Source organism: Castor canadensis, chromosome 12, assembly GCF_047511655.1.
Source record: "Castor canadensis chromosome 12, mCasCan1.hap1v2, whole genome shotgun sequence".
NCBI classification, from domain to species: Eukaryota; Metazoa; Chordata; class Mammalia; order Rodentia; family Castoridae; genus Castor; species Castor canadensis.
In genome coordinates, this window is record NC_133397.1 from 91,616,331 (window position 1) to 91,671,244 (window position 54,914).

The 54,914-nt window shown below is 44.5% G+C and overlaps 1 pseudogene; it reads left to right on the forward strand.

Annotated features, from left to right (window-relative positions):
- Positions 1–13,652: 13,652 nt before the first annotated feature.
- On the forward strand, positions 13,653–29,010 carry LOC141414735 (uncharacterized; annotated as a pseudogene).
- Positions 29,011–54,914: the final 25,904 nt, after the last annotated feature.

Consider the following 54,914-nt stretch of genomic DNA (forward strand, 5'->3'; position numbering starts at 1 on the left):
CAACCTCAAGTCAACCCGTCTTCCTGACATGTGAATCCTGCCCTGCCCTCTCTCCTGCAGTTCCTTCTTCCAACTTGAGAGGCCCTCCCAGCTTGGTTCTCTCTGTGGGAAATCTGTTGCTGCCACTCTGGATGTGCAAAGCAATGCTTTTGAAACACAGAAGGAAATTAAAAACCACACCTTTTCTTTCTCACTCCAGCCAAGTTTAAGAATACACTTAAAATACCTCATTTGCCATGCAAACCTGAACAGATAGTCCTTTTTTCTAGGCACGTGCAGCCTCCGTGCCCAGCTCTGCCCGCCATTGATTCAATGTAGGGGAGCTACGCGGAAGGGGAACATGGGAGGTCAGTACTGGGAAACACTCCGCCTGCGCACTTCAGGAAGATCACTCAGGCTGCGAACAGGGAATGAATGAAACATGGACATAGAAGACAGCGAGGCCATTCAGGAGGCTGTTGCAAACATCCAGGCAAAGGATGATGGTGGTTGGAACTAACATGGTGGCAGTGGAATAGGAAAGGGACAAAATAAAGAAACATTTAGATATTAATATTAACTTAATGTGCTAAGACTTCATCCTCAGGTGCTTGCTCTGGGGGGAGACAGCTTGTGTACCTAGTGAAGAAGTCGGTGGAAGGGCACTGATAGGATGGACCAAAAGGGAAGAAATACGAGACTGTATCAGGCTAAGCCTATGGGAATGGGAGGAGGAAAGATGGAGTAAAAGGGAAGCATAACTGCATTTTAAGCCTCACAAAGCTATATCCAGTTTGACAGGGAGCTTTGCCTTCATACGCAGTCTCACTAAGTCCCCGGATGAGGGACGTCTTGCAGGCGCATGACTTCAAGCCATTGTGGCTCTGCAGCGGCAGCGGGCCTTGAAGAAATGGATGAGTGAAGGCCATCTGCTGTGGGCGCTCCACACGGGGTGCAGGATGCTGCAGAAAGAGAAGGCACACCTCTCTGTTTATCACAGTCCACCCCTTTGCCCTGTTGAGGTAGCTGCAGTCCTCCAGGACTTGGGTGGACCTCATTGTCCCCCTAAGAGGAAACAGTTGTGATACAGCCAGCGGATGCCACAGTCAAGACTCACTCCATGCTTCCTTTGCTGTAAAAGAGGTCCTATAATTTGATGCCGTGTGGAATCTGTTTTAATAAGTTCTCGTGTTCTGCTGCACAGTAGGGTGACTATGGTTCATAGTAACTTATTACATATTTTATGAAGAACCAGTAGAGAGGAGCTTGAAGGCTCCAAACAAAGAAATAATTACTCTCATTTGATCAGTATACATTGTATACATGTGTTGAAATATACTGTACCCCAAAATATGCACAATCATCACATATTAAATGTTTCAAAAGCCAGGTTCTGGTGGCTCACACCTATAATCCTAGCTACTCAGGAAGCAGAGATGAGGATGATAGCAGATTGAAGCCAGCTCAGGCAAATAGTTTGTGAGACTCTATCAAAAAAAAAAATCACAAAAAAAAGAGTTGCTCAAATGGTAAGAACACCTGCCTAGAAAGTGAACACCTGCCCAGAAAGTGTGAGCCTAGGAGTTCAAACCCCAGTGCTGCCAATAAATAAATAGGTAAATAAATTTTCTAAAGAAAAATATAGTTTTTACTGCTATTCAGATGGGATGAGGCCAACAGAGCAAGAGATAACTGCTGTAGAAAAGGTAGGTTCTCACAGTTCCCAAGGAGAGGGGCTATGCCACAGTGGTAGAGGGGGTAGAGGGAAGGGTGGGGAGTATGAGAAAAGGCTCTTGAGGTTTCCACAGGAAGGAATAGATGAGGCAAAATAAGCAGACTTAGACTGCTGATTCGAGTGATATCAGTGGGCTTTGGGTATAGAAGCTGTCACTAGTTTTCTGGTACCTGGGATGGTGACTCAGAGTTTGAGAGCTCCATAGAGGAGGTGATTGTAGATACGGGTTCTGGGTTGGTTAACCACTCACAGGTGAGTCATCTAGTATCTCTAGGAATTGGCTGATCTTAAGAGGAACAATTTCCCCAGATCAGCAAGGCCCCAGGTGACAAAACATCAGGATGAAAAAGACGGGATTAATACAGGGTTTCATACCAATGGGTCAAACATCATGCATGTCCTTGGAAGCTATTGTTGCAGCCACATGAGCAGAAAAGGCACGCTCACACCCAAAATGTATATCTGGAATTACCTTGCCACCAAGTGACCAGCTGGACTCTTAGAGGAGTGCTGCCAGTTTTGGAGGCTTCTTGTGGGTCTCTGTTTCTGTCAGACCAGATAAAGATAGTAGCAAGAGCAGCCTTGGTAAGCAGAGTCCGTGCTGCTGTGCCTGTGTGAGCCTCTAGCCCTGCTGACATGGTGCGTTAGTTAGGCAGCTCTCATTGCTGCAACAGAATGCCCGACATAATAACTTAAAGGAAGAAAGATGTCTTTTTTTTTTTCATGGTTTCAGAAGTTTCAGTCCATCATAGTAGGGAAGGCAGGGCAGGGTAGGGCAGTTTACATCACAGTAGACAAGAAACAGAAAAGTAACAAGAGGCCAGGGCAAAGTATAGCCCCCAAGGAAATCCCTGTTTGACTGACTTCCTCCAACCAGTCCCCCCTTCCACAGTTCCACCACCTCCCAGTCTTCTCAAATTTTGAGTCCATCAGCCAATTAAGCCACTTACTGGTTCAGAGCCCTTGTGATCTACTTGTCTCTGAAAACACCCTCACAGTCACACCTAGAGCTATGCTTTACTAATCTCCTAGGTGTCTCTCAATCCAGTCGATTTGACAGTCAAGGTTAACTATCACTCATGGCCATTTAATTCCTGTGCTCACCCTGACAGCACGGGGATGGTGAATGATAGAGGCTGATTGCTATCAAATGTTTTAGTCATTCTGTCTATTTGGCTGTTTAGTGAAATGGTTCCCCACCTCCCTGGGGAAACCTCCAGGGACATTTGGTGATACCTAAAGACATTTTTGTTGTCACTTTTGGGAAGGTGCTAATGGCATCCAGACAGTACAGACCAAAGATGCTGCCAAATACCCTGTAATGCACAGGACAGTCCCCTACAGCAAAGAAATATGTTCCCCCAAAATCAACAGTGTGACAACTGAGTGCTGCTCCATGGTGGGTGCATTTCTTCATTCTAAGAGATACAAGATGGAAAATTTGTTTCTCATGTTGAAGGGGTGTCCCTATCCACAGAAACACTAAACATTTTACCCTGACCAGCCCTTGAATTTTTTTTTTTTTTGCTTTATCTTTTCCAGACAGCGTCTTGTTATGTAGCCTTGAACTCTTGATCCTCCTGCCTTAGTCTCCCGAGTGCTGCCATTGTGTGGAGAGCGGATTACGAAACGCCTATGAGAACTGGACACAAGCAAGGTGATATGAGGCTAAATTGCTTTTACCTGTAGGCAGAGATAGGCACAGCTCCGGCCACGAAACAGAAAAAGCAGAACAGCTGGGTCTCCTAAGCTTGCATTCAGAGAAGTAGGTCGCAGGTTTCTCCTGTTACAATGCCATGCCCGTCTGAGAACTTCTCCACCCTGTTTGCCGCTGTTTATAAAAGGCTGCTGAAGGAGAGTGTGAGGGTTGTTTTGTTTGTTTGGTTGGTTGGTTTTGCCTTTGACTCTTACTTTGGGCTTTGTAGGGGTTTTGGGGCTTTGGTTTTTGCTTTGGACTTTTTGGTGTGGGAAACTTTTGGAAGGGAAAAGAATTCTAAAGGGAAATTGCTGAAGGGAAAAGTATGGCTAAAGAAGAATTGATAGAAAGTCTGTACTGATAACTTTAACATAGGCCTTAGAAAGCTAAGCCAAAGAAAGAACTTTAACATAGGCTTTAGAAGCTAAAGAAAAGCCAAAGAGAACATGGGACAGTGCAAGACAGAGGATCAAGACCTTGCAAGTCTGAGCACCAAGGCTTTAAGAAAGCTAAAGAGAGAATGCTAAAGAAAAGCTGCAAGCCTGGGGGCAAAAGACTTTAAGAGTGATTAGGCTAAAGATAAGCTAGGAGAAAACATGGGACAGAGGGAGTCTAAGGAAAGAGGTTTTAAGCAAGGTTTTAAAAAACTGCAGAGAGTAGGCCTTAAAGAATCAAGATAGAGAAAAGAAGCAATGAGGGTTGGGCATCTCCACCTGAGCGCCCAACACACCCGATCCCACTTTTTGTCTGTCTGTCTATCCTGTGTCTTTTCTGAATCTCTAGTCGCCCCCAGTTAAGCCCAGTTAGGTTCAGTAATAACCAGGAGCGAAAGAAAAAACTCACTCTAACAAGGGAGGGAGCGAGAAAACAGTGCCCCTCCAGAATTACAGGTGTATCCCACCATGCCTGGCTAAAGAAAAGGTTTGTTTTTTTAGTGTGTGGGGGTTTGTTTTGTTTTGTGTGTGTGAAGCTTTTGGGGTTTTTGTTTGTTCTTCTTCTTGTTTTTGTGTTGTGTGGTGTTGGTGATTGAATCCAGAGCCTTGAGCAAGCTAAGCAAGCATTCTACCACTGAGCTACATACCCAGCCCTCTTGAACCTTTGCAGGGTTTGTCTCCCACATTCTGTAGCACATGTGCCTTTCCAAGACCTCCAGTGTCCTAGCCACCTCTTGCTTATATAGTCTAGTCAACACAATGTCATCTATGTGATGGATCAGTGTGGGTTGTCCAGGTAGCTCGGATATCTTCACATCCCATACCACAGAGGGTGAATGAGGTAACATAACATTGTGGGAAAACTGTGTATGTACGGTCTTATCTCTTCCATGTTGAAGCAAACTATCTCTGATCCTCTTTTTGTGATTTAAAAAAGAACGCATGTGCTGGATGGCCACATAGCATGCACCTCAGCCTATGTCACTGCTATGGTCTGAGTAGTTATATCCCCTCAAAATTCCCGTGTTGAAAATGATGGTATTTAAGGAGGCAGGCTTTGGGGAGGTGATTAAGTCATGGTGCCAAACCCTCATGAATGAGATTTGTTGTCTTTTTTTTTGTTTTCTTGATAATGTCTACCAAATGCATTTTCCAGAGCTGGACAGGAAAGTCCTTCCCTAACGTGGGATCTAGGTGGCACGTCTTACAGTCTACCATACATATATCCCAGGAAGAGTAGACACTACCAGTATGCTAGCTAGCTACTTGAAGCCTGGATTCAGCATGACTTACAGTCACTGAGTCAAAATTTCTAGGTGCCACAGGTATTCCATAGAGGACCAGTCCATAGGCTTAAGGAAGTTGGAAATGTAAGAACGGATCTATTGCTGGGCCCCAGAGGTTCACACTAGAGGCAGAAATCAGGAGGATTATGGTTCAAAGCCAGCCCAGGCAAATAGTTTGCAAGACCCTATCTTTGAAAATACCCAACACAAAAATGGGCTGGTAGAAGGTCTTAAGTGGTAAAGCACCTGCCTAATAAGCATGAGGCCCTGAGTTCAAATCCCAGTACCATAAAAAAAGAAGAATGGATCTATTATGTGCAACCTACACAGTCCCCTTTTGATGAACTTCCTGGGAGGGTCACAAGGATACTCCCTTCACTAAGGCATTAAGAAGTGGGATACCTGCACCATTGGAGAACTCTATAGTAATGACCCCCCAAAAGCTTGGTCAGAGTAGGACATACTGTGATAGAATAGGTTTCCTGGTCTCATTGAAATAACTGGGACCTGGTCTGGTGGAGATGAATGGTACTGCAGGTGCACTCAGGGATGTCCTTATAGCCACTGGTAAAGAGAAATCCTCCCAGTGGGCCCAATGTCTGGCCATACATAAAGATCTCCACTTGTCTAGAAAAGGAGATCTGGACCTTTCATGATTCATGAGCAGAGACTTATGGGACAATCTGCTGTCTTAGTCTGCTTTTGGGCTGTAACAGGGTGCCACAGACTGGGTAATTTATAAATAATAAAAGTTTGGCTCACAGTTTTAGAGGCTGGTAAGTTCAAGATCAAGGGGTCATATCAGGTGAGAGCCTTCGTGCTGTATCATCCAGTGGCAGCAAGCTTCACATGGCAAGAGAGCACAAGTCAGTACAGAATTCCCTTGTATAGCCATCCCAGTCTTGTGATAACAAACCCACTCTCCTGATATCGGCATTAAGCCATTCCTGAGAACAGAGTCCTCGTGACCTACTTGCCTCTTCAAGGTCTCTCACCTCTCAACACTGCTGAGTTTAAGTTTCAAGTACATGAAATTTGGGGACTTTCAAACCATAGCACCTGCTGATAAAGAACTTAGAAAGAACAAACAAAATTGGAGGCAAGAAGCTTAGGGAGAGGAATGTGGATGAAGGTCTTGAACTATTAAAAAACGTGAAGTGATTCAAACTCCATGTAAATCCATCAGAAGCAAGGCTGTCCTGTGATACTCAGATCTACAAGTGCATCCTGAAGTTGTCTGTCGGCCTGTTCACGACCACCCTCCACAATGACAAAGAAGTCCTAGGAGAGGAATGAGAGTTATGCAAAGCTGAGCAAAAGGATCTTCCTCTCTCAAACATGGGGCTGGGCATTCCCAAAAGCACCTAGTTGAGACCCCAATGTGGCTCCATTCTGTTGATGGCGTTACCTCTGTGGGCAGCTTGTTACCTCTTGAGAAGTTGATTACACTGACCTCTTTCATCATGAAGGAGGAAGCAAGGTATCTTTAAAAGGATAAGCTCAAATTTGGGCATGGATTTGCCACCCCTATCCTTGGTGCTCTGCCAGATCTACAGATTTGGGGTTTTAGGAAATCCTTATTCACACTCACAGTATCCTTTACAACATCAGCTCAACCAAGAGACACATTTTGTGATCACAGAAGTTCGTGAAATGTTCTAGTCTTATTCCAAGCCCCCCACCTCACAGAAGAGCATTAAGAGAATGTTAGAATGGTCTGCTGAAGGCTCAATTATGGTAGCAGATGGAAGGCAACACCCTCAAAATTGTTGGTGGCTGGATTCTTCATATGCCCTAAGTCAATGGCCAATATTTGGTTCTGTCTCCCCAGAAACCAGATATATGGGTCTGAGAGTCAAATGGTAGCAGTAGCAATGACCCTGAGTCAGGCACATATAAAAAGCCATTGAAGGAACTTCTGTTTCTCATCCTATGATCTTGGGCAGTGGGTTTGGAATTCCTAGTTCCCCAAAGGGAACACATAGCACTGTTCAATTAGAAGATAAGGCTGGACCCTGGTCATTTGGGACCCACATTCTGTTGAACCAAAAAGCCTAGATCATGTCACTGGACAGCAGGGAGGCCAGTCTTAATTATCAGAGAAATCTTGGATTGCTGCTACACAATGGAGATGGGGAGGATCATGTGGACACCCCATGTGATTTGTGGAGCTACAGCTTCTTAGTACTTTCTTGCTCAACACTCCTCAATCATGGAAAACTGTAGTCAAGTCAAGGTCACCAAGGACTAAAATCTGTCTGAACTGTCATCACCATGCCACAAAGAACCTCCTCCCACTGAGGAGCCAACAGAACCTAAGAGGAATACAGCATAAGAATTCACCTATAGTTACCAGTTAGGTTTCAGAACTGGCTATAGAAGTGGAGATGCTGCAGACAAGTTTCTCTTCATTGTTTTCATATTCCATCCTCCCCAACCCCTCAGTTCCAGGACATGGAGAGTGCTGTCAGGGCTACAACTGAAAGAGTCACCTGGGCATATGGCTGAATTGATGATTCAACATACTGCAAACTTTTGCATGGCCCACAGTGAACAGACCATGAAGTTTTTTGTTTTGTTTTATTTTGTTTGATGGTGTTTGTTTTTTAACCTGAACAAAGATCAGGAGGGGACAGATGAACAGGATATTCTCCATCAGCCCCTTAAGTCCATTTTCCAACCTTCTCCAACCCATGTGGCTAGTGGGGGCTGACTCTCCAGATGCTATCTTCCAGCTCTCTCACCTTCTACTTTCTGATGGGATCAGGCAGTGAGGGCACCAGCAGAAGCTGGAGGTCACCAGCCCTACCCACTGCTGGGTCCTTCTGCTGACATCTCCTCTGGGTTCTAGTAACTGTCCTCTCCCTTTGCCTCTTTAGGTTTTAGTATGGTTTGAATTTGTCCCAAACACTGGAAATTTAATCCCCAAACTCAATGTAAAGTTGTTTAGCAGTGAGACCTTTGGGAGGTGATTGGATCACAAGGACTCTGCCTTTCCATTCATGGATACATGGATTGATGGGTTACTATAGGAATGGCTTTGTTATAAAGTCAGTTCTCTCAGGCTCATTTGCTCTGTCTTACAATGATGGATGCAGCATGAGACCCTTACCAGATGCTGACCTGAAGCCAGCACCATGCTCTTAAACTTCCCAGCCTCCAGGACCATGAACTAACTAGACATCTATCCTCTACATAGGGGCTTAGTACTATCTGTGGTTTCAGGCATCCACTGGGGGTCTTGTAACATACCCCTCACAGATAAGGGGGGTGTGACTATATATTATTATCTTACAGACAAGGAAACTGAGACTCAAAGAGCCAAAGTACCTGACTTTCATTGCTTATCTAATAAACAATACATCTGGGATTCATCACACTAGTCTGTATGATACCAAACCCCACTCTTTCTACCCCATCATGATACTACCCTGAAAGAGGAGATAATTCCATCTCTCTGAAGCTGCAGATCTAAGACAAAATGCGGCTGTGCAAATACACTCTCATTCCATTGCTACAAGTGTGGGAAAGAAGGTTTTGAACCATGAGCCAAATGGAGATGCCCCTGAAGGATCATCAGAAGCACTAATTTGCATTTCCCTGAAATTTCCACTTTGTAAGGGGAAAAAACAGGACAGAAAAAAACTGTCCACTGAGTCAGTGGAAGTGTGGCTTGTTAATGGAAGCAGAGTGGTGTGTTCATTAATGTCTCTAGCTACAAAATGTGTCCTAGGGTCATTATTTATAATAGGCAGCAACAAAAAGCAATAACAAAGCTGGCATGCAGCAACAGGCAATGTGAAATTTTAATTAGGAGACATTTTCTGGATTTTATTTTAAGCGTCTTGTTGTTATCAAGGGAAAGCCATGGTCAAGAAAGGTAGGCATTATTACAGAGGTAAGGATCAGAACTGTGTGCGTGTTTGCTTGAGAAACCCAAGAGATGCTCACCAAATCTCTTTTCCCTGACACTTAAATTACATCATCATCAATAACATCAAATTAGATAGCATCTGAGAACAACTAACTGTTTCACACACATATAACATGAACAGTAAAATACAGCTTATAGTTGCTGTTCCAAGATCAATTCAAAAGGACCAGTCTGGACCCTGTTATGTGTAGGGCATGGTGCTAGGGCCTATGGGACCCAGCATTGCTGTGCAGGATGGACCCACTGCTCTGCTAGAATGTGGAATTGGGGATCATTCTGGGGAGACAGTAGACTGGAGAGCCTGCAGCGGTGGCACTTACAGAAAGAAGAGAAGAGTTAGATGAGCAAAAGAAAAGGCTACATGTGATTTAGAGCACGGACTCTGTTGGAGCTCTTCAGAGGAGAAGAAACAATAGAATATAGATATAGATATAGATATATAGAAGGAAAATGATGATAAGGTATTGGCTCATGTGATCATGAGAGCTGAGAAGTTCAAGAGCTGCCATTAGCAAGCTGGAGACCAGGGAGCTGCTGGTTTGGATCCAATCCAGAGTCAAAGCCCTAAGAACCAGGGGAGCAATCTCCAAGGGGCAAGAGACGATGGATGTCCCAACTCAAGAAGCCAGAGAGTGAAAGTGCCCTTCCTCCACCTGTTTGCTCAGTTTGGGGCCTTGGTGAACTAGACGATGTCCACACACATTGGGGAGGGTGTCATTGTCCACATATTCTACTCAATCAAACGCTAATCTCTTCTGGAAACATCTTCACTCATGTGCCCAGAAATATGTCTTACCAGCTGCTGGTTTTACCTGTGCCCAGTCAAATTGACATGTGAGATTAACCATCACGGAAGCCACATAAAACTATTTATTGTGTGGTTTTCAAATGGTAACTTTTGACTCATTAGCAGATTGTGAAATTAATTCAGTGGATTTTGAAAACTTCAGTATAATAAAATAGAATTTATTAGAGTACATTGCACACCAGTCCTGTTTCATGAAAATTTGAATATGGTTTTATATAGGCAGATGCTTGGGCACCTGGGTCTTGATGTGACCCTTATTTTAGGTGACAATTCAAACAAAATTGTAAAACTCTGATTTAAGGGAAGCTATTGTGAACTCTTTATGCAACCATGGGGCCTGCTTCTCAAGTTCATTACCAGAATCTACTTTTTTATGATGGTTTTCTTCGAGATAGGGTCTCATAAACTATTTCCCCCCAGCTGGCCTCAAACTGCGATCCTCCTGATCTCTGCCTCCTGAGTTGCTAGACTTACAGGCATGAACCACCAGCGCCTGGCTCAGAATCTGTTTTTCTTGAATCAGAAATCACATAATGAGAGGGCCAAAGATCAGGAGCCCTTTCTCCTGTGCCATGCTCCAGAGTTACTATGCCTGACGCGTGATACTTTTTAACCATGACCAGCATTTATGGTCTCCCCACGTTCTAAGAATTTATTTATTCCCTATTCACAACTCCCCTAAGAAGGAGGTTTTAGTGTTTTATTTTATACATGGGACATGAGGCACAAGGATCATCTCATTCCTAGCACCTCGTCGCTAGAAAAGGCAGAGTACAGCTCGGAATTCAGTGTGACCCACTGATCACTTCTCTGGCTGTAAACTTTTTTCCCTTTTAATTACTGCAAATCCTGTCTCAATCTATCTGGCATATGTTTGCCTACGTTGATATTCCTTTTATTTATTGCTGAGTAATCACCACCTAAGGGTACCAAGGGGGTGACCAGTCTCTTGCCTGTAATGCTTGAGATCTCAGCTGGAAGGATTGACAGCTGGAGGAAACATGGAGGCTGCATTGCTGGAATCATCTGGAGGCATCTTCATTCATACATCTGGCGCCTGGCCCGAGATGTCACCAAGGTATCTCTGTGAGCTCTCCATGAGCTTGGGCTTCATTCTAGGGTGGTGGGGTGGGGTGGGGAAGTAACTCAAAAGGGAACACTGGCGAGTGAGCACTCCAGTGAATCAGACAGAAGGTGCATGGCTTTTACCATCTCTCCAGCCCTTCTTCTGCTGTTCTCTACTGGCAGACCCTCCATGTCATCAAGGAGGGGATGTAGGCCTCACCTTTGAATGTTGCAAACCTATTCCTGATGACATTATCAATTTTCTTAGACTCTAGCCGTACATGCAAGCTTCCTTGTTGTTAGGACAACTGGATTTCCCTTGATGTGGAAGAGTGAGTGGCTTAAGTTCCTTGTGATGCATAGGGCACTTTGGGATTAATAATCTGCTGTTCATTATAATGATCTGTCGTCTCCATAACAGTAAATGAGCTGGAACCACAGATATATTTACTGCCTTAATTTACTTGCTAGCATTAGGCTTATTTTAAAGTATTTTCTCTCCATTTGGACTGAATTTCTTTTATCTGAGCTTATCTTCAATGTCAATAAGTTTAGCACTGCTCAACAGCTGGAAGCCCAGATATTATACATCTCCCCTTCTATTAATCTTCTGTAAGTTGATCTTTATGGCCATCAGATCCATTCATCACCACAAGCTGTCCTTTTACATTTGTATGGTCTTCCATTTAGCTAACCAAACTCGAATTCTTTATCGAGACTGAAGTTCTTTGTCATTTTAATAGTTTATAGAGTTCTCTCTCAGAGCTGGCTCCAAGTGTCAGATTGTCCACAAAGAACAAATGGATACTAATAATGTCCTTTGTTACGTTTCATCTTAATGGGCTCTTTGGTAAAATTATTCCCAAGAAGAATCATAAGGTCTGAGTATACCTAAGATATTCCACATTCTATAAGAAGACTTATAACCTGGCAATTCTCCCTTGAATAGAACTAGACACTATATTTCATTTGTTTATCTCCTTCTACAAAAGCCTGAGACTTGATTTCATTCACCTATATCTTTTCCAATTCCTACAGGCAAAGTACATCAAAAGGTTTTAAAAAGTCAATGTGATGCACATTAGGAGATAGAAAAGTACAAGTTGAAAGAGAGGGAAAGAGAAAATTGTGGGGAAGGCATAAAGTAAATGAGAGAGAGAGAAAAAAGGATGGTGGTTATGCCCTGGACCTTAAATGTTCCCTAAAGGTACATATACTAAAGGCTTGGTCACCAGCTGATAGCACTGTTGGGAGGTGGTGGAACTTGTAGGAGGTAGAGCCTAGTTGGAAGAAGTTAGGTCATTGTGGGTTTGTCCTTGAATGGGATATGGGGACCCCAGCTCCTTCCTCCCTCTCTTTTGCTTCCAGGTCACCATGAGGTGAGCAACTTTGCTCTACCACATGCTCGCCGCCATGGTGTTCTGCCTCACCACAGGCCCAAAATCACAGAAGCCAAGTGATCATGGACTAAAATCTCTGAAACCATGAGCCCAAATAAACCTTTCCTCCTTTAAATGTTCTCAGTTATTTTGTCACACTGATGGAAAACTGACTAACAATGGTTCTCTTCAGAAAAACATCAGAGAAGTCCAGAACCACACAGGGCAAGGGACCGTGCTTCCCATTTCATTGATAAGCTTATAGAGCAATCAGGAGATGAAGATTCAGAATCAGAGTGTCATCCTCAAGGCACAGGATGCCCCAGTGCCGAGGCCTCCCTAGGTCCTGCCCCACATATGCCAGGGAAGGGATGGCAGGTGAGAAGGTTTGAATCACTTGTGCTAGTTGCTGGGCTGGGAAATCACAGTCTGGGCCAATCCCCCTTGGGAGAATGGTCTGTTGCCTGTGCACACATTATACAAATACGGTTTGCCCCAGTACCAGGTGGGGCAATAGTGGGATGGGATGAGGAACACTGGGACTCTTTTTTTTTTCTTTTTTTTTTTATTACTCATATGTGCATACAAGGCTTGGGTCATTTCTCCCCCCTGCCCCCACCACCTCCCTACCACCCACTCTGCCCCCTCCCTCTCCCCCCCACCCCCTCAATACCCAGCAGAAACTATTTTGCCCTTATTTCTAATTTTGTTGTAGAGAGAGTATAAGCAATAATAGGAAGGAACAAGTGTTTTGCTGGTTGAGATAAGGATAGCTATACAGGGCATTGACTCATATTGATTTCCTGTGCGTGGGTGTTACCTTCTAGGTTAATTCTTTTTGATCTGACCTTTTCTCTAGTTCCTGGTCCCCTTTTCCTATTGGCCTCAGTTGCTTTAAGGTATCTGCTTTAGTTTCTCTGCGTTAAGGGCAACAAATGCTAGCTAACTTTTTAGGTGTCTTACCTATCCTCACCCCTCCCTTGTGTGCTCTCGCTTTTATCAAGCACTCAAAGTCCAATCCCATTGTTGTGTTTGCCTTTGATCTAATGTCCACATATGAGGGAGAACATACGATTTTTGGTCTTTTGGGCCAGGCTAAACTCACTCAGAATGATGTTCTCCAATTCCATCCATTTACCAGTGAATGATAACATTTTGTTCTTCTTCATGGCTGCATATAATTCCATTGTGTATAGATACCACATTTTCTTAATCCATTTGTCAGTGGTGGGGCATCTTGGCTGTTTCCATAACTTGGCTATTGTGAATACACTGGGACTCTTGATGACAGCTCCAGCTCAATCTTCTTACTGTATGGATGGGCTGATAAGCACACATGGCAACCAACAGCTCTAATCAGAGTGCAGGCCAGGTCCAGATCTCAGGCCTGGGAGGCAGAGGAGAGCAGCTGCCACTGCACAGGAAGCAGGCATGGCCCGTTCTGTCTGCTGAAAGTAAGGCTGTCAACTGTCTGGAGCAGTGATCTCAGGACTTAAATCACTGTATCTCTCCCATTTAGGGCATAGCGGTGTGATTGCTGAGTGCACCTTTGTAGCCTTTTTCAGCTGGGCACTGTACGTGCATACATCCTCCTGTGCAGGTTCCATGTACAGCCCCATTTTTCCCATTGAGAAAACTGAGGCACTGAGATGCCAAGCAATTAGTTCAAATTCACACAGCTAGCAAGAGGTCAAGGATTGAAAACTGGTAATCCGAGTCTCGAGCCTGCATCTTAACCCCTTTGTTTTGCTAACTCTCAACACTACTCCCAAAGCCATTCACCAATGGGCACACCTCTGCTTTGCCATGGGGGAGTTCAGGTACATTGAGGATCCAGGTGCCCTTGGCACAGCCGAAGCAACTTCATCACAGAAAGCCGCCCATCTGAGATGCACTGAGAACCTGTTTCCATCCTGTACCTGCACAGGACTTAAATGCAGAATAAGGCCTAGCACTTAAGTGCCAGTTTCTTGGTATGCTTGGGCCCCGGGACTCCAAGCAAACTGAGCCTGGTTCTCCTGGTGGATGCCAGACCAACTGGACCCTCCAGACTCCGCCATCAGGATGCACCCCATCCAAGGAGTGCAAGGAACACCTCAGACCACCTCTTAGTCTGGATCCTGTACTCGGGCTCAGACGACTGGTGACAATTGAATTGAAGCCCTTAGAATTTAAATCAAAACTGTGTTGCACATTTTCCCAGAGGAATAGGCTACAAGGTTGTAGAGGGGTCTGGGATACAGTGACCAGTGTTTGGTCCTTGGTGGATCAGTGTTCTCTAGTTCATGGCTCATGGGCATCTGCAGGACCAGGTGAGGAAGTTACAGGACCCTTTACCACCATCAGCTTCCAACATAATTCGGGTTCCCACCAATCAACACACATCTGGTCATAACGACTGTTCACTGAATAACTGTCAACTTCAGTCAGATGATATTTAGGAATTACTCCTCATTTTGTAAAGCAGGAAAGCAGTATAGTCATGTTTTGGAAAACGTCCTTCACCTCTTGGATGCGGAGGGAAGGAGTAGATGAAAGAAAAATGGAAAACGTTGACAGTCCTTAAGTTGGAGATGAGCACTGTGGACCATTTTACACTAGTCCCTTAATTTTTATTTTTGTAAATTCCATAACAAAAAGTATTTGAAATAAAAATAAATCAAAATGACTAAGCAAGCAAAAGTGTTACCTCTCCCAGGGAGAGAGGCCTAGCAGACTTCCTGAAGGTCCGCGCAGGACAGCATACAGGGCACCCACTCCCCAACCTCCGCCCACCAGCTAGGTGCTAGGGCCTGGAACAGAGCAAATCGGGTCCCCTGACAAGGGGCACGCACGACCCTGCGTTCTCCTCGCAGCTCGCCTCTCCGAGCCCTGTGTCTTGGGCACTTAACCTTCCAGGTTTGTTTTGCTCCTGAAAAGGTTGGACGGTGGACAGCAGAGGTGGGCGGGCGGCCTCCCAGGCGGGGACAGGAGCTGCAGGGAGGCCCGCGTCTTACTAGGGACGCGTGGGACGCGGGGCGGGTGGAGACCATCACGATTAAGACGGCACCCGCGCGCGCACACGCACACGCGCGCACACGCCTCCCTCCCCCTGCCTTCCTCTTCCTCCCACCCCGCCCCGGGGGCGGTGCCGGGTCCCCGGGGAGGATCGCGGGCGGAGGGCGGGGGAGGATGCGCCCCGGGGAGGAGGACCGGGGTGCGGGCGGCTGCGGCGGGTGGCCGGCGCCGCGGGGCCCCTCCCCCGCCCTCGCCCCGGCCCCCTCCTCCCCGCCTCGCCATCCTCCTCCGGGTCCCCGGCAGCCGAGGCTCAGGGAGCAGCCGGCGGCGCCGCGGCCGCGCAGCCTTTGTCTCGGGCCGCCGGGCCCAGCGCAGGCGTAAGTGAGCGAGCGGTGGCCGGGCCGCGGGGGCTCGGCGGGGCGGGCGGGGGTCGCGGGCGCTCGGGGCAGGGGATGCGGGGCCGGCCAGACCCTCCACGGCGCGGCGCGGCGCGGGCGCAAGGGTCGCCGCCGAGAGGGGCGCGGGGGGCTGCGGGCGGCGACTCTGCGCCCGCGGACGTGCGGCGTGGGTGCCAATCCTGTTTCTCCGGGCAGAGGCCACGCGGGGACCGAGGCGGCTGAGAGGACGGGCTGGCATGGAGAAACGGGAGAGGAACCGGCCGAGCGCCATCACCATCACCACCACCATCACCACCATCACTGACCGTCGCCCATCCCACTCCCCCAGCCTCACCTCCCATCTCATCTCCCTGGGCAGTGCCAACTTATCAGACCGTTTCCCTTGCGTCGGGTAATAATCTGAAAAAACGCCAGATTAGGAGTAAGTGCCTCTTGCCGTGGGACATCCATCTTCCGGCGGCCGCCCAGCCAGCTGCCTCGGTTTTCCCACCAGGGAAAGGGGCCTTGAGGCCGCTCCCAGCTGGCAGGTTGCTTCCGGTCTTTCCAATTCTGGCACTGGGAGGGATAGAGACATGTCACTTGCTAGCAATGGTGATGAAAATGACGACAAAGGAATGTCTGCGTTAAATTTGAGAATTCCGAGTTTAGAAACTTTCCTTTGATTTTTGAGTATCAAAAACATAAGGAAAGTGAAACTTTGACTAAACTGTCCTAAAATAGAAACAAACCAGGCATTTTTGTAGGAAAATCACCCCTAGAGAGCTGAAGGCAATGACTTTCATCTGAAGTGTGGAAAGCGCCCTTTTAGTGCCACGTGGCTGCCTGGAGCTCGTTATTTTGGAGGCATACAGTGTCCCGTGGGTGCTTTCCATCCTACCTGAAGGTTTTAATTACTGTGTTTAAAACGGCCTCAGCCCAGGGGACTGCTAACCAGTCAGAATAAGCACATGAACAGAAGCCCCTCAGGATTGTTAGGGAGCCTAGAATGGGAGGGCACCCACCTTCATTCTTTGAAAGGTAAAACAGAAGATAAGATCCTAAACCCGCTCCTTTCTTCCTATTGGTTAAAAACTGTACCCTGAGCCTCCCTACTTACCTTCTACCCTCTGAGAGACTAGACAAGCCTAAAATTCTTGACAGACTTGTAAATGTTCCTTCTCCCAGCTCACTATAGCGGGCTCCTTATCACCGGAGCTGTGAAGTCTCCCCCATGTACTGTGGTTCTCACTGTTCTGTTTCTACAGTGCAGGAGGAAGGAAAAGTGGTATCAAAAATAATGCGGGGACAGGGGGTCCTTGGAGGTGTGGCTCAAGTGATGCAGCATCTGCCTAGCAAGCCAGGGGCCCTGAGTTTAAGGCCCAGCACCACCAAAAAATAAAAGTAAAAAAAAAAAAAATGCAGACCCAGCTAAGCAGCAGGTATCGTTACCATAGTTTAAGATATCTCAAAATGCTGAAGTGCAATCAGACATCATTAACTCAAATCTCCCTAATTGGTGAAATGGGGTTTTAAAATAGTAGGTGTTGTTTTGTGGAGAGTGACTTTGGAATTTCTTTCTTTCCTAAGCATATTACAGGGCCGCAAATTTAACTAAGATAGAGTCAATCTAAAACAATCACACTTTCAGACTAAAGACTTAAAGAATGATTTCACTTTGTTAGCATCTTTGGGGAACTGCTTAGCATTTTAAGGAAGTTTTATACCTTTGGTTGTATCTTAGTCCTTTCTAGATGCTATAACAAAATACCTTACACAGGGTAATTTATAAACAACAGAAATTTCTTGCTCACAGTTTTGGAGTCTGTGAAATTCCAGACTAAAGGTCCAGGAGATTCAGTGTCTGGTGAGGGCTCACTCTCTGCTTCATGTGTCCCCACATGGCATGGGGACAAAGAAGTTCCCTTGGGCCTCTTTTATATGGACCACTAATACCATTGTGACCTAAGCACTTCTCCACGCACCACCCCATCTGGCTGGGGACACAGCCGTCTGCAGTGAGTCCTGTTCCTGCAGCCCAAGTGAATGGCTTTAGCAATGAGATCTTCTATTCCCATATGAATTATACTAGGTTTTAAAATAATTCATTTGGATATTTTTGTTTTGTGTTTTTGGTGGTGCTGGGAATTAAACCTAGAGTCTCATGCATGCTAAGCCCTCCACCAAACTCCATCTCCAACCCCTCATTTATTTTTATTGAGGTATTGCTTACAGACATAAAACACAACTTTTCATGTGCAGCTTTGCCTGTGTACATCCTCCCACAACCTCCACAACTTGAGAGTATGTTTACCATTCTAGAACTTTCTTTCGTTTCTTCTCGTTTTTCTTCCTCTTTCTTTCTTTCGTTCAGTGTACCCTTAAATGTAACTACTATTTGATCAGGTCGGACTCGGGGTCCCATGCTGTGTGGACGTGAGCCTTGGTGGAGAGGCATCTAGGCAACTAATTAAACAGGAGCAGTGCCCTGCATGGGCTTATCTAGCCCATTCTTACAGGAGGAGCTGGAAGGCTTCCTGGAGGATGTGAATTTTTACGTTGGAAATTAAAAATGAGTAGACATTAGCCAGCTAAAATGTGGTAAGAGGGTAAGGAAAGCAGTACTGCAAGTGGAGGGAGCAGTTTGAGCCATGGCTAAGAAAGAGCGTGGAGGGACCAAGGACAAAAATAAGTTGACAGTGATCGGGGTGTGGGGCTGGGAGCAAGGGCTTCTCTACTGCTGGAGAGGCCGAAGGGACCATCACAAAGATGCAAGGCCTTGCTCAGGGCAAAATGGACTTGGTAAAGAGAGCTGTGAGGACCTGGCTGACAGCTGTGTGGTTCCCAGATTATAGGAGGGATAGTGAGAGACTGTGTGCACATCCAAGTGAGAGATGGGGTGATTGGACTAGGTGGTAGTGATGGTCATGGGTTTGAGAGGTAGAAGGGAAAAGTAACACAACCAAGTGTTTAACAGACAGGCAGATTGTGGATAATCAGGAGGTTTCTTAGGTCTTCTGAAATGGGTGGACAATGGTACCATTAGAAGTAGTGGGGAAGAGTCTAGCTTATGTGATAGTCTTTGGTTTTTAATTTTTTTTCTTTTCAATCGACACAAAATCATTATACATATGTACAAGGTATTGGGTGTTAGTTCAGTATGTCTATATGATGTGCAGTGATCAAAGCTGGATAATTGAATTAGCATTTTCATCTCCTTATCATTTGTGTTTGGAGCCTTCTGGTTCTTCATAAATAACTTAATATGTTGTTGCAGCCTGTCATCATCGTTCAGTGCTATAGAATACTAGAACTTACTCCTCCTGCCTAATTGTATTTTGGTACCCAGCCTCCCTTCCCCCAATTCTCCCTTCCCCCTTTCTAAAAACATTTCGTTTTGGTTCCTAGTTAGTATGTGGAACATTTAGATAGAAGTAGCTAGTCGGAAATACTTTGGAACAGTTACTGAGCAGGCACATTCTATATGGCATACATGCTTTCTCACTTAGGATGCAGTCATGAACAAGACCACGAACTCCACCATTTTGAAGTTCACAGGTGGAAGCTCCAGCCTGGGGAGCCACAGGTACAGTGATGAGCACAGGCCTCAGAAAATGAGATCATGCTGTGAGAGTTCAGTGAAAGTGCAGCCTAGGAGAAGAGCCCAGAGATCACTAAAAGAAGGCAGGAAAGCCAGAGAGGTTGGGCTTCAGAGGTCAAGGACTGGTCCCAAGTGTCACATACAGCTGAGAAGTAAAGGAAGGTGAGGAGTAGAAATGATGTGTGGTTCTCTTCTCAAAGTGGTGCCCTTGGCCAGCAGTGTCATCACCCCAGAACTTGCTAGCAACACAGATTCTTAGGCTCCACTGACACCCACTGGATCTGCAGCTCTGAGGATGGGACCTGGCAATCTAGCAGTCTGTGTTTGATTTGGTTTTGTCTGTCTGTCATGCTGGAGATCGACTCCAGGGCCTCACACATGCTAGGCAATCACCATTGAGCTCCATCCCCAGCCCACCATCTGTTTCTTAACAGGCAGTGCAGGGGAGGTAGAGAGCCGAAATCAGGTAACAGGAAAGAGCAGTGTCTTTGGTGAGTGATTTGCTTCTTAGCAGCCATGTGTCCCTTTGCACACAGGGGTGTGGGCCTGCTGCTTCCTGCCAAGGGACCGCCTGGTTGGTAACTGGTTTTGCTCTTCCCCACTGCCCTTTGCAGACTAGCGCTAATTTCCATCATTGGCAGGATAAGATCTGCCTCCCTCCATGGTGACAGGGACCCTGACTTCCTGGACAGAGTAGGAAGGGGGAAGACCCCCCACCCAGTCCCAGAGGCTGCCCTCTGGGGAGCAGCCGTCAGGGACCTGTGGGAGATGAGTGAAGGCTCCAGCCGCAGTGATTTCAGCCTCCTCCCTCTTGTAGGAAGAGAAGAGGAAGGTCGTGGGTGACTTGGGCTGCAGTTGTGTTGATTTCAAGCCATTGGGAGATGGCACACATCTGTGTCAAGCGCAACCTGGCCGCAGGTCCATGGAATCTGGTTTCTAATGACACTGGAGCAAAAAGTGTTGACTCTGCCTGAGTTTCCTGTACATAGTGCAGAGCCCGAAAAGGTCACATTCATCTGCGAGAATTCATTATTTACCTGATGGTCTCAATGTAATTTATTACAGAAATGAAATCTAATGTAAAATTAAAATTGATCAAATTAAAACAATTAGCCTCATCAGTAGTAAGTTAAACAAATCTTAATTAGTGCACTTGTGAATTTTTCTTCTCTGCTACATGGATACAAGAAATAGTTCAAGGGCTGGGCTGTAGCTCGGCAGCCGAGCACTTGCCTAGCATGCATGAGGCTGTGGGTTTGATCCCCAGCACTGCAATTTAAAAAAAAAAAAGAGTTTCAAACATTTTGCTGGTGACATTCAAATGCCATGACATTCAGTGACAGGCCTGACAACAGCTAAGCTCACAGTAACATTCTTAGCAGCTTTTGTGGAACATAGCTAACTTGACACATGGAAAGCTTTCCAGAATATTCTGCCTTGTGCAGTCTCCCAGAGAGCGAAGGAGGATTGAAAAGAACATGAGGCAAGAGAGGAACCTGGATGTTAGTTCTGTCCATGTGTCTGACACCCACAGGTGTCTGCCCTTGTGGTTCTCAGCTTCCTCTTACAGGGCAGGGTGAGGGCTGAGTTTCCTCCCAGCTTTGCAGTGCTGGGTCTCTGGACTTTTCTTCCTTCATGCTGTCTCTTAAATTCTGAACTCGGAATTAACTGTACGCCGAACATAGTTACCCAGTCGGTGCACAGCACATGATGGAAGCTAAAGTCACTGCTGTTTACGTTAAACTGCTCCATTAGTTAGGATGGGAGGTGGGAGAGAGCTCTAATTACAGTAATATAGTGTGTCAGATTACAGCTCTCTTTTGTCCTATTTTATTGATGATCATAGCCCATGAAATCCAAGCCAAGAGTTTTCTTTCCATGCTTACTTTGCCCTCAGATAACAAGAGACCCATGCTCCTGAGTGACACAAATTGTGAGTCTCAGACTGGGGAGCATCAGCAAGGGGGAGGGCAGGGCCCAGCCCACCCCGCACTTTCTGATGCTGGAGTGGGCTCCAGTCGTCTGCATTTGGGGCTCAAGGCTCACGGAGACTGTTCCCCCATACTATATGAGGGCAACTAAGAGGCTCCACTGTGTACCAAGGGTACGGCGGAGAGGTCTTTCTATAGTATACATATTTCTAAAGTATTTTTGCAGAAGAAATATTAGCCATTTAGTAAAACAAGCTCAACTTGATAATGGAGTAGGATGCAAACTTGCACAAATGCGTAACACGAAACAGAAGACTTAAAAGAGACTTCAAGCAAATAAGAGACTGACTGGAGTCATTCTTCTAGGTCCTAGCATTCTTCTCCTGTTCAAGGCACTTGGTGGAAAACATTGAAAATAGGTCATTGTGAACATTTGTCAAGCTCATGGACTGTGTTTGTGTGTTTGTGTTTCACTGTAGGTGCTGTTCTGGGCCCCCCTTTGCAGGTGAGGAGGCTGAGGTGCTGGGAACTTAAGTGATTTATCTAGAATTTACACCTTAAGGCATAAACCTGAGCCACCCCTCTCCTCTCCCACTCCTCAGGCCACTGCCCCCACCCCTGCTCCTCCCACACGCACAGAAGCATCTGCAGACAGAAACCCCTGCTGCCCATGCCATGGACAGGTAGATGCATAGTGCTAAGGAGCCTGGCTCTAGGGGGCTTTTCAAAACTGTTTCCAAGATACACATGGTGGTCTTATCTCTCAAACTTCCTTCCCTGGACCTCCAGAGAGGCACCCGGCAGAGCAGAATCTCCTGGCACTGGTGCACCTTCTAGAAGCAGGCATATGTTTGACCATCTTACTTCCTGCCCCAACCAGCCAGCCCAGCCTCGCCAGCCATTGGAGGGTCTGCTTCCCCTCCTAGCGGAGCCAGGAACCTCTCTTCTGCACAAGAGGAGAGAATGCAAGGGCCATACGTCTGTCTTGTCACTAGGACAGGGACTGAAAATAGGTTTAAGGAGATACATAAGCACACGGTTTTGTCAAGGGGGAGGCACGAGCTCTGACTTGGGAAATCAAGGAAGGTTTTCTTAGACAGTGGTTCTGAACCATGTGGGTGAGGAGGGGCTTTCCAAGCACAAGAACATGAGTGAAGGCTGGGGGACAGCTTACACAGTGTGTGTGTGTGGGGGTGTGTGAGTGTGTGAGTGAGTGAGTATGCGTGTGTGAGTGAGCGTGTGTGTGTGTGGGGGTGGTGCTATAAAGAGAAGTTGTGCCATTATATGGATGGCTTTGAACCCCAACAAGGATTTTGAGTTTTACCAAGTAGCCAATGATGAGTTATTCAAAGTTATGGAGGAAGGGAAGCAAAGGATAAGATTTATGTTGAGTAAATAAGCCAACCACAATTGGCAGAGCAGAAGAGACTGGGGGTTGTCAGTGTGCACTGAGACTAATTAGGAAGTCATTTAAATAATTTAGGGAAAAGATAATGAGCTTCTGGACAGGACAAGGGTCAGGACATGGAGAGGAGCCTACTTGTAGCTTGTGTACCAAGGAGGTGAAAACCTCCAATATTGACCCAGTGCTGGCACTGGAGACAGAGGGAGAGATGACTCTGAATGAAGGAGAAAGACTATTCAATTTAAAAGAAATGTATGTTTCTGCTTCCAGAAAGCTGGAGTAGTGATTACCTATATTCTTCTGGCTAAGTACAGCTAAAAACCCTGGAAATTATGTCTAAGACAAACATAAGACTCTGAAAAGCACAGAAATGGAGGAAGACCCACTAGAGACTTGAGGACTTGAAGAATTACATGCTGGCAAGTTCCTTGGGGTTTATTTTGTCTCTTCAATCCTAGTGTCTTAGTCTGTTTTTCATTACTATACTGAAATACCAGAGGCAGGCTATTTTATAAAGAAAAAAAGGTTTATTTTGGCTCCCAGTTCTATCCCACTGTCAAGGGCCTGTATCTGGTGGTAACCTTGCTGGCAGAAACCCCAGATGGTAACAGGGAGTTTATGCATGTCCTTCCCTCTTTTCATAAAGCCACTAGGATTCAATCCTGGGGCTCCACCTTTATGACCTCATCTAACTCTAATCACCACCCAAAGGCCTCACCTCTAAACATCATAGTTGGATGAGGTTTTCACCCTCCTAATACCAGACAATGAGGATGAAATTTCAACCCATGAAGCCTTGTGAGACACTCAGACCACATCAAAGTGTAGTACCAGTCTTGCAGCATTTTGTGCAAGACGATCAACTCCCAGTGGCCAGTAAGGATTTTGACTCCATGGAAGACCACGGAAAGCACAGCACTGCCTACCAGAAGGAGAGCACCGTTCCTGGAGCAATGCTTCACACGCAAAGGAGGCGAGACGTGGCTGTACGGTGTGGCCATCTCTTATGGTCACAGGTCCTTCCCGGTGGCTGGCACAGGGCACTGCACACACCCTTCTCATATTGCAGACAAAGACCCTGTTTTCTCCCCGTGAGGACAGATGTCCTCTTGCAGCTGGCCAAGTGTCATATGACTCACACACCAAGACTATTCAAGGACGTTCACTGGTGGATGGAGAGAATTATCCCAGTAGGGAAGGCCAACAGCTCAGCACCTGGCTTCCATGTGGGAGAATGTTCCAGACCAGGGTCAGAGGGGAGAGTGACAGATTACATGATGGCTGCCTCCCCAACATAATATAACATCCCAACTGTCTAGGCTTCAATGGAAGTCACTCATCCCCACACAGAGTGTCAAGAAAAATCTCAACTCAAATGAAAAAATATCAAGCAACAGATGCCAAGACCAAGCTGATACATGTGTTAGAATTACCTGGCGAGCATTTTAAGGCAGTCACAAAAATTCTCTGAGCAATAGCAAACATGGATGAAGCAAATGAAATACTACAAAATCTCAGTGAACAAGAGAAATATAAAGAACTAAATGGAAATTTAAAACTGCAACAAATAAAGATCTTACTGCCTAAAACCATGGCAGAATGGAGGACAGAGAAGCTAACCAGTGAACTTGATGATAGAGAACTAGAAACTACTCCATCTGAACACAGAGGCAAAGTAGACTGGGAAAAAAGGAAGGAAAATAAAAGACTAGATGCCTAGAGGCTGGTGGAATTGTAAGAAAAGGTCTAACCTCATGTCCTCAGAGTCCTTGAAAGAGAGGAGTAACAGAGCAGGGCTGAAAAAGTATTCAGAGAAAAAGTGGCTGAAAAGCTTCCACATTTGGTGAAAGGTATAAGAAGCTCTGTTAAGAAACTAAGCAAACCTCAAGCAAGATAAACCTAAGAAAATATATACCAAGTCATGTCAGTGTTAAACTTCTGGAAACTAAATTCCATGAGAAAAAATTCTGGAAGCAGCCAGAGAAAAAAGGCAGAGTAGCCTTATTTACAGGAGAAAAATAATTTGAATGATAGCAGATTTCTCATCAGATACTATGAATGTGGTCAATACTTTTAATTCTTGAAAGAAGAGAGCTGTCACCCAGAATTCTATATCCAGGGAAAATATCTCAATAACAAAGGCAAAATCAAGACATTTTGAAATGGAGGAAAATTCAAAGAGTTTATAAGCACACCCTAAAATAACAAAATATAAAACCACCCTAGAGAATGGCTAAAGGAACTTTTCTTAATAGGAAGGAAATTGGAAAAGAGTTTTTTTCCCTTCTCTGCTGACACCAAGGAGCGAAGGCCAGTTGTGGGAGAGGCCCTTACTTTATCCCAACACTGTGCTGGGGTGCCAGCCCACCACCCATCTCTGTAATCATGAAACTGGTATAAACAGTGAGCCCTTTTGGCCTGGCTTGTTTGCAAAGGCCCTGGCTAATGTCAACATCTACAACACAGACCCAGTGGACCTGCAGTCGCTGGTGGGCAGTCCTGCCCCTCCACCACTGAGTAAAAGCAAAGGAAGCAGAAGCTGAGTTTGGTGACATGGATTTGGACTTTTTCACTAAACCTCCTTTGTAACATGATCAACGAAACACTGAACTTTAAGGAAAAAAAACAGAGAACAACATGAAAGAATAAAGAACACAGTAAGCAAAGACATAGGGAGAAGAAGGTGGATGTACCTTCTTTGCTTAAGACTTCTTTTTTGTTGTACTGGGGTTTGAATTCAGGGTCTTGCACTTTCTAGACAGGTGCTCTACTGCTTGACCTATGCCTCCAGCCCTTTTTGCTTTAGTTATTTTTCAAACATGGTCTTATGTTTATGCCTGGGCTGTCCTGGACTGTGATCTTATTTATACATCCCACATAGCTGGGGTGACAGGCGTGCACCACCATGCCAAGCCTTTTGCTTGAGTTTTTAAAGTTAGGTTTCTGGTGTAAACAAAAATTATAACATGACTTAATGTGACTCTCAGAGTGTGTAAAAAAACTAAGACAATTATATTAAAAATGGAAGAGGGTAAAGGATCATAAAGAGAGGTAGGTTTCTATAATTCACTAAAACTAGCACAAGGTGGACACCATTAGACTGTGATAGGCTATGTACATACAATGGAGTATACAAAGAGATACATTTAAAAGCACTGTAGGCCTGAATGTGCAGCTCAGCAGCAGAGCACATGGTTATCATGTGTGAAGCCCTGGCTTCAATTTCCAGGACCAGAAATACCAAAAGGAAAAAAAAAAACGTTACTCATAAATAAACAAAATACTAAAAAAGTTCAAGGAAACTACAAGAAAGGGGGAGAAACCCAGAGAAACAGAAGAAGAAAGAACAGAAAACAAGAAGCCAACTGGCAGACTCCAGCCCTGACATGAGTAATTATATTAAATGTAAATGGTCTAAATATGCAAAACAAAGGACACTTTGGTAGAGTGGATTTAAAAACATGGTTCACCTGTCTGCTGTCTACAAGAAATCCACTTCAAATATAAGAATGTAGATAGATTGAAAATAAGCTAATGCGTAAAGTTATACATGCTAATATTGGTTCTAAAAGGAGAAATTACTGTTTTAGTATCAAATGAAGTAGAGTTCAGAACAAAGAAATGAATAGGGACAGAGGACATCACAGCATGATAAAAGGGTTGTCTTGATCAGTACACACATACACACACAAAAATCCTAAATGTGCACACAGCAAACTTGGAGTGTACAAACATGAAACAAATGCTGATAGAGCTGAACAAAACTGATGGATGGAGTAATGGACAAATCCACAGTTATAGATGAAGTCTTCAATACCATCTCTCAACAACAGATTAAGGAACTAGAAAATCAATACAAATATACAATTGAATAACATCATCAAACAACATCAGAATATACATTCTTCTCAAGAACCCACAATAGGCCATATGTGTGCCATAAAATAAACCTCAACAATTTCAAAGGAATTGAAAATTTATGGTCCTCTGACCAGAATGATCAAACTAAATATTGGTAACAAGAAAATCTCAAATATTTGTGATAAACTAAACAGCACATTTCTAAATAATTCATGGGTCAAGGAGGAAGTCTCAGGGAAATTAAGAAATGCACTAAGATAAATTGAAATGAAAATACAACATATCAAAAATTGTGGAACACAGCTAAATCAATGCTGACATGGAAATTTATATCATCAAATGCTTACCTTAGGAAATTTGGACACATCTCCAGTGAGTAATCTAAGTCTTCACCTGAAGAAAATAACAACAACCAAAAAAAAAAAAAAGCAAACTAAACTGAACATAAGCAGAATGGAGAAAATGATAAAGATATGATCAGAGGCCTATGAATTTGGAATCAGAAAAAGAATTGACTCATGTTTGAAAATGGAAAAATGAGACCTGTTGAAACTATTCCAGGAATGGGGGGAGGAGAGTAAAGGAGAAGGATGGAGGGGGTGAATTCAACTATGATATATTGTAAGAACTTTTGTAAATGTCACAATGTACCTCTAGTGCTACGATAATATACTTTAAAAAAGAAAAAGAATTAAGAATACCAATTGCACAAATATCTGCTTCTTCAAAAAGATAAAAATAAGTTGACAAACCTCTAGCAACTCTGGAAACAGAGGACAAAAATGCAAATATCCGAAATGAAACAGTGTATCACTGCAGCTCCTGCAGACATCAGAAGGACATAGCAAGACAGCTGGTTAGATGCTCAAGTGGTAGAGTGCCTCCTATCAAGTGTGAGGCCCTGAGTTCAAGCCCCAGTACTGCTAAAAACAAACAAACATAAAGAAATACAAGGAGTGCTAGGAATCACTCTACACACATAAATCTGATGAAATGGATCAATTTTTCAAAAAGCACAACTAACCACACTGCCCAATATAAAATAGATCATTAGAATAGCTCTACAATTATTAAGGAAACTGATTCCTAACTTAAAATACCTCTAAAAAGAAATCTCAAGTCAAGATAGCTTCACTGTAAAACGCAACCAAAATTTAAAGAAAAACCGACTGCTGTTCTACTCAATGACTTTCCAGAAAACAGTGGTGGAAGAGATACTGTCAGATTCTTTTTGAAACCATTATCACCCTGGGACAAATGCCAGACAAGAACAACAGAAGAAGGAAATCTAAACACTGCAAACAGGTGCAAATTCCTTTGTAAAGTATTATAGGGTAAAATTCTATAACAAGTACTATCATATATTTTAACTAAATGGGCTTATTCCAGGTATGCAAGAATGATTCAATATATGAAAAACAGTCAATGTAATCCACCATATTAACATACTAAAAAAGAAAAATCATATAATCATATGAATTGATGCAGCAAAAACATTTCAAAAAATTCCAGTAGCCAACCATAATTAAAACATGTAAGTCCCCTGCAGTGGTTCACACCTGTAATCCCAGCTATTCAGGAACAGAGATCAGGAGGCTCTTAGTCCAAAGCCAGCCCAGGAAAAAACATAGGAGACCTTATCTTAAAAATAACTAAAGCAAGGACCAGGGACGTGGCTGAAGTGGTACAGTGCTTGCTTGCCTGGTAAGCCCAAGATCCTGAGTTCAAAACCTCCAGTACCACACACAACAAATGAGAAGAAAAAAAACCTCAGAAAACAAGAAGTAGAGGGGGATTTTCTTCTGTTTGATGAAGACATCCGCGAACATCCTAGAGCTAACATCATACTTAAAGTTGAAAGTCTGGATGTTTTCTCCCTAATATCAGGAATGAGGTGTCCACTCTCACCACTCCTACTAAGCATAGTGCAATGAGTTCTAGTCAGTTAATAAGACAAGAAAGGGAACTACAAGGTGGCCAGATCATAAGGGAGGAAAAAAAATTGTCCTTTGCAGAAGACATGATTCAATGACATGATGTAGAAAATCCCACACAACTGATAAGTGACATTGAAGGATTCAAGATTAGTGAACAGAACTGTTGGATTCTAGACAGTAGCAGGGAATACTTGAAAACTAAAATTAAAAATATAAACCCATTGACAGTCATTCAAAAAACAAGAAAACATTCAAAAAACAAGAAAACATTCCTGTCAAATGCCAGGAAGATTTTTTGTGGATATAGATAAGATTATTCTAATATTTATAAGGAAAGAGAGGTCAACTAGAATAGCTAAAAGAATTTTTAAAAAGGGGTAAATGGTTTGAACTAGTCTTCCTGATTTCAAGATTTATTCTATGAGTACAGTATTCCAGTGTGTGGTATTGTAGAGGGACAGACAGCTGGGTCAATGGAGCCAGACAGAGCACCTGAAAGATACACGTGTGTGCAAAGTGTGACAAAGTCAGTGGAAAGATGGGCTTTTTTTCTTTTCTTCTTTTTTTTTTTTTTTTCAGTATTTTTGAGGCAGGTTCTCACTATGTAAAGCTGGCTTTGTACTCACTGTGTCTGTAGCTCAGGCTGGCCTCCAGCTCTCCATCTTCCTGCTTCAGCTTCCCAAGCACTGGGTATATGCCACCATGTCTGGTTGGAACAATGATTGTAGCCAGGAGTTCCAAGACAGAGATCTAACTCCAGGGGTTCTGTATGTCAGGTCCAGCCACTCACTCCAATATGCCAAATAATGAAATGAGTGGTGGTGAAGGTCAGAGAAAGGAAGTTTATTACACAGCACAGGCAACCACAGGAAGAGGCACAGTAAGCACTTCAGCCATCTTCAGGGTACAGAATGACCTTTAGGTGTAATTAGAGGAAGAATTGGTGCTAGGGTGAGAGGTTTTCATAGTTAAACAGTCCTAGGCACAGTGCAGCCTGGTTGATTATTATCTCAGTTCTATTCTTTGAGGGGTTCTGGAGATGTGATTGTGATTGTGATTGTTGTCATCACTTGAGGGGAGCGATCTGGTTCCCATGAGATGATTGCTCCTGCTCCGGGGTGCAGCCTCATCATTACAGGATAGTGTCCTCTTTTGGGGGAGGGAGGTTTGTTCTGGAAGGTTCTGTTGATCCCTTCCATGGGGGTAGTTTCATTTCCTTGTCATGAAGATGTTATCCATCAGTCCTGTCCCTCCTGGGATCCAAGATGATGACAGGGGACAGACTCAGTAAAGGACACAGTTGTTCATTGGAGGCAGGGAGGCCAGGCTTTTCTCCTGCTTTCAGTTAACTTGTGGGTCCAAGTAAGGGGTCAGTGCTTTCAGCAAAAGCAGTTTCTGAGTTCCTGTTATATGATCTTCACAACAAATGGTGTTGGAAGAATTGGATATCCACATGCAAATTTAAAAAATCTTAAAAAAGAGAATCTTCACTTTAACCTCCCACCTTATACAAAATTAAAAACTACAAAACTTTTAGAAGAAAATATAACAGGGCTTTGTAAAAAGTTCTTACACATGACATTGAACTCACAATCCATAGATTTTAAAAAATCAATACATTGGAATTCATCAAAAATAATTTGCTCTGTAGAAGTCTTAAGTTACAAGAATGACCATACAATATTTAAACTTAGAGAAAATATTTCCAACCCATGAATCTGACAAAAAATTATTCTCTACAATATATACACACATAAAGAACTCTCAAAGAGCAATGGTAGAAAAGCAAATAATCTAATTAGAAGATGGCCTTCATTCACCAGAGAGGACAGGTGGAGGGTAAGTAGCACATGCAGTGATTGTCAGCATCATGAAACCTCAGGGACATACAAATTAAGACCACAGTGAGATGCTAGGTGCACCTATCAAAGCATAAAATGTGCTGGTAGTTTGGAGAGGAGTAAAACGCCCCGCCCAAACTCTAGCATATTTGGTATGTGTTTCAGAGAAACTGTAGTCCTCTGCAGACACAGGAATGGCTCTGAAAAACTGTTCTTGTGTACAAAGAAATTTGCATTTGTCTTCACTAGTAAACTAAGAGGGGGAGCAGGCGTCAGTGCCCTACCCTACCCAGCATCTTTCCACAGGAAAAAGAGGTCAGGAGTCTGACCCAGCCCCTCAGGGAGGTCACTGAAGGGTGCTGTCACCTGGGAGGCTGCATTTGCACATTAAGGCAACCCTGACTAGCTTTGACCTCCTCCCCCAACCTTCCACAGCCTGCCAAACCTCCCTGCCTTGCAGAGGTCCTCAAAATCGCCACATTCCCCATTCTCCTCCCCTGTAGAAATGGGGTGTGTAGGCTCCAAGACAAAGGATTTTTTTCCCGATTAATAAATTTGTATGCTTTTTCTCCTACTTAATCTGTCATTTTATTACAGTGACCCTCAGGGGGCAGAGAGCAGATTTCTCTTCACCCTTACACCAGATACTGGAAAGGATGTGAAGAAACTCTCAGAAGGTGCTAGAGGGAATGCAGAATGTTACAGCCATTCTGAAAAAGCATTGTCAGGTTCTTAAAAAAAAAAAAAAAAAAAAAAAAAAAGCTAGAAACCAAGTATCTGCTTAACCATACAACCTGGGCATTTATCCCAAAGTAATGAAAACTTGTATCCACACAAAAGCCCTGTCAAGTTCATAGCAGCCCTGTAATAGTGGAAACCTGGAAACAATCAAAATGTCTCCTAACAGGTGAGTGGTCAGACAAAATGAGAGTGTTATCAGAACTTAAGGTTCACAGTGTGTGCAGCTCAGCCGAAGCTGAAGAATACAGAGGAGACATGCCATCTCTGTCTCAGGTGGTCTCAGGGCATGGGCATGAAGGGCTTTTTATTCTTTGGTGGTACTAGGTTTGAAGTCAGGGCCTACACCTTGAGCCACTCCACCAGCCCTTTTTTTGTAATGGGTTTTTTCAAGATAGGGTCTCACAAACTATTTGCTTGGGACTGGCTTCAAGCTGCCATCCTCCTGATCTCTGCCTCCTGCATTGCTAGTATTATAGGCATGAGCCACTGGCGCCAGGCTAAATAGGAGCGAAAAGGATATAGTGAGACAGTGGGCAGGAAGCATGCCCCAGGTGGGGTCAGCATCCAGAGGTATCTCTCCTCTTCTCTGGGAACATCACAATGGCTAGTTAACAAAACCTAAGGAAGGCTTCTCTTCAGCAAAAATAATTGGGTGGGGGGAGCAAAAAGGATGGGACAGAGAGCGGGACAGAGAGTGAGGGTTAGTTTCAAGCCCATGCTTCAGAGGCACTTTCATACTATGGGATACTTGGTATCCAATAAAAGCTGAATAATTTTTAGTATTGGTAAGTCCTAATTATCCCACTAGACCCGCTACTACTAAGGAATTATTGGTTATCTTATTCAAATTGCCCTAGATGGTCTGGATGTTTATGTGTTAACACTGATCACTCAGTTGTCATTCATTAGACTGACATGGCCTGTCCTCCCTCAACCGTGAGCTGCTGACTCACATCCCAGGTAGCTGAGGCTGCTGAAGTTTGGGCACCAGGAGAATGTTGTGCAGTGCTATGGCGCTAAAACTCCTGAGCATGAGTCATGTTGGCTCTTCAGTTACCATTCATGGAATGAGGATAAGTCACCCAATACCACTGGGCCTCAGTGTTCTCATCTGTGAAGTGGGAAGAAGAAGTGGGTCATTTAATAAGGTTTTGTACATGGCTACTTGTAACTTCAAAATGCAATGTACAGAGCAGCCCATAAACCTGTAAGGTCAACCTGCTGCTGTGGTCATCACAGTACAGCATCCAGCACTGCTGCTTGAGACAGGCCTGAGATGGCTACATTGGCTCCAGGCTTTGCTTGATCAAGAGGGCTCCCAGCCAGGCACAGTAGTGTGTACTGTAATCTCAGCTACTTGGAAAGTGGAGATCAGGAGGATTGTAGTTCCATGCCAGCTCAGGAAAAATATTAGCAAGACCCCTATGTCAACAAATAAGCCAGGTGTGGTGGTTTATGTCTGTAGTCCCAGTTACATGGGAGGCCATGTCCAGGCTGGCTCTGGACTAAAATGCAAGACCTTATTCGTTTGGATGAACAAAGAATGCTGTGTTCCTTATTGTAGGAAAAGGTAAAATAACTAAAGAAAAAAAGACTGGAGGGGATGGCTCAAGTGGTAGAGCACCTGCCTAGCAAGCCTCAGGTATGGAGTTCAAACTCCAGTACTGTCCCCCCAAAGAATGCTGATATCCAAATGAAATGAAATCAGTCTGTCAAAGGCACTTGTATGCCCATATTTTTGCACCACTATTCACAATAGTAAAGTTATGCAGTATCAACTGAGCTGTCCATTGACAGATGAATGGATAAAGACAATGTGGTCTGTACACAAAATAGAATATGATTCAGCCTTTAAAAAATGAAAATCTGTCATTTGTGGTAACATGGATAGAAATGGAGGATATCACATTAAGTGAAATAAGCCAGACCCAGGGAGACAAATACTGTTCTCACTCAAATGGAGAAGCTGAAAATGTTGATCCCAGAGACAGAGAGAGGAGAAAAGTGGTCACTAGAGGCTGAGGAGGGCAGGAGTTACAAAGATAGAGGTTGGATATAGGCTACCAAAATACTGTCTTGGAAAATAGCTAAAGCAAAAAGGGACTGGGAGCATGGCTCAAGTGGTAGAGTACCAGCCTAGCAAGCATGAGGCCTTGTTCAAACCCCAGTGCCACAAAATAGAAAAATTCTTTAGAATAATTCTTTAGAATAATCTTCTTTATGAAGATAAGGACTATTCTCACATCGAATTTGTTTGCCTTTGTTTGGATGAACAAAGAATGCTGTGTTCTTTATTGTAGGAAAAGGTAAAATAACTTACAAGGGTACTATCTCTGACCTAAAGATTCTGCTTTCTGAATTTTGGTAAAATATATTTGACATAAAATTTGCTATTCCAACCACTTTTAAATCTACATATCAGTATAGACTGTTGTGCAACCCTCACCATCATCCATCTCCAGAACATTTTATCTTCCCAAACTTAAAATTGTATGCATTAACCACTAACTCCACATTTTCCCGCCCTCCCTGCCCTGGAACCACATTATCGGGCGGAGGAAACTTGAGGGCAGCACTCAGCATTCAGACTGTGGCGTGGGTATTGCTGCCTGTTTCTGGCAGCTAAAAGCAAAGCAGAAAGATCTGAAAAACTTGCAGTTTGGCCAGAAAAGGAGCACATTTAAAGTTGAAGCCAAGAATGTGTGGAGATTAGTGCCACAAAAAGAAGTCCCGGGACTTCTTTTTGATGCTTTGTCCCGGGACAACAGGAAAGATACTGTAAGGAAATCTCAGGAATTGGCAAGGACCCAGTCCTCAGAGGCTCAAACCTGTAGAAATGTAAATTCATTTCAAAGACAGGTTTGAGAAGAGTTCTGGGACACCCTGCTTACACAAGCCACCTTGGGAATTCTTTCTCCAGGATTCATTCTGATGTTCAGCCCATCCAGGTACTCAGGGACTGCTGCAACCATGACCCAAGCACATGTGGCTACTACTTGAGCTGTTAGCAGACCTTGGCCCTCTCCACATGATGCTGGTTTGCAGGCATGTGGAGTGCAAGAGTTATGGTATCATGGAGGCTTCCACCAAGATTTCACAGGAAGGCCTGAGAGGCCAGGCAGTGTGTGGCAGGATCAGAGTCCCTACAGATAGTCCCTCAGAGTAAGGCATGAAGATGTGAGAGTGCAGCCTAAGCCTGCTGTCCTAGAGATGCCAGGATTGTAGAACACCTGCCAAGGGAAGCTGTAGGCAGTGAGCAGAACCAGCCCCCAAAAGATGCCATGTGCATTGCAACTGGCAAGGCCACAGGAGTGGGCTGTCCAAGCCTTTTGGAGGCCCATCATGCCACCATGTGCCCTGGATGTCAGACATGGAGCTACAGGATTTAATCTTTGCCCTGCTGGGTTTTGGTCTTGCTTTTGATACTAGATTGTTGAGTCTGAGTTCATGTCTTAGTGAAGTAGATGACTGAAGATGCTGGACCTGGAGTTAAGAATAAAGAAATCACAGTTTATTGAAAGAAAATCGAAGCTCCCTGAAGGGAGGGACTTAGTGAAAAAAGTTAAGCCAAAGAGTAGCTGAAATCCAGAAGATGATAAAGGGCTCTGTCTGAGGAAGGTTCTCCTATCCTACCTTAAAACTAGTTTGTGATTGGATGTCATTTGAGTTGACTTCTCATTGAACCTGACCACCTGCCCCTCCCCACCTCACACCATCCTTATTTAACTGGACATTCCAGATCATTCTGCTATTGAGGCCCATCATTTATATTTTATAGTTACCTTTTGTTATTTTGGTGAGACATTTGTTGTTTTGTTTTCCTTGAGGAGTCTTTTTTTTTTAATGTCTTTGAATATTTGTTTTTAAAGATGCTTGCCTGTCTCACTTATGTAGGAAAAAGACTGCTGTATTTTATTGTTTTGGTGAGAGGTCTGTTTTTCCTATCTCCTTAGATGTTTACTTTTAAAGATGTCCTCCTGTCTTTTTTATCTAAGACAAAGTCTCTTTGCCCTTGCTCCCTTCACACTTCCATGCAGTCCTTTGGTTCTATGCCCCTATTACTCTTTTGGAATCATCCCACCATTGTATTTTGGAAATATGTAACCTTTTTAAAATGTGTGTGTGTGTGTGTGTGTGTGTGGTGCTGGGGCTTGAACTCAAGGCCTACACTCGAGCCACTCCACCAACCCTTTTTTGTGATGGGTTTTTTGAGATAGGGTCTCACAAACTATTTGTCTGGGCTGGCAAACCGAGATCCTCCTGATCACTGCTTTCTGAGTACCTAAGATTATAGGCGTGAGCCACCAGTACCCAGCTAACATTTTTAAATTTTTACAGGAGTTCCCAGCTCAGTTTGCCTTGAGTTCCAGAGGAGACTTTGGACTTGGACTATTGAGCAGTACAGAAATATTAAGACATTGGGGCCACTTGGACATAGACTGAATGCACATTGCTGAGAGACAGATATGAGCCTTTCACGGTCAGGGGAAGAATGCTATGATTTGGACCATAAATGTCCCTAAAAGACCATGTTTGAGAGGCTTGGTTGTCAGATTGCAGTGCTAGTAGAAAATAGAACCTCTAGAAGGTGGGGCATAGTTGAAGTTAGTTAAGTCACTGGGAAGTGTACCCTTGAAAGAGCTATTAGGACCCCTTTTTCTTTCCTTGCTTCCTGGCTGCAATGATATCAGCAACTTTTCTCCACCATGTGTCTCCCACCATGATGTTCTGCCTCGCCACAGGCCCAAAAGCAATGGAGCCATGGACTGAAAACCTCTAAAACTGTGAGCCAAAATAAACCTTTCCCCATTATAATTTGATTTTTCTCAAGTGTTTTATCACAGCAACAAAAAGATAAGTAACACATACCATGTGCCAGAATTTCCTTTCTTCTTAAGGCTGAATAATATTCTATTGTATGCATAGTCATCCATCACTATCCATGGAGGATCATTACCAGGACAAACCCTGATATCCTCTCACTGGGTACCACAATTCAAAGCTGCTCAAGTTCCTTATGTAAAAGGGTATAGTATTTGCATGTAACCTGCACACATCCTTTTATGTACTTAAATCATCTCTAGATGACTTATATACAATGTAAATAGTTGTACTGTATTGCTTAGGAGATTATAACAAGAATAAAGTCTATACAGATACAAGTTTTGAAAAATGTATTTTCAATCCATGGTTGGATGAATGGTTGTGGAACCCAAGGATGCAGAGGGCTAGCTGAAGATGGCTCATTTTCCTTATCTGTTCATCCACTGGTGAGCACTCAGGTTGTTTCCACCTTGTGCCCTTTGTGCACAGTGAAACATGGGTGTACAGGAATCTATTTGAAAGCACTCTTGCTTGGACTATATGGTAATTCTGTGTTCACATTTTTGAGGAACTGCCATACTGTTACTACAGGTGCTGCCATATTTTACATTCCTCCCAGGACTGCACAAGAGTTAAAATTTCTCTACATTGTTGCCAACACTTGGTCTTTTCATTTTCTTTTTTTGGCAGTAGTGGAGGTTGAACTCAGAGTCTTGCACTTGCTAGGCAGGCACTCTACCACTTGAGCCATTCTACTAGCTCTCTTTGCTCTGGTTATTTATTTTTGAGATAAGGCCTTGTTATATGCCCAGGGCAGCCTGAATAGTGATCCTCTTACTTGCACTTTCCTGAATAGCTGAGACCTAGGCATGCACCCCCGCACCCAGCCATCAGTTGAGATGCTAAACTCCACCCAGCATTCTCTAACACCCAGCAGAACATGGTAGGGCGCAGTGTGCATAAATTCTATTCACCATTCCTGTTTCCCATAGGACAGGGGTGATCTTACCCCCTGTTCATCCGGGGGATTTGCAAAGTACTGGAGTGGGGCTGTGTAAATAGTGGCTCAATAAGCAGAGGGGAAACTGAACAAATGACCCCAGGAAGGAAAAAGCTGGATTTCCAGCAGGGTAGCAGAGTTTCAAGCCTGGTTGTTTTCAAAGCTCCTCTCTCTTTCTTTTCTTGTTCTTTGAGGTTAATTCCCAGTGGGACCTGGCTTTTGAATAATTGTTTGCAGGTAACAATACTGCTCGATAGATCTCTGGCAGTGGTCCTTCTTTAATGAAAGGAACATGTCTTCTGTGGGAAATCAGTGATGTATTGAGTAACCCACGACAGTTTCTGTCCCCAATAGAAATCAGAATAGACAAACTACCTGCTAAGGTAAGGCGTTCCCATGACCAGCTCCTTCTAAATAGGAAATTAATCTTGCCACCTCCTGTGTGTCTTTGCTAATTTGGAGCCCGGTTCATACTGATGCTCTCTTGCAGGGGGGTGGTCCTTCTCAGGACTCCAAAACAGTTTCTAAATGAACTTTATATATATGACTCCCCCATGAAGTCTGAGGCTCTTAGATTTGACTTTGATGAAATCAAAATCTGGAGCGTTCATTCTATAATAAAAGAAAATCTACCAAATGGAGCATGAATAATTGTTAATTATCCTGCCCTAATTTGTCATTTCTTTTTGGACTGCCAATGTCACTATCAGATAAGGGGTAGCAGACACTAAAGCTTAAGAAAAGTAATGGGAGAAAAAAAACATGAAATTAAGAAAATTTTCTCAATTAACTTCTATACAAACTGGCAAAAGGCTATCATTATAAATCATGATTTGATTTTAGCAACATAACATCAAACTCATCTTATCCTGGGCTGTTCTTGTCCTGTTGGAATAAGTTTGAACTCAGATAAACCTGGATTCAAATTCTTACAGTACCTTTCTTTTCTCCTTCATGCTCTTATACAATCTATGGGACCCGTTTTAGCCTTATTTGTTCATCTGTAAAAATGGAGAAAATGAAAAATACTTTCCAGAGCTGCTGTAAGATTAAATGAAACAGCATTTGTAAAGCAAGTAGCATATGCTCAACAAATATTAGTCTCTCACCTCTGCCTTCCACACAGGAAGCATTTGTTGTGAATATAGAAATTTAGGGGTACAGTTACTTGCTGATTTAAATTACAGGCTAATAGTAGACCAGATAACCATAAAGATTAATTATTTGCGTGTGCTCTCTCTCTCTCTTTCTGTCTTTTGAGACACCATCTCCATTATTTCCTTACTCCTTCATCAGACATTTACGTGGGCCTTGAGAAAGGAGCTGCTGGTGGTGAAGGATTAAACACAGGCCACTAACAGTCTGGCTTGGCTTTCAGTTTGCTCTTTTCCCGTGGCTTATTTCCAAGTTGCCCCAGCCAGCGCAGGTTGGTTTAGTGAGCTTGGTGGCTGCATGGATGGGTGTCTGAATTCCCTATGTCGTAAGCACCAAGCATGGACCCATGGATTTCATTCAGGGCTACATCCCAGAACCCAGCACACTACCCAGAAAGAGAGCTCCGATAGTAACAACCTACCCCAGACCACCGATCTGCATAAACAACATTTTTTGCCTCGTCTAATGTATTATTTCCTCTTTCTTGAGATTCCAAGTCAGAAAAGAGAAAAAGGTAAGACATGGGATATTTTGATAGTTTGTTTTTTAACTCTTTTGTTTCATGGGGGCAGGAAATGAATGGAAGAGTTTCCTCTAGACATTGTGTCTGCCCGTGAAAGAGCAAAGGGAAATGGTAGTACATGGGTTAACAAATTAATAAGAAATTATAAATAGACTTCACCAGGAGGCCCAAAGGCAAGGAGAGAGAATCGGAATACTGCTCATTGAAGAGATGTGAAGCACTTCCTTTTTTTTTTTTAATCACAAACTTCTCAGTTTGTGTTTGCTAATGGAGAAATCTGTCTCCATAGATATTTATAGTTCAGACTCGCAGAGGGAAGAAGCCACCCATCTTTGCTGTTCACAGGTTTTCTTCTGCTGACAGGATAAAGTGGAGGCATTGGCCCTGTCCATGGGGCTCACGTTAAGGAGGACAGACAGGCCACCTGGGGTTTCTAGGAGGAGGGGTGGTTTCCACTTTTCCTTCTGGAAAAACAAATTCTCAGCAGACATTTTCATCATTTGTTCTCTTCAGTTTTAAAGAAAGGTGGCAGACAAGATTGGTATCCATATTAGCTTGTGAAGAGAAGTTTATTTTGACTCCTTGTATTGGAGGGTCAAGTCCAAAATCAGGCAGTCCCATTTTTTGATACCTCTGATCATGGCAGGATCACATTTCCAAATGACTGCCCACTTCTGGAGCCAAGGAACAGAAAGAAACAGAGACTGGGGTCCTACAATCTCTTCAAGGGCACATACCCCAGTGACCAAAGGATCTCCCACTAGGCTGTGCCTCTTGAAGGTCTACAGCATCCAATTCTACCATCCTGAGGACTAAGTCTTTACGTGTGAATCTCTGGGGGACTTTCATCCAAACATAGCAGCGTATTTTTTTCTTAAATGTTATCACCAGGCAGGCAAAGCCCAGTTTGTGACCAACAGAGGTGGTTTACTTACAACCAAGAAGCCCTCCACTTCCTGGGTTGTCCCACACTCTAGAGAATTAGTGACACCACAGGCTTGCATGCCATCCATGTTAGAGGCAAGTGTTCACTACTTCAGCCTTCTGCTGAAGCCATTCTGCTCATTTATTGGATGCCCACTGTGGGCAAGGACAATTATAGCACTCTGGGAATGACATTCAGAAGTCATATTTGTCATTCTCACTGAATTGAGGCTGTAGCAGGCAAGTAGAAGAAAGTAAATGTCATAACTATTCATTGGGGGCTGTTTATGTTTAAAGCCTAAGAACTATGAGGGTTGATGGAGATTAGGACACAAGACCCCAAGATGTGTCACTTTGGCATGTGAGAAGACATCAGAAACAGGATGGTCACTCTTCCTTCCTTTCTGCCATCAATGAGGTCATTAGTTGCATGCAAGAGTTTCCCTTCCTATTCCCAGAGACATGGAACATCCTTATCTCTGAAGACACAGAGATGCAGAAAAGAATCTGAATCAACAGGCCTTGCTAAGTTTTCCCCAGTTTATTACCATTTTTTCACTTATATTTCTCCATGACTGTCCATTTGTCTTCAAGCCTAGCATAAAAATGCATAAGTTACACTATTCTTCATATCTTCTTTTCCTTGTGAATGTTTAGTGCCATGTAAATCTTGTATGAAACATGTTTTTATGCTTTCCTCTTGTTAATCTGGTCTTTTGTTATATAGGCATCATCCATGAACCTAGGATGGGTGAGGCAAAGATGCTTTTTCTCTCCAACAGTGTGATGGGGTAGAGCTGGGTCAAGGGAAAGCACAGAGTTCAGCAGACCATGGAGTGAGCCTGAGTGGGGAGCAAGCAAGTAAAGAATATTTCTAGCAGGTGTGAGAGTATGCAAAGCCCAGGGCCATGTCCCTGGCAGCAACACAAGGCCTGGCAAGGCTGCAGATCCTGATGGGTCAGGAGAGTAATGGGGGTGTGGAGGGGTCAAAGGTGAAGCATGATGGCATGCGGTGCCTTAATTGAGGACCTCGTGCTTGACTATGATGACAGCAGCGCTCATGGCTTTGCTTTCTTGTTTGTTTTAACTTTACCATGGAATTGTGAAAATATACAAAAATAAGATAGTATAATGAACTCTTCTTACTCTTTATCCAGGTTCATTTCTTATCCATTTATAGCCCATTTTATTTCATTTGTGATTTTCCTTTGCTTACCTCCTTGCTACTAGATTATTTGACTTAAATCAACCCCTCCTAGAAATCACAGCATTTCATTTTTCAGTAGTTTAAGATATATTTTTTGGAGGTACTGGGGTTGTATCTTTAAGAGAAAAATACTCCTTTCAAACATGCCATGATCCCATTCTTACACCTTAAAAATGAGCAATCATTTCTTAATGTCATCTCATAACCAGCAAGCTTTCAAATTTCTCCAGTTGGATCAGCAATGTCTTTTAGCAGTGATGTTAGACAGTTGCATCCAGGCAAGATCCACACATCATATTTTTCTGACAAGCTTTTTAGGTTTTCTTAAATCCATGACCATATCCCCTCCCCTACTTATCTGTTGAAGAGAGCAGTATGTCCCACAGCAGGGAGGGATTCAGTCATTCAGGGGATTTGGGCACAGGCATGTCATGGCCCAGGTTGCTGGCCAAAACAATCCCCCAGGGAGGGGTAGACTGAAGAGGGCCTGATGACCCAGCAGCCTAGCTGGAAAACAAGGGTTTCTAAGGATGGAGCGGTAAGGATATGAAGGAGGGACCCCTACAGGTAGGAGAAATATTTAGAAGTGGAATTTCCAGAACTGACTTGAAGGAAAAAGTGAGGGAAAGGAGGAGTTGGCCAGTAGTACTCAGCTTTCTAGTTGAAGCAGCTCCAGGTACATAGTGTTATTAACTGGAAGGAGAAAGTGGGAGGTGAGGAGGGGAATAGATAAGGTATTACTGTATTAAAGAAAAAAACAAGACCAGCTAAGTTTAGGAAAGTTTAGTTGAGCAAGAAAAAAGTTCTAGAATTGGACAGCACTCTAGAAGGAAGATGGTTCTGAATGCCCTGCCCTACTACGTGTGCAAGTTATATTTATAGCCAGGGAAAGTGAAGTGACATACCAAAATAACTTGATTGCTACAGTCAGCATTTGTCTTACACATACATAGTTGCTTCATTACAAAGATATACTCCTAGGCTGGGTTACAATTTGTTGACACATCCATCAAGAGTACAGTTCTCTATGTGTGGAGGCTGCTGTGGGCCAGATTTGTCCCAAGTATGGGCATAGGTTCAGGACAAATATTTCATTTTAACAGCTGCGATACAGATTTAGTTATTTAAACAAAACAACACACACACACACACACACACACACACAAAATGACACACAAAAGAGAAGCTCATAAATGATGGTATGTAAGCAATTTAGAAATAACATGGTGGCTTCATGGTATTGAGATGCCAGAACCTTCTGCCTTCTGTTATCTGCTGGTCCAGGATGGCTCCCCAGCAAGTCCACGGGGCCCCAGCAAAATGGAAGGAGGCAAGGAAGTCCTGACAACATGCCTTTTCCCATTAAGGTTTTGTTTATTTGTTTGAGATGTGTGTGTGTGTGTGTGTGTGTGTGTGTGTGTGTGTGTGTCTGTGTGTGTGTGTTTTGCTTGATATCGAACTCAGGGTCTTGTGAATACTAAGCAAGGGTCTAGCACTTAGCTACAATTCCCCAACCCCATTTAACTTTGTGGCCAATAAGTTACTTACATCCTTTTTGGTTATATTATTATGATACCTAGTTGCAAGGGAAATTGAAATTTTTCTCTTGTGCCCAGCTAAGCCTCTGGGGTTCTACTGCTGAAAAAAGGAAAGGTGGGGCGTCTGCAGTAAATAGTATGGTATAGTTGGGGCCTTTGGTAAATCCAGTGGAGATCTACAGAGACATAATATAGAAGAGAGGTCTCAGGAGGAGTGTTGGCTTTAGCACTTGGGATTTTCATAGGAAGCCATAGGTGTTTCATCAGGGCAGGAGTCCATTAGACCTGGGTTTAGAAGGTGAACATTGTATGTCATTCATGGGATCAACTAGAGGACAGGAGGCTGAAACTGATCACTTAGGCTCTGTGATAATGATGTAGAACACTTTACAGCGACTGGCTAAACAGGAGAAAAAGCAGAGGGAGGGGCCCAAGGTGACTCATAGTGTCCCCACCTCAATGCTGGGATGGTGGGATCTGAGTAGGGAAGAGGAAGAAGAGTTTGGTTTGGGAGGTGCTAAAAGCTACCCAAGTGGCAAGGGATGGAGGGTGATAAACAGCCCAGTCTTATTACAGAGGTTAGAGGTGAAATCCAGGTTCTGCCACTTTTGAGCCATGTGACTTGAACAAGTATTTAGCACCTCTGCACTTCGGTGTCCTTGTGTAAAATGAAAATAGTAATAGGACTCTCCAGAAGGATTGTGTAAATGCATGCAAAACATGCACACAGTAGGTGCTTGATATATGTTTGATTTTATTATTATAAGAAATATGGGAAGTGTACCATTGACAGTTGAAATACTAGGCGCCAGCAACTCTGGGTATAGATACGGAATCAATAAGGAGAAGGGAGCGTGTGAGATCCCCAGAGGGAAGCAGGAAGTGAAAACACACTCTGGGAATGTGCACCCATCAGCCCTCACATGGACATCACTTCACAGCCCTTGTCAGCCTCATCCCTTTCCATCATCTGACAAATTATTGCACTAGGTCTGCCTCCCTTAAACTGGGTGCAGCTGTGAGGCCACCGCCTGAGTGTGGGTGCTGTAGAATGTGTGCTGAGTATTTCTTCTTCATTTGATGAAGACTTTGCTGGGAAAGGGGCATGAAATGCTTGTCTGTCAAAAAGCACTTGGAAAAGAAAACACTGCCATGAGGTGGAAGGGAGACGGAAGCTCTCATCTGACCTGGCTTCCTGTGATTTACAACAGCCGTGTTCTACCCTTAGGCTTATTAAGCAGCAAAATGGTTTTACTGAGAATGAAGCCTTGAGATGCGGTCAGCCAAGCAGATCTGATCCCATAAGCAAACAAAAAATAAGCAGCCAATGTCCACAGCAGCTAATCAGAAGCCAAAAACATACATGACTGTGGCTTCCATCGAAGTCTGCAGGTCACCTTCCAGGTGCTTATCCACGAAGCCTCCAGGGGACATCTAATAACTCTGAGTGCTTATTTATTTGCAAAACACTGTCAAGTGTCCTATGAACATAATAAATGGCTCTCCAGGCAGGGAAACGATCCTGCCTCTCTTCCAAGAAGGAAGCAGGCTCAGTTGTGCACTCAATGTTCTTCAAATAATCCATCATTGTCAAGGCAGAAGCTGAGGCTCCCATGTCCCTCTCTACCATTGTGGCACTGGAGCAGGAGAGGCCTCAGAGACTGCAATGGTTGGAATATTTGTATCTCCCATCAGTTCACATGTTAAAATCTTCACCCTCAATCTACTGGGAGATGTGGGCTTTGGGGAGTTGATCAGGTTTATGAGGGTGAAGCGCTCACAAATATGATTTGTGCCCTTATAAAAGCGACCCCAGAGAGCAATCTTTAGACCGTGTGAAGATACATGGAGGAGAAGACTGCCTGCAGCTCGAAAGAGAATCCTTACAGAAACCAGCTGTGCTGCTATCCTGGCCTCAGACTTCTAGCCTCCACAGCTGTGGAAAATGAATTCTCACTGTTTTTAATGCCAACCAATCTACCACGCTTTGTCCTATCAGCCTGAAAAGACTAAGACAGAGGCTCCAACTACATGGCCTCGTCTTAGTGATGAGGTAACTGTGTGGACCAGAGCATGAACTTTCTCTGAGTACCCACTGTGTGCCTGGCCCAGTGCTAGCTGCTCCCCGAAGCAAGCTCCCCCTTGCTTCACCAAGACCTCATAAATCCTTCCCAGAGCTTGTTGGAAGGATTAAAATGTACACCTCGCTTGCTGAGCGCAGTACCGCCCACACCGCCATAGCCAGTCAGTCATAGGCAGAGATTTGACCCAAACCCTATCTGTCAGGAGAGGTGAGGTGGTGTTGCCATGACAACTCTCACAGCAACAAAAGCTTCTTCATGGCACATGCTCTATATTAATGGATTCTCCAGGGCTGTCTGCTGCATCACCTTCATGCAAGGATGAATGAGGGACCCAGACCAGGAGTCTCTACCTCCACAGGCCAAGGGAAGAGAAAGAAGAGGGTGACTCACACTGGCCCAAAGGGTGGACCAGTAAGTCTCACAGCTCCTAACCAATGATGTCACTCACCACACCATAGCCCTGTGGCTTGGCTAAGAAAGAGGCTCATGGAAATACCTGAATGGCCACCACTCACTCTTGCCACTGCCCCTACTGGGCCCCAGAGGAGCACTGAGATGGCCCCTAGACAGCGGTCTCCCTCAGACACACACTCTCACAGCTGTCCCAAGCTACCTCTCTTTGCCTGACTATAAAGAACAAATCTTTATTTTTTGCTTCAGCTACAAATATATATACCAGCAAAGTTTACAGGCCTGTGTTAGTCACCCTGTCATTGCTGTGACAAATACCTGAGAGAAACAATTTAAGAGGAGGAAGGGTTTACTTTAGCTCACAGTTTCAGAGCATTCAGTCATAGTCACTTGGCCCTGTTGCTGTGGGCCTCATGACGACCAGGAAGCAGAGAGAGAGAGGAAGGGGCCAGGGACAAGTTATATTTTTCCAGGGCATGTCCCCAGTGATCCACTTCCTCCAACCAGGCCCCACCCCCCTACTTTCAGCCCCCTCCCAACAATGCTATCAAATTATGACTCAGTCAAGGGAGTAATCCATTGATGAAGTCAGAGTCCTCATGATCCAGTCACCTCTCAATAATTGGATCCACCAGCTGGAGACCAAGCCCCTAACACATGAGCCTTTTGGGGACACTTCATATCCAAACCATAACAAAACTCCAGACCAAAGAGATGATGTTCAAAGAGGACTGAAATTGTAGGCTACAGTAATGTGAGTTTCCTCATACTCTTGACACTAATGCTTGTTCTCTGTATGATGCTGGAGATTATCTTTCCTTCTCTCTCTCTCTCTCTCTCTCTCTCTCATTTTGTATTGTTTGTTTTACCTCCAAATTGCATGTAAAATTTTTCCATTCCTGGGTATGGTGGTACATGCTTATAACCCCATCACTTGGAGGCTAAGGTAGGTGAATCATGAGTTGGAGGCCAGCCTTCGCTACATAGTGAGACCCTGTCCCCCCCAAAAATTTACATTACATTACATTAACTTAATGAACATAGCACTGGCATCTGCTCGGCACCTGGAGAGGGCCCTCCTGCTGCCTCATAACATGGCTGAGGGTATCACCTGGTGAGAGAGAGCAAACGTGGTGCTTGAGTCTCTCTTCCACTTATAAAGCCATTAATGCATCATGGGGCCCCATCATTATGACCTCATCTAATTCTAATTACCTCCAAGAACCCCACTTCCAAATGCCATTAATATATGAATTTGAGGATTAAGTTTCTTACATGTGAATTTTGCGGGGACAGATTCAAATCACAGAACACACTACTCACTAAGAAGTGGAGGGCCAGGTGCAGTGGCTCACATTGCAATCCCAGCTACTTGGGAGGTAGAGATCAGGAGGATCGTGGTTCAAATCCACCCCAGGCAAAAAGTTAGAGAGACCCCATCTCAACAAACAAGCTGGGCATGGTGGTGGGCATTACAGAATCCCAGCTACATAGGAGGCATAGGAAGGGGAGTCACGGTCTGAGGCTGACCCAAGCATTAACATGAGACCTTACCTAAAAAACAAGTAAGCAAAAAGGGCTGGAGGCATGGCTCACGTGATAGAGAGCCTGCCTAGTAAGCGCAAGGCCCTGAGTTCTGCCAAGAAAAGAAGTGGAGTCCACATCTCATTTCCCTTGTAGTTGGGTGGGTCTCAACTAAAGAAATGAAAATCATGCTTTCTAGTTCTGAGATGGGATTAGAGAAGGCAGCACAGCCTGCCTGGCACTCCTCCTGAGAGAGCACCATGGGAGCCCCAGGTCACCACAAAAGGAATCTGAGCCACCATACTGGAGAATCTCACACACATACACACGAGCTCAACTGTTGGAGTCTAACCAGCCCTGTGCCAGACTTGTGCATGAGTAACCCTTGAGCCAATCCAGTTTAGCCACCCTCTAAGGACTGTGACTCCATGACAGACTTAGTCTGTTCTGGGTGCTATAACAAATTGCCATGAACTGGGTGGCTTATAAACAAGAATGTACTTCTCAGAGCTCTGGAGACTGGAAGTCCAAGATCAGGGAGCCCTCATGTCAGGTCCTGGCACCCTCATGGCCCTCTTCATTTTTGTGTTTGTTCTTTGTTAGGGGAGAGTGCAAGCACAGTTCCCCACCTGATGGCCCCCTTCTATGTTGCAGACCGTCCACTTCTTGGATCACTGTACAGCAGAGAGTAGTGGATCTTTCCAGACTCTTATAAGGATACTAATCCTATCTTAGCCTTCCAAGTACCTGGGATGCGAGCCACTGTACCTGGCCCTCCACTTGTTTTTTGGTTTTGGTTTTGGTTTTGGTTTTTGGTGGTACAGGGATTTGAACTCAGGACCTCACACTTGCTGGGCAGACACTCTATCACTTGAGCTACTCTGCCAGCTCTTTCCTCCGCTTTTAAATGAGTGGTGTGTTCTATGATTTGAATCACCATGCTTATGACCTTATCTAATCTCAGTTACTTCTCAAAGGCTCCACTTCCGAATATCACCATGTAGAGAACAGGGTTCAATATAGGAGCTGTGGGGAGACACCAACGTTCAGTCTCTAGCTGACCACAGCATGGACCGTGTAGCAGAGCTCAGTCAATCCCTTCAGTCCTGACAGAATAATAAAATGAGTGCTGCTTAAAGCCTCGAGTCTTGGGCAATGTGCTATGACATCATGGTAGCAAGCGCATGCATAATGAATCCATGGGTCGGTAGATCCCTCATCTAGCTTCAGGAACTACCCTTGGCTCATGACCAACCTTGTTACATCTACCCCACCCACCCAAGTGTCCTATTTCAATTATTCCAAGTATGTCATTTCATCTGTAAATACAAAAACAGTCCAGCATTTACCTAATACATACCTATATGTCTTAATAGGTAGATATCTAATATATTTGAATATGTAATATGGATTGAGTTGTGTCCCCCAAAAGGAATACTGAAGTCCTGATACCTGTGAACATGCCCTTCTTTGTAAAGGAGGTCTTCAGTGACATAATCAAGTTAAGATCAAGTCATATTAGATTCGGGTGTGCCCAATCCCATCTCTGATGTCCTTACAAGAGGAAGGAAATTTGGACACAGAGATCTGCTAATCAGTTATACTATAGCAAATACCTGAGATAATCAACATGTTAAGGGAAAAGGCTTACTTAGGCTCACAGTTTCAGAGGTTTTACTTTATGGTTGGTTGGCCCCAGTGCTTTTGAGCCTATGGTAAGGCAACACATGATGCTGGGAGCACATGGCAAAACCATCCACCTCATGGCCAGGATGCAAAGGGAGAGTGGGAAGGGACTGGGGTTCTAAGAGCCTCTTAAGGGCAGGCCTCAGTGACCCAAAGCCCTCCCCCTAGGCCCTACCTCTTAAAGGTTGCACCTCCTGCCAATAGCTCCTCTCTGAGGACCAAGCCTTTAACACATGGACCTTTGAGGGACACTTAAGATCCAAACTATAGCAGAGACACACAGACACAAAGAGAATGTCATATGACAATAGACACAGAGATAGGAGTGATATGTGTACAAGTCAAAGAATGCCAAGGATTTCAGCAACCTCTAAAGCTTGGGAGATGGGCCTGAATAGTTTCCACCTCAGTATTTCCAGGAGGAACCAACTTTGGCAACACGTACATTTGGGACTGCTTTCATTTAGAAAGACTGGCTAGGTTTCTGTTATTTCAACCCATTCTGTTTGTCTTACAGAAGCCCTAGCAAATGAATACACCACCCAAGAACCATTTGAAGGCTGGTGAGTGGCTCAAGCCATACAGCACCTGCCTAGCAAGCATGAGCCCCTGAGTTCAAACTCCAATACCGCCAAAATAAAGGAAGGAAGGAAGGAAAGAGCATTTATTTTAAAGTGAAGATTAGGCATCTTGTTATCCTCCCATGTGCTACCTCTCATACTTCTTAAGATTTTTAAAGATTATAGTAGTCATATGTGGGATTATTAGATACATGATAGAAACAGAAGGGTGTCAACAGTAGTGAACCTGTCACTCCAGTTCCCCAGAGGTCCTACAGTCCTCTATGAGTAATTATTGCCAGGACCCGGATGAGAAGAGAACACTGTTGTCAAAGGAGGTTGTGGAACCAGAAGTTTAGTAGAGAAAGAGAACCTGAGCCTTGGCCTCAGGTCAGGATTCTATTTCAAGCCTGCACTATGTTAGCTCATGCATGGAGTCTAAGCCTTATTTGGTCACTTGCTAAAAAACAAAAATTGAAAGAAAATTAATCTTTTCATATTTGAAGGTGTTGCTGTGGGAGTAAATAAGATGGCTCCTGAAAGTAACTGGCCCCAACCCTGCACACGGAGGCGTTGTTTCTGCTTAGAGTCACTACACTGAGAAGGGACAGTAGGAGGGAGTCCTGTCTTCTCTAAGTGCAAGTGGAATGTTGCCGAGAAGCTGCCCCCGACAGACAGGCCAAAGGCAGAATAAGCAAGGCCCAGCATAGTGTGGTTTTCAGAATATTAGAAAGAAGTCCTAAACAAATGTCCTGAAATTCTTCTTTAGGAAAGATATTTCTTTTATTCTGAGCTTTGCATTTGCATCTTGCAAAATAATAAGCAGCAATCCAACAAGTCCCCACCATACTAGAGAGATCCACTCATGCTCCTCTCTGACACTGGAGGCCAGATGGCACAGGAACATGGAGGGAATGGGGAAAGGGTCAGCCAGGCCCGTCCTCAGAGGATGCCTTATCCTTTTGAGGCTATTCTGGGGTCCACTGAAGCCCAAAGGTGGTGTTCTATGTTTTGACCATGTTCCCCAAAATTTGCCTGTTGGAAATTTTTTTTTTGGTGTCATGGAGTTTGAACTCAGGGCCTCACACTTGCTAGGCAGGCACTCTTACTGCTTGAGCCACTTCACCAGCACCTCTTTTTTTGTGATGTGATGTGTGTATGATGATTTTTTTTAATCTCTGCCTCCTAAGTAACTAGGATTACAGGTGTGAGCCCAGCTGTATGTTGGAAATTTAATCCAACGTTGCAGCAACATTGGGGGGGGTGGGGGGCCTAAGAGGTGGTCAGTCCCTCATGAACAGATTAATGCTGTCAGCATGGGAGTGAGCTCCAGGTAAAAGAAGGAGTTCAGTCCAATTTCCTCTGCCTCTCACTGCTTGCTTGCTCCTCTGCCTTCCGCCATGGGATGACGCAGCTTGGGATGACGCAGCCTGGCCAGAAGTTTAAATACAGACAGGACCACTGAGCGTACCCATCCATACTGGAGCAGGAGGCCAAAGGCAGCATGAGGGATTCTGATCCTGTACTGTGAAGAAAGGGAGGCCCCTCACCCCACTTCTCCTTGTCTAGAACTTGACCCCCCCACCCTGCTTGGTTCCAGAGCTCCTGCACACGTGAATCAAGCATGAAGCCCATGCAGGCTGGGTGGACATGCTGTTGGGCTGGAGTCTTAGCTGCGTGTTCCCTAAGCTCCAGGTCACCTACTGCAGTCAGGGCTAGTAATCCTGAGTGAAGCAGAACACTCTCATTGGCTTCATCACAGTGAAGCCAATGAAGTGAAGCCAGTGAAGCCAGTGAAGCCTGGACGGCCAGCCACCATCATCTGATGCTTCTCTTAACAGAAAGAAAGGAAGCGAGAAGTTATATTTTTGTTCTTTCTGTGCAGAAATTGGAGTAAAACCAAAAATCAGGAATCTTGTTGCCAATCCCAGATTTCTGAGTTCCTGGAGAGCCCCTGGAGGCCCAGGCTGCCCGGTGGCCCACGTGGAGCTCCTGTCCACCGCTGCGCAGACCTGAGTCCAGTTCTTTGTGGCAAGTCACTAAGCATCCTGGGCTTCTATGTCCCCCTCTCCTTGACTCTGCAGGCTCCTTGTCAGGGTAAACGACATTCTTAAAGCCTAGAATATGCTGAAGTCTCGGCAAAGGGTGGCTGTAGTCGTTAACTGATGTGAGCCTTTGTAACATGGGTCCTCTGGCTGAAGCAGCAGACTCTGCAACTGTATTTGTTAGATATCTTTGCTGGATTCGCCGTGTGCCCTGAGATGCTCCTCCCGTCTAGTACAGTGGTAAATACAGTCGTGTGCTATTTAATGGCAGGACATATTCTAGGAAATGACTCGTTTACCAGTCTGGCTGTGTGAACATCATAGAGCATACTGATGCCAACTAAGACTGCCACAGTATCACTGGGCAATATGACCCTATGGGACCACTGTTGTACATGCTGGTCCGACCGTGACTTGGCCTGTGACTGTATTTGGTACTTACCTGCTCAAGCCAGGAACTACTCCAAGCAGTAGGGTTGGGAGAGGGATGAAACAAGAGCAAGGCTCTCCCTTCACAGGACTTTTGGAAAGATAGAGAATAAATCAGAGTAGAAACAAATTCATCATATTATTAAGTGGAGGATGTGCTTTGAAGCTAGTAAAAGCAGGGTGAGAGATGAAGAAAACAGCTTCAGGGAGCTATTTTAGCCAGGGCATGATGGAGGTGACCTTTGAATACAGCTGTGAAGGAGTAGCCACGACATAATTTTTGTGATTTCAGTCAGGAGAATTGCAGTGTAAAGATCCTGGGGCAGAAACTTTCTTAGCTCTTTAGGAAACATAGCAATCCCTGGCAGCAGAATGGATAAAGGGTGGAGCATGGCAAAAGGAGGGGAAGGGATTGGGCTCTGGATGTTTACTCTGAGAGAGGTAGGAGAGCACGATCACATGTACTAAAGATGAAAAGGCCTTGCAGGCTGGTGGGGGCTGCTGTTGAGGCCCCTGCTAAGGAGACACAGGAAACTTCCACCTGCCCCAGAAGGCAAATTGTCTCTGAGAATACTTACGTGAATATTTATGTGAATTCTGTCCTAGGTCTGGTGTTAGAGGCTTATCACAGATTCCAGGGCCACCTCAGGAGTCTCTTTCCCAGGGCCTTGTTTACTCTGCAGTCAGCACCTCCTTTCCCCCACCAGCTCTTCACAGCAAGCTTACAAACTCCTGAGGTGGGGGAGTTTTCTCCATGAAGAGAAAGAGAAGAAGGCAGAAGGCATTAGAAGCAGAATTTTTGAACCCCTGGATTCTTGAAATGACTCCTCAGTTCAAAGTGTTCACCTCCTGGGGCACCTGAACTCAGCTACAGGACGCCCTCTTCCTGGCCTGTGGCTGACAGCAACTGGCCATACGAGGGGCGGGGGCTCCTGTGCTCAGGGTTGCTGGAGGTTTTCTCTGCTCAGCTTTCGGCTGCTTGCTGGTTGTGCACTTGGCAGCAGGCACCTGGGTTACAGCAGGCCAGGCCTGCAGGCCACCTGGGGAAGAGGGCAAGTGGCAGGGAAAACATACCATGTGCAGGTCATAGGGAAGCAGCACAGGAGGTGGCACTCACCAAGTGCACAGGTGGCTTCTACTCCATGCCAAAGATGATTCCAGGTGCTGGGTGTGCCGCAAGCACCCCAAGCAGAGGCCCCCTTTCTCAAGCAAAGCTTCTCTCACAATCAAGGGCTCAAAACGCTTCACCAATGGCTTTGGCTGCAGCCTCTCCCCTGTCCCTTCCCTGCCTTGGCAAGGTCAATGCAAAAGCACTCCAGGAATGAGAAGGTAGCTCTCTAGCGTCCACACAGACATGCAATGCCGGCCTACGATGTGCTGGACACTGGTGTCCACAGAGTGCTTGCTGCATTCGTTCAATCTTTAAAAAAAACCTGTTCATATTAAAGTAATGAGTTGCAAAGTGCCACAACTTGGATCTATTATGTGTGAAAGGCTTGGTCCCCAGCCTGTGGCGCTATCAGAAGTGGTGGGACCTTTAGGGAGTGGTGCCTACTGGAAGGAATTTAGGTTACTGGGGGTGTGCCCTTGAAGGAATATGGAACACAAGCCCCTTCTTTTCTCTCTCTCTCTCTCTCTCTCTCTCTCTCTCTCTCTCTCTCTCTCTTTGTTTCCTGGCTGCTATGAAGTGAAGTTTACCTTTACCACTATCTTGTACCATGCTAAAACAGGCCCAAAGCAACCAAACCAATTGATTGTGTTCTGAAACCTCTTAAACCATGAACCAAAATTAAAATTTTCCTCTTTTAAGTTTATCATCTCAGGTACTTTGTTATAGCAATGAAAAACTGGCTAACATAGAAGGCCGTTGGACTGAGGCAGCTCCCTTGGATTCTCACGTCAGCAGCTGGGAGTCAATGATCACATTCTAGGTCAGTCAGATATCACCAAGTAACCTCTAGGGCTCTTCCAAGTAAAGGCCATGGTCCACTTTAACCCGCTGATATTCTCTTTGTTCTGCTTCCACATTCACCTCATTTTCTCCCCTTGACTTTTTGTGGGAGTCCCAGGTGCTTGTGGTCTAGAACTGCCCCAATTCCTTGGGTCACTTTCTGCTCAAATAAACTCAAATTTTTCATATGCCTTTGTTTGTCTCTTAACAATCATTTGTTCTGTGTTGTATTTGTATTTGCATTGGTTTTTCTGGCTGTGCAAGAGCCATAAGCATGAGTAGATCACAGCGGCGTCTGTATTGTGAATATGTAAATGAAGTCCCGACGAGCACTGTAGCTGTGTACCATATAATGACTCTTCGGACAGTGATGGACCGCATACACAATGGCAGTCCCATCAGGTTACAGTGGAGCTGAAAAACTGTTGCACTGTTCACGTGTTTGTAGTGATGCTGATCTTAATGAACCTACTGTGCTGATATCATGTGACAGTGCAGCAGAGTTGATATGGTTCATGTAGTTACATTATACTTTGTGACCATTATTTTAGGGCAGGTTTCTTCTCCTTATGAATAAAAGTGCATTGTAAAACAGCGTGCCGTGTTACAGGGCTGCAGCCTCCTTCATCTCATGTTCACTGTGCGTCTTGATGGCATGGAGCGGCTCTGTGGAGTGCTTACCTGTCCCTTTGAGGACTGTGTAGGTGCCTTTTACAATGATGTTCACACAACCACAAAATCACCGAGCACATTTCTTGTCATCAACTGACCATGGTTGTCCTTAGATCAAGGTGGATCTGTACCTACCTTGAGTCTGAAACTAAATTTGGATGAAGGACAGGAGGAGAAGATGCAGATTGAGTGGCAGCCCAGTGCAGGAGTGGCCACTGGAGCCACCTTTTACTGCCCTTAGGTTGGACCTCATGATGAACTCCTGTCTGCAAAAACAGACAACTCCAAGCCTCCTATGATGCACAGAGCTCACCTTTGGCTCTGGTTTGGACTTGTCCTTTCATTGGTGAGGTCCTCCTCCATGAGCTTTTGGTATGCCAGGATGGGGCCAAGTCCCTTACACTTCAGTCACAGGCCCTCCCCAAGGAGCTCTTGACATTGTGCTTTTTGTATAGGAAGGATTCAGTGAATGAGCACAAACTGAATTTGCACACTATTGTTTATCTGTTCTCATGGGAAAGTGTCCCTTCAGTGTCTTCCTGGGGAAGCCACAGTTCACTCTCCCAAAATCATAGCACCTTTGTTTTTCTGTATTGGTAGTGTCTTCCCCCTTTCCTTCCAGCCTTTTCTATTTGCTCCCGTGTCTTCTTATTGGGAAAATCAACAGGAGCTTTCTTTTTATAACCTTTCTCATTGTGGTTGATTTCGCTATTACTGGACCATTTTTTTACTTCCTCCTAAAGTATTCCGATTTAATTACATGTTTTTCTTCTGCCTTGGTTCAGGCGTGCTCATTATGTGTATTTGGTCTGTCTCAATTTATTATTAGACTTTCCATTGTCCCTCCACTTGCTAAATCGTGGAGAATTTGTACTCTTAGGGTTCTCTCCATTCATGGTGTCATTACTTGAGGAAAGCCAAAGAGATATTAAAAAGTAGGCTTAACTCAGTATTTCCAACTCCAGGTATAAAACTCTACACAGCAAATTGAGACCGTTAATTCTGTTGCCGACCAGCCTTTAATAAAGTCAGCATGGAGCCTGGCACTGGTGGTTCACACCTGTAATCCTAGATACTCAGGAGGCAGAGATCAGTAGGATCACAGTTCAAAGCCAAACCTGGACAAATAGTTTGGGAGACCCTATCTTGAGCAAATCTAACACAAAAAAAGGCAGAGTGGCTCAAGTGGTAGAACACCTGCCTAGCAAATGTGAAACCCCCAGTACCACCAAAACAAAAATAATAATTAAAAAGTCAACATGGAACTCTGGCTTTTTCTTACATGAATGCTTGCAGAGCTAGGGGATTTATGAAACTGAAAAGGTTTATCAGTAGCTTTTTGGACCCTCCATGTGGCTCCTGCTCAGGAACCTTGCT